Here is a 72,089-nt window from a genome sequence, read left to right on the forward strand (position 1 = left end):
GGCATTAAAAAAGTGTCTTAAAGAGTAGTTCATTTTTTTTGTTTGTTTTTTCATGAAATCAGTTCTTGGGCACCTTTTTTTTTTTGTCTCAAATTATCATTTAGCAATAATTTAAATTCTAGTGGGAAATTATGACTTAAATCTTAGCTGTTAGGTATTATTTACCTTTTATCACACATATTATCATTCTCCTCCTCAAATTTGATAAGGTTGGTTTAAGTGTTTACTGGGGTTAAGTGTTCTCTGTCATTACTGAGAAATAATTGTTGAAGTAAACTCTTGGATTCAGTTGCCAGGAGCTACTTTTTCCTTCTGTCATATTGAGGACCATTTTATGGAGATAAAGTTAATGTTCATAGTATTGATTCATAGTCTTCCTTTGTGAAAATATATCTTAGTAGGAAGTTTACTTTTATATATAAATGTATTGAGTTAGAATTCTACTTATTTATTTACATACTTAGCCATGTAAGGAATAAAAATTAATGCAGAACTGCATTAAATAAAACTTATTTTTAGAATTAATTCATTTTCTCCAAAATATTTCTTTAAGAGAACTAAGATACCCCCGATAATCAAGTTATTCATGTTGAATGTACAGGATGGCACACGCAGCATTTCATCAGATAAGTATATAATCTTTAGTGCACATGTAAAAATACCTGTCTAAATAATCTATATTGAAATTTAGTTGTTCGAACAAGGACATTTATTCTTTTAAAGACTATTAAATTGTCAGCCACTTAGAAAATTATCTTCCCATCACAACATTTCTGGAGTGAATTTTTGTAATGCATATGGAAATGAGAATAGACCAGTTGAAGGCCATGCTGAAAAGAAGTTGTGGAGACAGAAATAGTCATTTTAATTTTCATCAGGGTTTTTAAAACATCCAGAATATCTATTGTAGAAATATCTCCAATGGAGGAGAAGAACAAATTTTCCAGTTTAAAATTACTTCTACTTATCCTAATCCACGAAAGCTGCTCTCATGTATATCAAACAGACATTTTTCATTCTTCCTCACACATGACCTTCTATTCCGCCAAGGCGCCTCCTCCCCACCTGAGACTCCTGTAGCATCCATATTACAACTCGGCGTTTCCTTTGGTGTCAAGTCTTTCCCTCGTTGTTCTCAGCTCCACCTTTACTTGTTTTTCTGAGCAAAGGCCCATTTCATTTTCTCCTGGAATTCTATAAGGAAACTGGCTTTTGGTTAACTTTTCGTTTTCTGTCCGCTCTATTGTTTTCCATGCTTTCTGATCCTTCTAAGTTTAGAGTAAGAAAAGAAAAAAATTGTCCTATGTTCTCTGAAAGGTCCAGGATTTTAGAGATAACATACTTTGGGTCCTTTCGTGGTTTCTCTGGAGGCAGTCTGTGCCTGTGGTGTGGTGTGGTTCCTTATGGTGGATGAATTTGTCTCTTAGCTGAGTTTCATCCACATCCAGGTGATAAAGTTCTAGAACCTAGGTGAGGTTCGGTGGGCTGAGGTCCGGAGCAAATGACCAAGAAAGAATTCTTGAGACATCTTTGGTGCAAAATGGTGGTTTATTAAAGCACGGGGACAGGACCCATGGACAGGAAGAGCTGCTGTCCTGGGTTGTGAGGGATGGCAGGTTATGTACCCTGTTTGGGGGAAGGTGAGGGGAAGAGAGATTTCAACGGAGTTTTCATATGCTAAAGAGGGCCTACAAGGTGCCAGGATGTCAGAGGCCTACTGGAGGCCTTGCCCTTGTGGCTTGATCAATATTGTCTTTAGACCAGCCACATTAAGATAGTTGGGAGACTTTTTGGTGGGATGTCACAATCCTGCTATCAATCGTCTTTGTTAGTGAGATTTAGGACATTTGTAAGCCAAGGGAGACTCCTGTCTAGCAGGATTGTGAGCTCTGCAAGTTAACTATTTGCTTATTGTTCTTGGCAGTCAGGGCTGCCTGAGGGATGCTACACATAGGACTGAGGGGAAGCGGATGGAGTGGGGGTACAAGGCGCCAGCTTTTGCTTTGTCTTCAGCCAGCCTCGTGCTCCCTCATCACAGGGACCTTCCACCTTTCACCTTACCCTACCCCCTTACCTTTCTAGGAAGCCTTTTGCAAAAAACTGTGCTCTTGTTTGTTTTTTCCTGTGTAGCCTGTGTCCAATGCACAGAAATGTTCCAGCATCTTTGCTTTGATGGACTCTGGGAATGGAGTAATTCTCAGGTCTGATGCCACAGTGGCTTCAGGCAACCTTTTGTTCTTGAGAGTCCTGGGGCAATGTTCTACTTCTCTCCATACCTAGTGCTCTAAGTGGTTGTGTTAAAACCCTTTTCTCAAGAATTCCAAATAGAAGGCAGCATTCCCTTCCCTTTTCTCAGGGAAGCCTGAGCTTTTTCTTCTCACTAAAGGAATATTCTTTAGGGGAAGCCTGGTGGTTCAGTTGGTGAAGCTTCTGACTTGGTTTCAGCTAAGGTCATGATCCTGGGGTCGTGAGGTCCAACTCTGAGAGGAGGAGTCCTCTGCTTGAAGATTCTCTCTCCCTTGCTCTCTTTCTGTCCCTCCTCCTACTCTCTCTTTCAAAAATAAATATATTTTTTAAAAAGAATTATTCCTTAAAAATAATATCTCTCAACCTCCATTTTCCTCATCTTTTCATACCTTTGAGAGTAAGGGATTTCTATGGTTATTTAACATCTAGTTTACTTTCTCTTAGAGTCTTTTGTGTCTTACCATATAACTTACTTTGGAATGTGGCTTGTCTGACATCTTTATTTTAGCATTTGATTATAGTAAATGAAAAAAAAATCTGTGAATAAAGGAATATCTAAATTTATTTCCTAATTCCTTCTTGTGTGAATTTCTCCCACCCTTTCTCTTTATGAAGTAATAAACAGAAGGATTTTCAGTTAGTGCTAATGATTTTCAAAATCTGTTCATCTCCTTTAGGACAAAAGCTGCATTAGCAAGTACAAAGGAGCTCAAGGAGCAATGTTTGAAGTGGGCTTGTGGATATGGAATTAGGAATATGTACTAAAAACTCAGGAATCCTTGAGCTGACATGGAAGAGTATAGAATTTATATTCATAGCCTTTCCCCATTTTCACTTTTCATCATTAATATTAACTAGTCTATGCTACAAAAATATTTCAAGAAAATCAGAAAAATATTTATGCTTTAATGAACAATTTTAAAGTTAATATAAAATTTAATAAAGCATAGCAATTGTAACAAAGTTTAAGTTATTCAACGATAGTCTCCAGTATTATTATTAACATCATCATCATTGTCCCAATTTGAACTGGACGTGTAAGTATCAGAACATACTAGATGCAGAAACATGAGTTAATATATCTGGGACAGACATCTGTTTATTTAGTTTTTTCCCTTATAGCCATATTAGGATTCTTCAGTTCATTCATGGTTCCATTTATTTGTTTTTTTGTTTGTTTGTTTGTTTTTTTAAAGAAAGCAAATTAAACTACTATAATTTGGGGTCTGTTATCTACACAGTATGACTGTATATTTAAATGAAAATACTGAAAAGAAGGTTCCCATTACTGATCCCATGTCAGGCACTCATCTAAGTGCTTTGATGGCATCACCCCATCTAATTCCACAAATCTATGAGTTACTAGTACTATTTCCATTTTACACGAGGAAACTGCACTTACATATGGTTAAGCGGGGAAGTAGGATTTCACATTTGTTTTACATGTGGACATAGCACATACTCTTAATGACTACAATACTCTGACTATAATGATTTCCTATAACATTTATAGTTAGTTCAGAGACACTTCATATTAATATCAGCATGTTATAAGGATTTTTTAAAAACTGAATTTATACAAAATCATCTTACCAAATTATGCAGATCATTTTTACTTTTTAGCACAAAGTAGAATTTATATGATCAGACATTTATATATCTGTACACATAGGTGTAGGAAAACAGGCTCAGACCAGATATTTCTTGCATTAATTTTTTAAAAAATTCAAGATAGAAAAAGTTGAACTGTTCTTTTTAAAAAGTGTAATAAATAGACATATTAATCAAATACCCAAATTCCCTATAATTATATATACATTGGTTCCATTAACATTAATGAGAAATAAAAGTCTGGGGAAATATGACTTAGTAAAGATTGTACAAATGAAAAGTTAGGTTCTATTTCAATCATTTGAGCTAAGAGAGTTTACAGGGTTCTAATAGTACCTGCAACATTTACATCAGATCTGAATCATGTTTCGTTCTGGTATATAAAGCAGGGAAGCTAATGTGATACTGTGGGGGGAAAATCCACATAATGAGTGATCAAAGAGCCTAAAGGGCTCCTATTATATGTCTTAGGTTTCATTTTACCTCTCATTTATGTGTAGCAATGAGGTGTGAAAATTGTGCTTTGGTTGTCTTAAGTATCAGTAAACTGCATCACACCACACTTCTTTACTACTTAATGGGAATGAGTGAGATTCACTTTACAATTAATTCCTGCATTTAAATGAAAAAGATAATATCCAAATGGTGTTATACTTCCTGTTGGTTTTTCCAGTGAATGATTCACTAGTTCTTTCAAGTCTAGTTAGCAATAACGTCTTTTTGTAAGATTTTTTTTTCACACTGAAGAGCTTTCCAAGTACATTTTTGTACAAACTGTACTCAATAAATATTAAATTATCTCATGGAATATATTTTCACTGGGGGGGGGTGATAGGTAGCCAGACCAATATCCAGTGATAGTGTTTCTAAGATCTAGTTTAGGGGTAAAGTGAAATTCTCACCCCATAAAGGACTAACCAAATGCAATTTTTAATATTGCCATTACTAAACGAAGGTTCTTTGCCATGTCTAAATCCTTAGAATTCACAGGTTATTAAATGTGTGGTTTAATGACTCATTTCAAAAGAGGTTAATTTAATAGATTTTTGCTAAGTCAGTGAGTGTCCTAAGAAAATGAGAATTTTTTTTTCTTAAAGATTTTACTTATTTATTTGCGAGAGTGAGCATGTCCCTGGGGGAGGGGCAGAGGAAGAGGGACAAACAGACTCCCCACTGAGCAGAGAACTGGAAACAGCCAGATTCCAGGACCCCAAGAATATGACCTAAGCTGAATGCAGATGCTTAACAAACTGAGCCACCCAGGTACCCAGAAAATGAGCATTTCAATGACTTTATATCTGGCCATTGTTATGGATGGCATGTTTATCCCTCCCTACCTCTTGCCCCCCAGTCATATGTTAAAACCTCAGTATGATTGTGTTTGGAGATGGAGCATGGGGAAGGTGGTTAGGTTTAAATGACATCATGATAGGACTAATGCCCTTCTAAGAAGAGAAAGAGACTAGAGTTCATTCTGTAGGCCCAGTGTGGACAAGGTTATCTATAGCCAGGAACTGGGCTCTCTTAGGACATTGGACCTGCTGGTACCTTGATCTGGACTTCCTAGCCTCTAGTGTTGTAGATACAAATGTCTGTTGTTTAACCCACCCAGTCTATGGTTTTTCTGTCATAGCTCTTCAAACTGACTAAAATAATCAACTTCCTTTTACTTCTGGATTAGATCGCTTTTCTTCCTTCCCACTATGTTAGCAAAAGTATTTATTTAGACCTTGAGAATTCAGAGTATTAGTCAATCTCTATCATAATTTCTTCTTTTTTTTAATTTTACTCATTTTTCAGTGTTCTAAAATTCATTGTTTATGCACCACACCCAGTGCTCCATGCAATACATGCCCTTCATAATACCCACCAACAGGCTCTCCCAACCCCCCCCAACCCCTCCCAAATTCCCAGTTTGTTTCTCAGAGTCCACAGTCTCATGGTTCTTCTCTCCTTCTGATTCCCCCCCAGTCATTTCTCCTCTCCATCTCCCAATGTCTTCCATCTTATTCCTTATGCTCCACAAGTAAGTGAAACCATATGATAATTGACTTTCTCTGCTTGACTTATTTCACTCAGCATAATCTCTTCTAGTCTTGTCCATGTTGATAGAAAAGTTGGGTATTCATCCTTTCTGATGGAGGCATAATACTCCATTGTATATATGGACCATATCTTCTTTATCCATTCATCTGTTGAAGTGCATCTTGGTTCTTTCCACAGTTTGGGGACTGTGGCCATTGCTGCTGTTGAACATTGGGGTACAGATGACACTACAGACAAAGGGCCGATATCCAAGATCTATAAGGAACTCCTCAAACTCAACACACACAAAACAGATAACCACATCAAAAAATGGGCAGAAGACATGAACAGACACTTCTCCAAAGAAATACAAATGGCTAACAGACACATGCAAAAATGTTCATCATCATTAGCCATCAGAGAGATTCATATCATAATTTCTTTAAAGAAACTCGAAGAAGTCAGTGCAGAAGTAATTATAGGAGTAATACAGACTGGTACCATCTCTTTTGCCAAGAAGACAGTTCTATCTACTCATTCACACAAACAACTTTTTGAGATTGTATTTGAACCAAGTGCTTGCTTGCTTTTTATGATGGAGACTTCTAAAAGGTTAAAAAAATTATCACTGGGAAGTATTATTAGTAATTCCATTTCTATTTTTGCTTCATTCTCTTCTATTTTTCAAAGTGTGGCTATAATTAAATATTGTATATAATCTTGTACATTGCTAACAGGCATATAACTTAGGACGCAGATTTGCAGCAGGCTGAAAGAGGGTTCTTTTGTATTCATCTGAATTTAAAGGTATAATCAGAAATGTTAGGGCACCTGGATGGCTTATTGGTTAAGCGACTGCCTTCAGCTCAGGTCATGATTCTGGAGTCCCTGGATTAAGCCCCACATTGGGATCCCTGTTCAGCAAGGAGTCTGCTCCTTCCTCTGCCCCTCCCCTCTCTCTTTCTCTCTCTCTCTCTCTCTCTCTCTCTCTCTCTCACATCCTCTCTATTTCAGATAAATAAATAAAATCTTTAAAAAAAGAATATTTGTAAGACTTTAAAGTGATAACATAAATTTAACTGATGTTTGGAATTACTACCTTTCTTATCTCACTGCTCCATACTTTCTCATGTTATGTCAAAATGACTTGATTTGAAAGAATATTTTCCTTGTCAAAGAAGTGGCTTTTTTGGTCAGGTGTCAAAGAAGTAAGTTCTTTGTAAGAGGAATAAAAACTATTTTTCCTAGACTTTTCCTCCAAAGATCTTGCAGACTTCTTATAATCTTAAATTTTATGCAATGCTTTTAAATTCTATTTTTCAAAATATGTGAGATTCCATCTCTAAAAAGTTTGAAACCCCCACTGCAAAAAATAATATATATATTTGAGCAGTCTTCACTAATAATAATTCCTCATATTTTTATGAACTTACTGGACCAATAAAAAGTCATTGTATTCCAGTCTAGTGAATAAGTAGAGTTATCAGTCTGCAAAGAACGATTTTTGGCAAAATTGTGAAATGGTAATAAAGTGTTCTTTTCCCAATTGCTCCATGGGCAAATTTTTTATTAGAGTAAGAAATGTTACATTTAAAAATATTAAACAGTTTTTCACAAAGATCTTCAGAAATAAATAGATGCTCTCATCTTTATCAAAACATCTATTATAGGGACAGCTGGGTGGCTCAGTCAGTTAAACAACTGCCTTCAGCTGAAGTCATGATCCCAGAGTCCTGGGGTTGAGTTCCGCATCGGGCTCCTTGCTCAGCGGGGAGCCTGCTTCTCCCTTGCCTGCTCTGTCTGCTGCTCTCCTTGCTTGTGTGTTCACTCTCTCTACCTGACAAATAATAAAAATAAAAAATTAAAAAACAAAACTAAACTAAAAAACAGTAAACTTACCATTGTTTAGTCAGCACTTGGGAATAAATCCTAATAAAGGGTATATTGCTCCACTTTTCTCAGGAAGACAGAGAAAAAGTTGATTTTTTCCCTCAACGTCCAAAACACAGTTGATGTAATGAGTCTATGTCTTTGAATCAGTCACCTCCTAAGTTCAAACTGTGCAGTTTTTCTCTAAATATTAATTGCTATTATATATAATATACTATTATGCTATGCCAATATATACAAATAATTTAGAGAGATTATAAAATACATTAAAATGTGTTCTCCTGGCTAGTTAAAATTAGTTCTCCAGGACTTCCTATTTGGTGGCATTTTGTTCTCTCTCACAATTATTCAAGAACCTCCTTCTAACATTTTGCCACCTTCTCTTCCAGGCCCCACGGTCACCTAAATATTGTACTTATTCTTTCTATAAGCATTATAAATACACTTTTCTTTATAGATAACTTGTGTCCACCCTCTATCCCAATCTCTTGTATGTTTAGATTTAATATTCTCTGTCTGGACTATCCATAGGTGATAACGAAAGTGCACAGCATATAATGCTTTGTATTTCTGCTGAAATCCAGTGTGAATCATGTGCATTGTTAATTGGTGTGGTGACATGCGTCTTTGCTCCACTGACAGTGTCTAGTAGAGTACCAAGCAACTGGCTTCTGTGCACAATTTTTGGTTCTTCTATAAACTAATCTTCTTAAATTAATTCTTAAATTATTTATTTATTTATTTATTTTTCCTTTTTAAAGCAGGCTCTCTGCTGAGCAGAGAACTCAATGCAGGGCTTGATCCCAGGACCCTGGGATCATGACTTGAGCCAAAGGCAGAGGCTTTAACCCACTGAGCCATCCGGGCACCCCTAAATTTATTTTTTTAAAGAAGGAAGAGAACTTTGATTCTTTCTTAATATGGCCATAAAATAAAAAGTAAAGTTTAACTACCATAAACTGCAGGTACTTTTGAAATCATTTATATTAACTCCAATAAACCATTAAATTTGTTTCCTACTTTAGTTCTCTAGAACGTGCTATTTAGCTTAGGAGCTCAGTCCTTACAAGAATAGGATATGTGGGGGTTTTTTAGGGTTCATTTCTTTATCTTCAGATGAAAATGCTCTCCTTGTGGCCACCTAATAAGTGAACCACACCTGTATACTTAGGCGGTCCCTGAGAGGATCCTTGAAAGAGCCTTTATTGTGATTCTGACCAAGTAGCAACTATCTCAGTTTCTTTCTCATCTTTGTTGACACAATCCATGTTCCCTTTCCTTTATTTATTTATTTATTTATTTGACAGAAATCACAAGTAGGCAGAGATGCAGGCAGAGAGAGAGGAGGATGCAGGCTCCCTGCGGAGCAGAGAGCCCGATGTGGGGCTCGATCCCAGGACCCTGGGATCATGACCTGAGCTGAAGGCAGAGGCTTTAACCCGCTGAGCCACCCAGGCGCCCTCCTTTTCCTTTTCCTGAAAAATTATTTCTTATGAAATTTCTTTCGATAACTAACTTCATTGTGAAATTAACTATATCCGTAACTGATTCTGAATATGCTTGTTTAAGATTTTATTTATTTATTTGACAGAGAGTTCACAAGTAGGCAGAGAGACAGGCAGAGAGAGAGGAATGGAAGCAGGCTCCCTGCTGAGCAGAGATCCGATGCGGGGCTCGATCCCAGGACACTGAGACCATGACCTGAGCCAAAGGCAGAGGCTTTAACCCACTGAGCTACCCAGGCACCCCCTGAGTATATAGTTTTAAGCTGGATTCAATGGTCCTGATGAAAATGTCTGAAACAGAAAGGGATGAGGAACATAAAAGTTATTGCTTCTAGAGAACATTTTTTTTTCCCTTTTACCTCTACATGGTGTAAAAAATTTATCTCAGGCAGAAAACTTTGCTGGTTAGAAAAGAAAGGGTTCTACCTGGGGACTTCCATGGAGTGTGCCCCATTTTCTTTCCTCCACAGGTGAACAAATCTAGTGTTTGTGAAAAAGCAACAATAGCAATAGTCGAGATACATAGTAATAATGTTATTCATGAGTTTTATAATGTTGGAAAGCTCGTTGGCAGAATTGTCCCTATGGATATAAAAAATTGTGAGCTGTTAGTCATACTTAAATTTTCCCACAAATTAGCATAAGGTTTTGATACTAGTGGTAAACATAATTAACACTAGAGAACCATTTAAATAAAGTCGCTATAACTGCCATTATTTATCTGCAAAGCTGGAGGCTGCGATATTAAAACATGTACTGTATCTACTTTTAAAAGAATTGTGAGTAATAATCAAAAACACTCCATAAATAAGAAAAGCATAGAAATACAGCAAAGGAAATAAATTTTAACTGTAAAAAGTTATTGTAGATATGCAAGTATTATTTTTGTTACAAAGTGATGTTTTTGAATAGAAAAAGTCAATGCATATAATTGAAACTCTGTAATTCAAGGGTTGAATTAAATAGAGTATTTCTCACACACACACAAAATGTACCCCATTATGTTTCCTATCTTGTGCCCTGTATTTCAAATACAATTTTAATTGTCTTGATTGAATTACAGAAATTAAATATGTGTACATACTCTTGAGACCCATTTGTAATAGTATTTACATGTACAAAAACACAAATTTGGACAAACTTGTAAAATAAGGGTTTTAAAATATTTTTGGCAGTGGCACTTTTTTTTTCAAATAAAATCTTGCTTTTAAAATCAACATACTAAAATGAAAATAACAGATCTATCGAAATACTGTCTGATCCACTTTTTCTCTCATCTTCCTCCTCATGGTGAGGCTCTCCCAGAACTTTCAGATCTGGGACTCAGTTTGAAAGCCCCTTTCCAGGTACATCTTTGAAAACAAAACTGATCACAACTACAAAGTCCCAACAGCTGACTTACTCACACTGAGCTTTGCCCGGGGTCTGTTACTTAGTAAATATTTACTGAACCTTGGGCCCTTTCGTAGAATTCAAAAAGCAGGAAAGAAGAAATGGCAAGTGAGGAACGGCATTAACTCCAGCAAAGCTGGGCACAATGTTAGGTCCTAGTCCGAATGAGATAAAAATACCAAACAGAAATAAGGATAGAGAAAAAAAAAGATTGAGGAAGAGGACGAAAACAAAACACAACAGAGGTTTTTGAGTGCCACGTAGAACATTTTAGTGTGGTGGAAAATACAGACATGTTGGGAGCATGGAACATGATGGAAGCTAAATTTTTAATGTGGTATGCATTTATGTACGCTAATGGAAGAGAAGGACTACACTTCAACCAGTCAACCAAACGCCATTAAATGTCATTTATCTTGATTGGCTTTTGGATTGCCATGGGATTCTCTAACTAGGTGCATTTTAGGTACTTGCCTGTTCCACCTGTGCCCTTTAAAATCTTCCCTGAAATGAGGAAGTAAGTCCAGTGGGATGTTGTGTGATATGCTGGTGGGTTTCACTCGTTATGAATGATATTCTAATCTGTGGTGCATCTTTACTCCACTTCTGCTATGGAAGCTTATTGACATTGCTGGTTTAATTTCTTTCTCTCTCTTTTTTTTTTAATATTTGATTTTGCTACTCAGTGATTCTATGACAGATGTGATTTACATTTTTGATGATTAGACTCTTGGGAACCCTTCATACTTCAGCACTGAAGGAAGGAATGTTTGAACCTTTTTAGTAGTGACTATTATACATAGCTGACAAACCAAGCAGAAAATGTACTTTATGTCCACATCTCATGGACATATTGCTATCATGGACATATTATTTAAGGAGCTAGGGAGGCATTCCAGCTTGTATGGTGTCACAGCTCACTTGTGGGGTGGTCCTTGGTGGGAGAGGGAAAAAGCCTATAGTCTGCAGCTAATCATGCGACGTGAAGCTTGAGCAAGGAATGTGATAGAGAGGAAGTCAGAAACCCAATGTTTGCTTGTTTTTGTTATCTTGATCCCAATATTTTTTAAGTAGGTTTTTTTTTTTTTAGTTGCAAAAAATGCTAGCATCTTCCCTCCAAATATCATTGATGACTTTTTAAAGGCCTCTGCACTCATGGTTCATCTCCCTCTCTGATATCCCCCCCTTCAGTTTTCCCTTCCTTCCCCTACCATCCTCTGTTAGGCTGGTGATGGATATTAAGTAGGGCACCTCTTGTAATGATCACTGGGTGTTGTATGCAAATGGAATACTACATCAAAAACTAATAATATGGGGCGCCTGGGTGGCTCAGTGGGTTAAAGCCTCTGCCTTTGGCTCAGATCATGATCTCAGGGTCGTGGGATCGAGCCCCGCATCAGACTCTCTGCTCAGCAGGGAGCCTGCTTCCCTCTCTCTCTCTGCCTGTCTCTCTGCCTACTTGTGATCTCTCTCTCTCTCTGTAAAATAAATAAATAAAATCTTAAAAACTAATGATATACTATATGATGACTAACATAACATAATAAATAAAAAGAATAAAGGCCTCTACACATGAGGTAATTTTATATTAATCATTGCTTAAGGAATTTTTGGTAGAATTGCTGCCCAAGTTTTGGCCCCTTTACAATCACAAAACTTAACTTATTTGTACATCTAGTTATTTCTTAGCATTTTGCATTGGATTCTGCTACTTCTAACTGATTTCCTAGTTGACCATAGTATAACATAATTTTCTTCATGTTCAAATACATTTTTGGAATTCTTTTTTTTTTTTTTAAAGATTTTATTTATTTATTTGACAGAGAGAGATCACAAGTAGGCAGAGAGGCAGGCAGAGAGAGAGGAAGGGAAGCAGGACCCCACTGAGCAGAGAGCCCGATGTGGGACTCGATCCCAGGACCCTGAGATCATGACCTGAGCCAAAGGCAGTGGCTTAACCCACTGAGCCACCCAGGTGCCCCAAGGAATTCTTAAAGACCATGCCATACTTGTTACAATTTTAGATGAGGTCATGACGTCCTGAAATCTTCTCATTAATTTGTTTAATTTAATTGACTGTGCTTCCAATGAACAGGATATAACCATGGCAATAACCATAGTTAAAAATATAATTTAAATTCTGTAACACTTTAAAGAGGAGAACAAATAAATGATAATAAAAATATCAAAAAGACATTTTGAGATTTTTTTTACTGGAGAACTATATGAAAGTTAAAAAACTATATATATATATATATATATATATATATACACACACACAAACACACTATGTATAAGTGTATACATATACACTATATATGTATATATATGGATACATATATGTATATATGTATATATATGTATACACTATATACATATATATACATATGTACATATATCTGTGTATATATACACACACACACATATATATATATATTTCTAAAGTATTTAATGGAATCCAAATTTGCTAGGAACTTCAATAATTTTATAGGTCACTTTTAATGGTTTAGTAAAAGACCACAAGGGAAATTAAAATTTATTAGAAGTTCTGAGGAGATACACAGCACACTTGGAGTGGGCACATGGGAAGGCAAGGTGCAGGTAGAAAAGGGCAGGAGGGCCTGGAGTACATGGTTTTGTTAGGGTCCATTGTGGAGGCCTTTGCAACTCCCAGCTAAAGCTGGATTGGTCAATTTAAACCAATAAAGAGTGGGGTTCTGGGGTTCCACAGGGTTCCACAGGGGTTTTACAGGAGGGACACACAAGGGGAAGGCCCTAAGAGGCCTAAGAGATTGTTGCTCACAAGGAGGGTTGGGGAAGTCCTATCAGGAGCTTACATTTGTTGTGAGTCTGTGGGTTGCTCTCTAGGACATGCAATTATGGGATGGCTGGGATCATTTCAAGTCCTTGGCAGTCAGCTTGGCCACACGAATGGATGCTAAGGCAGCAGAATTGTGGAGGGTTTTAGCTAAATGCTGGACTCACACATTCACCCAGGTCATTACAAGTGAAAGTGGGGAAACCTGAGTAAGGTTGGCAAAATGTATAAATGTCAATACATTGGTTGGGGTATTATACAACAGTATAGCAGATTTCAGTGGTGGAAACAGGGTAAAGTACACATAAGATCTCTTTGTATTATTTCTTACAGCTTTGTGTGAGTCTATCTCAATCAAAATTTTAATTAAAATGTTTAAAAAGATACATATTCATTTAAAATATTTAGAAAAGATGAATAAACCCAAAGAGGAAAGTTGCCCCTGTATAGTCAGTATTTTCCTCATCTTCTTCAGGGCACTTTCCAGAGAGTGAAATAGTGTGATTCAGTTTCCACCAGCAATAGAGTTTGTCCCAAATAAGGTCATCATGCTGGAGTCTGATCAAGCAGTATTAACTGAGTAAGAGGAATTGTGGACAATTAACACATATTATGCAGTTATTATAACTTCTTTATGACTGTGGGAAATAACTTCCCTATCCAGTAAATATTGTGGCAGAAGCTGTTAACACTTTGGAGTTGGAATGGACCTCTTGAATTATGTAGTCCCACCTCTGATTTCTCATACGGGGAGACAGGTTTGCAGAAGTTCAGTGACTTACCAAGGGTGCACAGCTGCTGAGTGGTGGAGGTGAGATCACCCGTGCAGAGCTCATACTATGACACTCTACAACCGATGGTGACACCTACTAGCATTTAAAGGGAGGGGAGTATTTTTTTTTTTTTTAAGATTTTATTTATTTATTTGACAGAGAGAGAGATCACAAGCAGGCAGAGAGAGAGAGGGGGAAGCAGGCTCCCTGCTGAGCAGAGAGCCCGATGCGGGACTCCATCCCAGGAGCCTGGGATCATGACCTGAGTCGAAGGCAGCAGCTTAACCTACTGAGCCACCCAGGCGCCCCACCTACTAGCATTTAAAAGCATTGTCTATACTTAATGACTATACAGTTCTTGTATTTGAAAATTGCAGTCTTAGATGATGGAGGCTTGAACTGGAGGCCTAGATTAAACTTCATGTGGAAACAAATTGAATGCTTCTAGAAACGTTTGTTCTATTGAGATCTTCAAAGTTATCAGGAGGGCGCCTGGGTGGCTCAGTGGGTTAAGCCGCTGCCTTCGGCTCAGGTCATGATCTCAGGGTCCTGGGATCGAGTCCCGCGTCGGGCTCTCTGTTCAGCAGGGAGCCTGCTTCCTTCTCTCTCTCTCTGCCTGCCTCTCAGTGTACTTGTAATTTCTCTCTGTCAAATAAATAAATAAAATCTTTAAAAAAAAAATCTCAAAGTTATCAGGAGTACAACGAATGCTAAAGTTTGACATTAATGTCTCAGAATGAAATAGCAGGTTATTCTTTCTTAATATTATACTCACCTGCAGTGATGAAAGTTTAGATGAACACTTGTGACTTAATTCATAATTCCTCTAAGAAGTTTGTCGCCACTCATTTATTTTTCTTTTCACACAGTCCCTCATTTGAGCACTCACCTTCCTGGTTTTGTTCACTTGGAATCTTAGAATGCTTCTCAGAATTCAGTAAGTGTTCGTGAAGCATTATGATGACTTAAATCTGTGTTTCAGTGTGTAATTAACATTAGTCAAATATATCTTAGTATGAGAAACTTCAGCATAAGAAGATCGCATAACGTAAGGTCTAAGACAAAGGGGACATTCCCATCACAGCACATATGTTCCTGTATTGACGTATGGGCTCACATTGCAATAAAATGTCTTATTCGGAAGTATTAACAGGCTTCCTGGAAAAAGGAATTGTGAATATTTTAAAATTATTAAAATAACAAACATTTAGAAAAAAATCAGTGAAAAACATAGAAGATAGAGACCATTCATTTTGTTTATTTTTCTCAGTCTATACAAAATCCAAGGTTTGAATCAGGAGAGAAACCTAGTATAATGTGAGATTTGGAATGCCTGGCCCCAAATCTGTCTACTTCTCTCCATCTCCATTGCCAGTTTTACTTTCACCTTTCCTAATACAGTTACTCCTCAGGCATCTTCTTTTTTCCAAGATTATCCCACTTGCCACCCCTTATTTATTTATTTATCTATCTATTTATTTATTAAAGATTTTAATCTTTCTGCTGAGCAGGGAGCCTGATGCAGGGCTGGATCCCAGGACCCTGGGATCATGACCTGAGCCGAAGGCAGAGGCTTTAACCCACTGAGCCACCCAGGTGCCCCTTGTGACCTCTTTTAATCCACTGTCCTCTGGCCATCTGGACTCATTTAAAAAAGACAAGAAAAGAGAGAAGGAAAGCAGGGATAGAGGAACTGGAGGAGTTGTATGTGTTTTTCCTTCATTGTGATGGTGGCATCATGGGTGCTTGCATATGTCCAGACTCACCAGATGCACACAATAAGTATGTGCAGTTCTTTGTAAGGATCAAACAAAAAACTATCCCTGTATTCTCATTGTCCTGACCCTAAAATCTGGAATTTACCTGCTCACAAGTTTGTACATTTGGGTTTTTGTTTTTGTTTTTGTTTTTTAAAGATCTTACTTATTTATTTCAGAGAGAGAGAGAGAGAACACAAGCAGGGAGAGTGGTAGAGGGAAAAGCATGTTCCCCTCTGAGCAGGGAGCCCAATTCAGGACTCCATCCCAGGACCCAGGGATCATGGCCGGACCCAAATGCAGATGCTTAAGCGCCTGAGCCACCCAGGCATCCCTCACAAGTTTATGTATTAAGAAGACCCTGTTTATTTTCTGATTTCGTCTAGTGCCCGCTTCCTGCTTTTACTAATGCTCCAGACACACAGGCTTTGCTTGTTTGTTTGTTTCTTATATGTGCCAAGTCCTTTCACATCCTATGAACTTTGTACTGATATTCCTTCAACATTTTTTTCTCATCACTCAGACCTGAGATTATATGTTTCCTCTGGAGAGAGGCCTCCCTCATCATTCTATCTAAAGTCATTCGCATAATGTCTCACTTTTTCTTTAAAAAAATATGTATCTCAGATAGAAATCATACTGTATAATTAATTGTTAATTGTTAGTTATCTCTTTCCCTTTGCCCCAAGTAGGCTTCATTAAGCAAGGATCTTTTATGCCATGTTTATTACTGTATTCTCAGAATCTGTATCAGTGCTTAGCACATACTAGACACTCAAATATTTGTTAATGGATGTGTACCATCTCCCAATCCTTGGTTTATTCATTTGCCCTACAAAGCAAATCTATACAGGAACAGTGAAGGGCTCAATTTTAGAAATAGCACAGAAATAATTGTTTCTGATATCCCATGTGATCATTAATAAATTTTCAAAATTGTTGATGAGAGACCGATGAGTATGAATATTGATAAGTAATACTGAAATGCCACTCCAGGCTCTTCTCTCTCATCACATACATGATGCATACAAATGATCTTTTGGAATGTACATCTATAAGGAATGTAATGGTAGAGCATGGTCACAGCTATCAGCTCACTAGATTGAAAAGGAAAAACCGAAATTTTTAAAAAAGAAATTTTAGTGAATTTTTCTCCCTAGGACTCTGACAGTTGTTTTTTTCCTCTGAATAATTTTTCTCTTGCATGTTTTCTGTTTGTCAGAGATATTCTGTGAGTCACTATCATAGCTGGGAGACAATTTGACTCAAGGATTTCATGAAATAGAATCATACCATTAGGTAATTGGAAATTATTCCGTATTTGCACAAAACCAAAAGACTATCCTTCAAAGGAAAATTATCACAGCTTTCAAACAATGACTCTTTTGTATTCTGTATTATAGATACTAAATTGTTAGGACAAGGCACTCTCCCATACACAAAACACTACATAATCAATTTTCCACTCTTCTATCAGCTTTCTCTAAGCACTGACAAAGAGTATTCTTTATCAGATGCTACAATTTCATAGTTATGTTAAATATTTCTAAAATTATCAAAATCTTGTATGATTTAATTAAGTATTTTTAAAAGTAATTTTTCTCACTTTGGATAAAAATGTTTATTGATGAAATCTAAACAACAGACACAGTATTTAGCCTAGGTGACAGCAACATCAGGAACATGAAAATTTTGTAAAGAAAACCTTATCATCATTTTAAAGTTGAAAACAATTTCTTGAATGTTGCTATAAGAGAAAGATGTGTGTATCAAGGAATTACATATTATCCAAACATTCACCTGGCTATTTATAAGAGAGGATGATGGAAGTGGTTTTATTTGTTTTATTATTTGATCAAGTATTTACCCTTGAATTGTCTAATATTTTAATTTTTCAGTTCACATTTCTAACATAAATCAGTTAATGACAAAGATGTTTTTGGCTGCCTGATAAGTATAAGAAACTGTATTAGAAAAAAATGATGATGACACAGTTACTTTTCCCTCATGACAAATTAGAAGTTATATGCACACATGAAATACCAGTGGAAAAATTTCAAGTCAAATTTTCTAAAATTTCAAAATGGTATAAAAATAGATAATGGTGGTGTCAGTAATCAAGACCTCTTAAGGTAGCCAGGAGGGCCTTTCTGAGAAGTTGAAATTTAAAGTGAAGCTTGCATAGTAAAAACGTATCAGCCACATCTACATCTAAGCAAAAAGCATTGCAGGTAGAGGAACTGACAAGTCAAAGACTCAAGGGCAGGGAATTTTTATGTAGATTCCAGGAGCTACACACCAGAGTGGCTAGACCACAACTGAGCAAACGGGGAAGTATGCTAGATGAGATTGTGTAAGTTAACAGAGACCTGTTCACAATTATGTGGAATTTTATATAAAGAACAATTATAGTTATTTTAAATAAAAGACTACAGAATCTGTTTTTTTTTTCTTTCTTTTATAATTGTAGTATGGGTATTCTGTGCAGAATTAATTTAAGTGAAAAGAAAAGAGAAAGAGGAGACCATTTTAGAACAATACCATAGTCTCAGAAGAAATCACCGTGGCTCAGTCTAACATTGTGGCACTGAATGTAGAGAAGAGTGAACTGGCTTTGGCTTTATATGTGATAACCATGATTTGATGGAAGTTGGAAGTAGAAAAGAAGGCCAGCCCTTGGGAAAAGCAGTTTTGGACACAAAAGATTTAGGCTGCCACTCAGCTGCCTAACCGTGTATCTTGGGCTTGCAGCAAAACCTTAGCAAGAGATAAAGATCCTACAGAGCTTGTGCCAGACTTCACACTTTGTGTGGGGCTATCTTTTCTTTTTTCAAAGCTCAGTGAATGCTCTTACACGGTCTTTACCTAAAGCATGTGTGTCACATGGCACATGGCCAACTCCACTGGTTTCACCAGTTGTATAGGAAGAGAGGACAAAGTCCTTCCTATTGTGACACAAGAGGGATAAATGTGGGCAAGTTTCCCTGAAATAACCACCTGGAGAGACCCACTAGTGCAGGGGACTGATGCTTACTACTGAAGCTGATCTTGCTCTGTATCTTCTCTCCGTAAAGTGTTGTTCCATCCAGTGTCTGATTGTGTTTTGTTTTCCTTGTTAGCTCCTATACCAAGATGCCATGGACAGAAGCATTAGAGTCCAATACTGGGATCGATAAACCGGTACAGAGTAGTCTGCTCCTCTGGGATTACTAACTGATGTGTGGTATTCTTCTAGACAATAATTTGAATACTTTAAACATTAGCAACTGAATGATGAGATGGTTACAGTTTGGAGTAGGATAAAGTCAAGAGTTTAGATTTGACTATGTTGAGTTCAAGTGCGTAGGTATATATATACCTCAGAGGAAACATGGGAAACGTCTCTCATTCACCAGTAAGCCAACAGTTTTTTAAGAAAGATTTTATTTACTTATTTGATAGAGAGCACAAGCAGGAGGAGTGGCAGAGGGAGAAGGAGAGGGGGAAGCAGACTCCCCACTGAGCAGAGAGCCCTATGTGGGGCTCTATCCCAGGACCCTGGGATCATGACCTGAGCTGAAGGCAGACACTTAACTGACTGAGCCACCCAGGCACCCCAATAAGCCAACAGTTTTAAAGTTATGAGAATGAGATCATCTATATTGAGAGAAGGTGGGTCCAGGACCATATTGCAAGAAATGACAATATGGTTTTGCATAGAAGAGTGTGAAAGGTAAGGCAGCGAATTAGGTGGGAAATTAAAGTTACCTACTGTTATAGAACCTAAGAGAAACATAGTTTATTAGTAATCTGGGCTCAAGCAGATTCATTAAAGTGGTTGTGGATGGGAGTGGGTGAAAGCCAGTTTGGAGTGCTATAAAAAGTGATGTAATGTCAGAAAGTAGAGGTGGAAAATGTAAGTAGTTTTTTGAAGAAGTTTGTGGAGAACTTTTGCTGATAGGAGTATGAAGTAAAGAGAGGCTAAAAAATACTTGATCTGAGGAAAAAAGAGTGAATATGTGAATAAGAATTTTCATGTGAATCAGAATGATCTAATTAGGGAGAAGTTGATAAGAAAGAATGGGAAAGACAGAGAAAATGATATATTTTTAAGACTTTTTTTTAAAAGATTTTATTTATTTATTTGACAAAGAGAGATCACAAGTAGACAGAGAGACAGGCAGAGAGAGAGAGGGAAGCAAACTCCCTGCTGAGCAGGAGCCTGATGTGGGGCTCGATCCCAGGACCCTGAGATCATGACCTGAGCCGAAGGCAGAGGCTTAACCCACTGAACCACCCAGGCACCTGAGAAAATGATATTTTTATTGAGTGCTATGGAGGAAAAGATTCATCTATGATAGGGGAAAAAAAAAAAGCCCCAAATATTTGGTTCATTGCAAGGGAATAAATACAAGATAAAAGCAGATCCTGGTAGATTTGCAGATTTTGTCTTGGGGCAATGAATGAGCAGTACTCCAAAAATTTGTGTTTCTCAAAGACAGGAAGAGCAGTCAATGGCAGAAAGTTGGAGGGGATGGAATCAGAGAAATAAGACTCTAGAAGAATGTTCATTAACTAACTTGAATTTATCATGAGAGGTAGTATATAATGTCTGACTTCATGATATTCTCTAATGACACCTGTCTTCACAGATTGCTGGCAATCTTGACCTAGGTATATTCATCAGAGTTCTGGTAGGTGGGATACATGGGTGTAGGCATGGAGAACATGAATGGCTAAATTCATATGGACATTCCTACTGTTTTATGATCAGGCAATAGTTGCTTAGTAGACATGAACGGTTAGTTATCTGAAAAATACAACTACCTATGCTGCTATGGCATGAATGTTTGTGAAACACCCCCAAATGCATATGTTGAAATTCTAATGCACAGTGAGATAGTATTAGGAGGTAGGGCTTTTGGAAGGTGATTAGCTCATGAGGGTGAAGCCCTCATTAATAAGACTAGCATACCTTTTTTTTTTTTTTTTTAAGATTTTATTTATCTATTCGACAGACAGAGATCATAAATAGGCAGAGAGGCAGGCAGAGAGAGAGAGAGAGAGAGGAGGAAGCAGGCTCCCCTTGGGCAGAGAGCCCGAAGTGGGGCTCGATCCTAGGAGCCTGAGATCATGACCGGAGCCCAAGGCAGTGGCTTAACCCAGAACCACCCCAGCGCCCCCTAGCATACCCTTTAAAAGAGGCTCCAGAGAGCTCTTTGCCCTTTTTGCCCTGTGAGGATATGAGAAACCTACAACTCAGAAGAGCACCCTCATTAGACCACACTGGTACCCTGATCTCAAACTTCCATCCCCCAGGATTGTGAGAAATGCATTTCTCTTGTTTCTAGGCTACCCAGTCTGTGGTGTGGTGTTAGAGAAGCTCAAACAGACTAAGACATCTACTGTGGGTTACATGGGATATATAAATTTTGTGCCTCTAGAATTATTAACCAACTTTTTTAAAAGAATCAATATATTCTAAAAATCTCTGCTTCCATGACTTCTTCAGTCACCCTGTCTTCCCTCACAAAATACCTGTGTGTGTGTGTGTGTGTGTGTGTATCTCTTTCAATGCAGGAAAAAAAGACCCAAGATACAAACTTAAATCAATGAAAACCCACAAACTAAGGATCCATCTAAAACCTAGGGTGATCCTCAAATGAAACTGCTGAAATATCTAGACATCACATATTAAATGTACAAAATATTTAAAATCCACTTTTTTAAGTAGATTTTATCACTTGACTCATCATCTCTATCTCTTCATCAAAGTCTTCTCCAAGTTCTGGATATTATTTTATGACAAACTTCTAAATAACTGATTAGAATTTTGTAGTATTCCATAATCAGTTTGTTGCCTCTTTCTTATTTTTATTTTGACAACTCTGATTTTCATCTGATGTGTTCTTTCTTCTGACGTGGCTCCCATTGCACTGTGTAGTCACACATTTGAGAACACACGCAAATCCTTTTTCCCTAAGTTTCCTCTTCTTCCCTTGGATACTCTGACTTGATAGAGGGATTCTGACTCAGAGCCTTTCTCAATGGTAATGCTGTTCATGCAACTGGGGATATACGTGAATGTTTAAAAAAAAAATGGGTCACTTTTACAGAAATGAATAGTGACTTGATACGGGAAACAGGAAAAAAAAGACAAAGGCCAGATCCTGAGAATAACATGCTTACATTCATGACTCAAAGTAAATGCATGTGTACCTGTATGACTCACATTTCTCTGGAAGTATACAGAAGCAGCTGTTGATAACAGGAGTACACAGTGAGGCTGGACTACAGGATGAGGGACGTGTGTGAAAGAAAAGCTACTCTCTGAGGTTTATCAATGCGTAATCTGTTTATTATTTTATTTTATTATTTGCATGCCCTCAAGATTAGAGTAAATATTTTAAAGGAAAAAGAAATAGAAATTACAAATATTTATGAACAATTGCACCTTGAGCACGACTGACTTTGTTTCCCTCTTCTCAGCTTCCCTGGAGTTAGAATAAAGCCAGGGCAGGGCACCTGGGTGGCTCAGTGCGTTAAGCCGCTGCCTTCCGCTCAAGTCATGATCTCAGGGTCCTGGGATCGAGTCCCGCATCGGGCTCTCTGCTCAGTGGAGAGCATGCTTCCTCTTCTCTCTCTGCCTGCCTCTCTTCCTACTTGTGATCTCTCTCTGTCAAATAAATAAATAAAATCTTTAAATATATATATATATATATATATATATATATATATATATATATATATATAAAATAAAAGCTAGGGCAGACAAGCAACAGCTGCTGGGGTTCATTTAACTATCCAGAGCTGGGAATTCTTGCTCCTTGACACTGGGTGCCAGATGAGATGAAAGCCTCCCATAGCAGGACTTGCTTTGATTCTCTGCTTGAGGTGATAATCAGCCGATCAACTAACCAAACAACAAGTCTAGACACACTAATGAAACCAAATCATCCTGAAGTGCTTCAGTCTGCTCAGTGCCATTTCTGTTAGAATTTGAGAAAATTACAGTATGGCTGAGTGAGAGTTGCCACCTATAGATTGGGAATCTGGGAACACAGATGCTCCCTCCCGTCTCTTAGCACCAAGCTTGGAATTTGGTGTTTCTGTTTTGTGGTGTTGTCACCCCCAGCCTTCTAGAGCAGAGACTATTATACTTTGTTTCATTCTCTCATTCCATTTTTTAAGACACAGACTGACCTAGTGCTGAAGAGATGAAAAGTCATGAGAAGGGAAAGAAAAATGAAAACTCCCTTTCCGGTACTAAGGCATCAGAGGGAAGAAGACAAAATACTGAAGCTTGCAGGAGTTTTTGTTAGAGTCCTCTTTAATGTATGAGGCCTCTCAAAGAGAGGCAAATAGAGTACAAAATATTTTCTAGCTAAAAGATAAATATTTTTGAAGTAAAAACTCAATACATATCCTGAAAAGGAAGATAGTGAAGTAAAACTTAGCCAAATAGATGCTATTATGTGATAAGGGAAATTATTAAACTTGAATAAATAAAAAAAAAATTTTTAGAGAAATTGAATTAGTAACAAAAATGTCCATAACCAAACTCTCTAAAATTCACATGGCTTGACAAGTGTGTCCTACCAAACTTTAACATTCAAGATGACCCCTATGTAATAAATGCACTTTTAGACCATAGGAAGGAAGAAAATATTTCAAAGTCAAGATCTGAACAAAACAACCATCTCCTACAACCTGTTAAAGACAGTGCAACTAAAACAGTTTTAGGACTATTTTACTTAAAAATAGTTAATTTATTTTAGAAATTTTAAATCCAAACTACAAATAACAGTGTAATGAAAATGATAGTGCATCATGACCAAGTAGAAGCGAAAATGTTTTAATATAAGGTAATCTTTTGATATAATCTACCTCAGTGATGGGCTGAAAGAAAATGCAGTCATTATCTAAAATAATGAGGAAAATATACAATAAAATAAAAATTACTTATTACAAAAAGTTTCATTGTATTAGAGAAAATTCCTTAGTTTGAAAAAGCCCATCTAAATAACTAAAATTGAATATCATACATTATGGAAAAAAAATGTTCATTCATTAGGCAACAAGGAAAGAATACTTGATATCACTCTTAGTTTGTAAATGAAAAACCGAAAGCTCTGACTTACCAAATAAAATAAGAACAAATAAGAGTATGCAACGTGAAAGGGAAGGGGAAATACTTTTCAATGCCTAGGATTAAAAAAAAAAAAAAAAAAAAAAAAGCACCAGCATAGATTAGTCAATGTACCAGAAAAAAATCAGTACTAAGCAAAAGTTGCAACAAGTTTTCCAGATATAAAGGCAACATAAAAGTCAATGATAGTCCTAGGCGATTGCATAGAATAAGATGCATGTTTACAAATCTTGTTAATGAACGAGCAACTCCACCCTGGGCAGTAGACACAGAGTATATCTAAAACTGACACGTAACAATGTGGGTTGAAAGCCTACTCCTTAGTTTTCTTTCATTAAGGAAATGGGTAGGTAAATGGGTAAAATATAATGGATGCATACTTGAATTAGGATATAATAGCCAGAAACAACCAATTAAATGTACCTTATGTACCACTGATAAAAAACCCCAGGGGCAAAGTATTATGCAATAAACCCAGATCAATGATACAGTGTCACATACATAAATGAAAACACATGCTTAAAAACTGCCACTTTAGTGGAGGGTGGAGATATTCATGACACAGACAAATGTTCCTGACAAACTAAAAACTTACATTAGAGAAGATTACAATGCTGCTGAAGAAAGGGTCTTGAGAGGCATTTAGCTTCTAGAGTCTGGGGAGCCACAGAGATTTGAGTTGATGATCTCAACCCATTCATTCATTCATTTATTTATTTATGGGATTCCTGATTATGGGTGCTAACAAGAGAGAGAATCTTGGTTTTTTTTTCCTAGGAGATAGGACCACAGTTTGAAGTAATAGAAAAAGTTCGCTTGCTGCTGTTGTTGTCATGGAATGACAAAGTTGAGCTTGAGAGTCCACAAATGCATGATCAGGGTATTCAGAAGACCTTTGCCAGTGTGTGAAGCTTTCTGGAGAGGGCTGTTAAAACAATACTCCGTAAGTGGAATGATGATTTGGCAGTCTCTCTGTGCTGTGGGGACAAGAAGCCAAGTTCAGCCTATGCCTGGAAGAAGAGCAATGATGAGCTTACCAAGGAAGCTACCTTGGGAGGTGAAGCCTTGGGAATAGTAATTTTATCAGAAGAAGGAACCCAACCTAAATCCTTAATTGAGTGTTGATAACAAAATGAAGAGTGACCCTTTCATAAAAAGAAAAGAGAGTAACTCCAGCCTGGAGAAAGATCAGCATCAGGCACTTCTAATTTTGTTTGTTTGTTTGTTTGTTTGTTTTTCACACACTACTAGTCCTTGATGTTAAAAGTCAGGATAGAGTTTATGTGGTCCAGAGTGTGGTTTGTGTCAGTTCTGAGGTGCGTTCAATTTGTAAAATTTTATCAAGCTTTTCATTAAAAAATTTGTACTTTCCTGTACCCCTAGGGATAAAAATATATGTTTATAAACAAACAAACAAAAAAACAACATCATAGAACCAATACTAAAAAAAAAAAAAAATTGTACTTTCATGTATGTTATACCTCATTTTAAGACTTACTTAAAAATCACATATGCATAAAATAATTTTAGTCCCAATAGTTTTTTTGCCTAAAGCAAAGAAAGGTATTCCTGAAATTTGCACATAGGTGAGGCAATAAATTTTTGATAAACCAATTATGTTAAGGCATTTCTTAAAGTTAAATCATTTTCCATTTCTCAAATAAACCCTATTAAGTTGTGTTATGTTATTTTAATACATTACTCTTAAATTTTCCCCATCCCAGTTTATAATTATTTTTAGTAATGCCTTCATCAAATTTTCATACTAAGGTTAGGTGATTTCTTAAAACTATTTGGGGCTATTCCATCTTTTGTTGGGGATCAGGAAAAACCTCACTCTAAATGTTATTGAAAAGATCTATTCTCTATAAACTTTAGAGATATCTTGGTTAAGGGAAGGAGCTATGCTGAAATGTTCAGTCCTGGCCAATTGTCCCATCCCTGGGTTCTGCTTTATTTGGAAGTGCCTGAATTGAGAGTGAGGAAAGAGCTTAGATCCCCAGAGAAAAATCTGGGCAAGGTTACCAGAGGGTAAAAGAATGCTTGATGGCAAGATCAATCACTCTGCAATGTAGATAATCAGACAGTTTTCAGTTTCTCAACTAATATGCAAAATACATATTGTTGACCTTTTGGCTTGTTGTACCATGCTAATACCTCAATCATCCACTTTATTTAAAATATGTAGTTATGCTAAATCACACAACTATGATTAGCATAGTTTCTTTTATTATTATTCAAAGAAATCTGAAGTAAAGTCTTTGATTCTGGGTTTCTCATGTGCAATATTAGTAGTCCTAGAATATTCAACACTTCAGCCTACCTTCTTTGGATACATGGCAGACACAATAATGTGTCTCCAAGTGTGTCCATACCCAAATCCCTGGAACTCCTGAATGTGTTACCTTATAGGCAAAGGAGACTCAGCAGATGTGATTAAGTACATAGACCTTGCAATGGGGAAATGATGCTAAATTATTCAGGAGGCCCAATGTAATCACATGAATTCTTAAAATCTAGGAACTGTTCTGGCTGGGTAAGAGAGATGATATGGCAAATGAAGGAATAGAGATTCAAAGCATAAGAGGGACTTGATATTGCTGGGTTTAAAAATAGATAAAGAAGACCATGAGCCAAGGAATGTGGCACTCTCTAGACTCTGGGGAAGTCCTCAGTCAATAGCCAGAAAGGAAGTGGGTTCCCATAATCCCTAAGAACTGAATTTTGCTAACAGAGCAGTAAGCAAAGGATGGATCTTTTGGGGCATGCAGAAGATGAATGTAGCCTATAGACCCCATGTTGGACTTCAGGGCTTCTGACCTATAGCACTGAAGGATAAACTTGTTCAAGACACTGCGTTTGTAATAATTTGTAATGGCAACAACAGAAAACTAATACAGAATATTTTACATAGTAAATTCTATGAGAACTCTGCACATCCATTGCACTTCTTACAGCTACCACAATGCAGTATCTTCTAGAACTTTCTGATACTAATAACCTACGAGAATAAGTGACTACTCTGTTGTGTGTTTGAAGAAATTAGAAACCAGTTCATTTCACAGGAACTAGGAGATACAAATATATGCAGTTTTTAACATAAAGGTTATCTTTTTAGCTCAATCTTGGTCTTTAAATTTATGGTAGATTATGTAGAATACACTCAATTTCCAATAGCAACGAATGTAAAAAAAAAGAAGAAGAAGAAGAAGAGAAAGGTTTTGTGAAGAATAATGTTCTTTATTTTTATAGCCCAAATTATCGGGCAGGAGTCCATTCTGTGAAAGTATAATGAATATTTTAATCATGCATTATTTTAGTGTCAGTTATAAAGCCACATGAATAGCATAGGACTCTTATGGGGAAAAAAAGGAAAAGAAAAGAAGAGAGAGGAGGAGAATTTTAAAATCAGTACTTTTCATTTTGTGTCACCAAAAACTCAAAAGGGAAGTTAAAGGTTAATAAACACAAATGTAATGCCTATCATTTTAAGACTGACGAGGCAGTTATTTTAATGACTGTCATTATCACCACATCTCTCTGTCAATATGAGGTCTGTAAGAGGCAATACAACTCTCTTAATGTGATGCTTTAAAGAGTGAGTGCCTATATAGATTTAAATTTCAGATGAAATCCACTTAAATGGTGGCTCACAGTATTTAATAATCTGTTTCTTTTGTATTTAAATTGTACTAAAAAGCACCATTCTTATAGAGGTCATTTATTTCTGGAACTCTTTATTTTACTTCTTGTCAAGCTATCTATCATTCCTGCCTCTCTCTGGTACATTACTCTTTACTATGGTTACTGCACTTTGAACACTAAATACCCTCATGGTCTGAAAGAGTTAACATAGTTCCCTAGGCATCTAATTTAATACATGAGAGTGACTGGCGTACTGATGGTGAGCTAGCTCAGTATATATTATAAAGAATCAGTCATCTTGTGAAAGTAGCGGTTAAATACACTTTAATTGAGATTTTTGTTACAAGTGGGGAGTTTTAAAAGTGCTGATGAATTAAGAATTCCACTTAGAGTCAGAGTTAATGTTTGACTATAGGGCTAATGTCTAGGGTATATTTAAGGCACCATGAAAGTGGATGTAGACATAAGTAGGAATAATTCATGCATCTGATGGATGGTTGAACTAAATGACTTTAAGGTCTTTTTTAACTCTGAGAGTGCAGGATTCTATGCACTATGCATATTAGAAATTTACCCTTGGAACAAATATGCATGAGCAGTCACACTATAAAATCAGAGCATAAAGAGGAAACTATAAAAATAACCAGAGTGTGGGGGAAGGCAGACAGTTAAAATAAGAGCCCTGCTTTGAATCAGATTTAAAATAACTTTAAAATGCTCTAGTCTGAGTGTCCTCTGGCTGGTGATTTCCACATTTTGGGGGTAAAGACTGGTTTTAACAGATAGTTTTATTATTTCCTAAAATGATTATATGCTGTTGGTATCATGTGAGACAGAGTATAAAAAAAAAAAAATCCAAGTTTTTAAATGATTTTGTATGTTGATAATACTCATGTCTGTTCTGCATTGTTTATGCAATCTGCTTACCAGACCACAAGTATATAATGGTTTGTAAAAGTAATCCCAGGTTCTCATAAAGATCCAGGGACTCAGATTATGAGTCATCTCTTTATTTTTTTAAGATTTTTATTTATCTGAGAAAGAGAAAGAGAGCGTGAATGCACAAGCAGGGGGAGTAGCAGAGGGAGAGGGAGAAGCAGACTCCCCACTGAGAAAGGAGCTTGATGCGGGGCTCAGTCCCAGGACCCTGGGATCATGACCCGAGCTGAGGGCAGACACTTCACCCACTAAGCTGCCCAGCTGCCTGTGAATCACCTCTTTATCATTACTTAACCACTATCTTAAGATTTGAGATCAGTTCCTCAGTTGAAATTTAAAAGGTGAGTGTGAAGTCCCTAGGCACCTGACACGTAGTAAACGTTACTAGGAAACACACAAATCCTACCCCACTATCAACAGAAGAAGGTAATTAACATGTTTTTCTTATATTCCATTTGCCAAGAATAATATGAAGATCTTCATATTCCATCTCAAAGAAATCTTAAGAATCATCATTACAGTGGCTTTAAAGTTGCCAAAAATTAAAACATCAAAATGACAGATAACTTAAAGATAAACAGATTTCAGCCCTAAAAGTCTATCTTTTCCCACATACTTCATTCCCTTCACTAAATGATACGCTTATACAGTGAAATATAACCAACATTAGAAAATCACCATGAATATATTGAGAAATAATGCCTTATATTTGAAAACACATAAAGTTTAAATTAGCAACTCTCAGTAATATTTTCAGTTATATAAGGCTTTTGTCTTTTCTTGTAGACTCTATGACATAGAATATGAGATGGTAAAAATACTTTCTTTTTTTTTTCTAGTAATTTATGTAACAGTTTCCTGTGCCACTGGGAATCATACTACCCATTTTAGCACTTAAAATTATCAAAACAACATCTTAAGTTAGGTGCTAGTTTTATCTTCATTTTACACAGGAAGATCCAGAAGAATGAAGAAGTTAAGTGACATCTCCTACGTCTTATGGGTAGCAAGTACAATTTGAGTTTGGATGGTCTAGTTTTAGAATGTCTTCTCTTAATTTTTGCTCATTGCCCTAATTAAGAATGGCTGAGCAGATACCACAAATATGCATAAGAGGACACCTGCAAAGCAATGGAGAAACCTGGTGTCTAAGAAACCTCATTTAATACCACCTGGCTGGGTGATCAAAGGCACCCAAATATCTTTCACTGAATTGGAATTTTGCAATTCTCAACTGATTTAATATAGATCCTAACCTTTTGTCACAACTTTTTGAGGGTGATACCCGTCATTTATTTTATCCTTGTTTTGTAAGTGCCTGGTTATAAAAGGGGCAAAGTGTCCCTTTAATAAGTGGTAGACCTCCTTGGACAGATTTTATCCCATCTCAAGTCTTCTAACCATCCTGTAAGTTAGACAAGTATTACTTTAACTGGCTTACTTACTTTACTTTACTTACTTGTAAAGTATTACTTTACTGACTTCTTGTCACTTTGGGATTGGCACTTCTGGATTTGGAGATGTTTGAGATGGAAAACTTCTAACTGAATGAATATGGTATTTTGAGGCAGCAAGAATTCTAAAGTAAAAGGAGAGGTAAAATCAATGGTTCAAGGAAAAAACATTGACTCAAGTGTGACCATGTGATGAGAACTTGATCGTCAGTCGTAACTTTGATAAATAACAAAGCTATATATGTCCGCATATATGTAGGTGTGACAACAAAATCTGTGTGAGTATCAGTTTTCACATATTCCTTTTTCCCCTACATTGTAAAGAAAATTATCTCTGTAAATAAATACTGTTGAGTTAATGGTGAAATAAATGGAGATAGGGAATTAGAAAAGCTAAGGGGTGGGGAGGGGTAAAAAAGGTGCCTGGAAAAGATGGAAACATCTGGAAGGAAAGGACTTAAGATGGGAGAAGTCTCTAGAGATAGCCATCTGGATAAAGGAGAGAACAGCAGTGTCTTAAAGAGAGGAGAGATGTTTGAGAAACGGGAGAGGGAACCAAGAAAGGAAGAGATATCAGCAGCTGCTTTGAGCAGGAATTTTGAAGACGGGGAGAAACTTCATAGCTGTTCACCAGTATATTGGTAGGGTGTGTGTGTGTGTGTGTGTGTACGTATGCATGTGCACAAAGCTGCAGAATTTTCTAGTGGTTTATGTGCCTTTATAACATTTGACGGTTTTTGAGCTTACATGGCATATAAACCAAAAAGGGCTTGTTTTATTTGGGTAAAAAGTGGAGTGATTATAACAACGGAACATTTGTCAGGTCTTGTTCTCCTTTGTTTCATCTTCTGTGTCCATGGATCTCATAGTGTCTTTGCTTCTCTATCGAGTGGTAGAAGAATTGCTATTTTTTTAAGATTTTATTTATTTATTTGACAGAGAGAGATCACAAGTAGACAGGCAGGCAGAGAGAGAGAGGAGGAAGCAGGCTCCCTGCTGAGCAGAGAGCCCGATGCGGGACTCGATCCAAGGACCCTGAGATCATGACCTGAGCCGAAGGCAGCGGCTTAACCCACTGAGCCACCCAGGCGCCCAAGAATTGCTATTTCTTTCTACAATATGCTGTGTGGATGAATTAATACCTCTCAAATAATATTCTAGCTTTCAAAGTATATTGCTCTGTGATTAGACTGTTGTTCTATGTTCTCATTCAGCTGAATGATACACCATTATCTGTAGGGATCATTACACAAGATGCTAACCTGATTTCAGTCTCTGGTGATAGAAAGGCCGGGAAACTACATTGTCTCCTTTGGATAAGGGAGATGTAGTATCTTGTATATAGAGAACAAATTGACCTTGTGAATACAACGGTTAATTAAATGAAGACCATAATTGAATGTCAGTTTGCACTAAAAAATGGTCTGTCACCTTCCAAGATTCATCTAAGAGCAATTGAGACAGTCAATGCGTAGGTGTTTATGGGCTCGACGTTAGGTCATTGCAAGTGTTCTATTAGCAATTACTGCCTTTATTATCCTGCTTACAAAGAATGGTAAGCTTTCCTCTTGCTGGATGTGTATATTACTTAATATCATAGAAAGTATGCTGAGCATTGATTTAAAATTTACTTTGGATTCAAGTGACCTGTGACCACCATGTGATTGATTTTAGGAAGGACTTGGAGAAGTCGACACACCTACAATTTGGAGCATGTGTCTCCTGGCATATGCTATTAGCAATATTTCTTACTGCTGAAAATAATGGATATTATACTATAATGACTTATTCTGAGGATTTGCCAGAAGTAGCTGCAGTTTTTTTCCATAAGATGTTTGTTAGTACTGAACAAAGATGAATAACGTATTTTTTTATTGTTGTTCAATAACCTTGCTTTCTATTCCTATGGAGTGTACATCTTGACAGTCTGTTTAGAGAAGAGAACAGATTTCCATTTATTTAAAAGTCATTAAGCTTTGTCTTGTTCAGGTAGATTTTGTCACCAACCACACACAACATCTTTCAAGTTGTATCTGAAAATGGTGATAAGAGGAGAAAAGTTAGTTGCTAAACTTCTGGGAGTTAGCTGGTCTAAAATATTTATGGTAAATGTTCAACTGTGGCTTGGTAGTAAGCAGATGCCACACTCAGTTCCCATATAGCTACCCGAAACAAGTACTATTTGGGTTTCATGTCCACTCAGAAATCCAGTATTTTCCATTGTCATACAGAGAGCTGAAAGCAATGTCAGTATATTTAAATATGGTTATGATTTGTGGGGTGACAAAAGGATGTTCAGAATCCTTTCACCGATTTTTATTGTTTGACTAACATTTGTTACTTTTTACATCTGTTAAGTTTTTATTTAAATTCCACTTAATATACAATGTAATATTAGTTTCAGGTGTACAGTGGCTGTATACAATGGCTGGTACTCATCACTAGTGCCCTCCGTGATCCCCATCACCTATTTCCCTATCCCTCCATCCACCTCCCCTCTAGTCACCATCAATTTGTTCTGTATAGTTAACACTGTTTCTTGGTTTGCCTCTCACTTTAGGTTGTATGTTTTTTGTTTTTGTTTTTGTTTTTGTTTTGCCTAGTTCTGTTTCTTAAATTCCACATATGAGTGAAATTATATGGTATTTGTCTTTCTCTGATTTAATTATTTTGCTTAGCATGGCACTCTCTAGCTCTATCCATGTCACTGGAAATGACAGGAATTTATTCTTTGTCATGGCTGGGTAATATGCTAGTGTGTGTGTGTATACCATCTTCTTTTCCATTCATCAGTGGATGGACACTTGGGCTGTTCCCATAATTTGACTATTGTAGTTAATGCTACTATAAACATTGAGGTGCATGTATCCCTTTGAATTAGTATTTTTAGATTCTTTAGATAAATACCTAGTAGTGCAGTTGCTGGGTGTTGGGGTAGTTCTATTTTTAACTTTTTGGAGAAACTTCATACTGTTTCCCGGAGTGGTTGCACCAGTTTGTTTTCCTATCAACGGTGTAAGAGGGGTCTCCTTTCTCCACATCTTCACCAACACCTGTTGTTTCTTGTGGTGTTGATTTTAGCAATTCTGACATGTATGAGTGGTGTTGAACATCTTTTTATGTGTCTGCTGGCCATCTTTATGTCTTTGGAAAAATGTCTATTCATGTCTTCTGCTCACTTTTAATTAAATTACTCATTTTGGGGGATGTTGAGTTTTATAAGTTCTTTATACGATTGGATACTAACCCTTTATCATATATGTCATTTGCAAATATCTTCTCCCATTAAATAGTTTGCCTCTTAATTTTATTGATTGTTTCCTTCACTGTCCAGATGCTTTTTCTTTTGATGAAGTCCTAACAGTTTGTTTTTGTTTTTGTTTCCTTGACTCAGGAGACAAGTCTAATAAGAAGTTGCTATTGCTGCCTATCTTCTCCACAAGGATTCTGATGGTCTCCTGTCTCACATTTAGGTCAGTAATCCTTTTTGAATTTATTTTTGTGTACGGTATAAGAAATGATACAGTTTCTTTCTTCTGCCTGTTGCTGTCCAAGTTTCCCAACACCATTTCTTGAAGAGACTGCCTTTTTCCCATTTGGTATTCTTTCCTGTTTTGTTGAAGATTAATTAACCATATTATTGTGGGTTCATTTCTGGTTTTTCTCTTCTGTTTCGTTGATGTGCCTATTTTAATGCCAGTACTATAAATTGGAAAGGAAGAAATAAAACTTTCACTATTTGCAGATTACATAATACCCATTACATTTTAATTAAAAAAAAATCAGATGTCGGGGTGCCTGGGTGGCTCAATTCTTTAAGCATCCAACTCTTGATTTCCACTCAGGTCATGATCTCAGGGTTGTGAGATTGAGCCCTGTGTTGGGCTCTGTGCTGGGCATGGAACCTGCTTAAGATTGTTTCTCTCTGCCCCTCCTCCACTTGGGCACACACTCTTGCTCTCTCAAAAACAAAACAACAACAAAAAAAGTGTCATCTAGCCTGGCATGTTCATCAAATTAGGCTAAGCCATTCTGAAATATCAGTTAAGTCCTGAAATATTGGTAGCCTCAGTTTTTTTTTCTCCAGAGAAGTGCCCTTCTAAGGGAATTTTAAGATCCCATCTTGTGGTTCTTCAGTATAAACATGAAGCTTTCAGGGTCAGTGTCATGGTTTAAGCAAGCAACAGAGTAGATCAGGTGCATTTAAGTGTCTCAGCCAAGAAGTGACAATTTAGAGTTTCATTTATACTCCATTAGCTGGAACTAGCAGTGTTACCCTGACTAATTATAAGCAGACTGAAATCTTTTGTCTACTGGGTGTCCAGGAAAGAGAAGAGAAATGAATATTTATGAGAGTTGTTAATTACTACCACCCCCAGAAGGGCATCATTTCCAGTAAAATTACATATGATTTTTGCTTGCTGTTGGCTAAGCTTATTGGACTTGTAAGTTTTGGCCCCTACAGAGCTAAGTGCTACAGAATTGAGATACTTTGGTTTCCTCATGAGCTGATTTAGGGCATCGATCCTATTAATTCCTAGTTATTGAAGGTTGACTCAGCTCCTAAGATCGCCTTGCTTTCGATATCATGGGAATTGGGAAATGTGAACTGAACATTTGTGACAAAATTCACATGATAGTTGATTTCAAATTATTACTTATATAAGGAGAGGGAACAGATATCTATTAACCACTAATATTTGATGAGCACCTTTTCGATACTTATGTTTATAAGAAGCCTTGATGATGGTGGTAGAAGGCTTAGAAAATCCTCTAAAAGGAAAAAAAAAATATATATATATATATATATATGTATATTGTTTTAGGCCGGGGTTTTTAACCTGGGTGCATGAAACCTTATAGCATCCACATGGCCTTTGGTGGGGTTTATATGAGACCCTGAAGTTATATGCAAGGTTTTGTACATGTATGTTTGTGTACTTTTTCCTGTATTCTCAAAATGATCAATGTTCCAAAAAAAGTTTGGATATGTTTAATCAAGAGAACATTTTAATTTTATATTTAAGGACATGGGAGAAACAGAGTGAACAGGATTTGAAGTAAGAAATGAAAATGTCTTGTAGTCCTCTTAGGTCACCAGCTTTTATGTTTGGTGTTCTATTTTTTTTATTATTTTTTCAAGATATCTCTTTGGAGCTTAAAGCTTGGCATTCTTAGTTGGGGCTCTATGGTCCAAAAAATAGTCCTTTTAGATTTTTTTTAAACTCAGCAATAAATTGTTGCTTTTGGACTAAACTATTCCATATGCTTTACCCTGAGTGGCTGACTTATATCCTCAGCATTACCTTAGTAGTATGGCATTTATCCTTGAATTTAATGAAATAAAGGAAAATATATTCATAGATATTTTAGCTTGCTTTAAGAATAAATTATCTTAATAAAATTATTTTTATATTCTTTTAATATGAAAGAGTTGAACATTTTCCATTAATTCAGGAATAAAATACATAGTATGACCAGTAAGACTTGCCTAGAGCATGAATAAAACAACTTCTGTAAATCTGTAATAGTAAATTAGCTTTGGGTCTTACAGGGACATAGAAACTGGGTTGAAAATAATGCTGTGAGTAGTTAATAGAAATGAAGAATTTGAAAACGTTTGCTTTTCCACTGATTTAAAGAAAAAAAGTTTTTATCAGAATATCTATACTTCAGTTCTTATAACTTTATTTCAGTCTAGGGTATCTTTTCTGTGGCCATTTCCATTAGAGCATGGAAAGACTAAATTTTTATAGTACAATCCTTATTTTTGCTCCCACTGTTGCTACTGTTTTTGGAATCTTACCCTTCGCAAAATAAGCAATTAGACCTGCCTTTTATTCACAGTTTAGATAAATCTACATCAGATGTATTAGAAACAAAGACAGTACATTAGGAAACTAGTGAAGGAATAGACATATTTGTAAGTACACGCATATTGAACATAAATTTACTGAGAGGGAAAAAAGAGAAGAACTGAAAAGTAAAATTATTTTATTTAATTCTTTTTTTAAAATAAGTTTTTTTACCATACCATTATTTTTAAAGAAAATAAAAAAAAGAGAACCTTATAAGATCTAAATATTGTCATCAATAAGATGGCCTTGTCATTCCCAGAACACTTATATAGAAACTCAAAGCCATTTCCTCATGCCCCACCCAAAGCTGTCTAGTTCTATAATTAGAAAACAAGAGTAGATGAAAAGGTAATGCTTAAAGCAGAGGGTTTTTTTATTGTAGACAGGAAACCAAGATGGCAAGGATATTGTGGACTTTAATCCTATTGGATAATTTTGGTTTTTTGTTATAGTATATATCTATATTGCACAAATTTATCATGTGCAATGGATAAAAAGGGGGATATAACAAGGAATATATAAAAATGTGTCTGCTCATTTCTCTCTTGAGATGATTTGTCAAGGACCTACCAAATAATAACAGCTGAAAGCAAAAAAAAAAAAAAAAAATTATCAAACTGAGTGACAACCCATGAATATACCCTCCCCTCCCTAGAAACGTACACACACTTGGTTGACTAACAATCTTTCTCTTACTCCAGTTTTTTACATATGTTGCTTAACTAGTGTACACTATGCTATTATCCCCAAATTGTTTGCTTTTCCGACAAAAGTGTTTAACGCAGCATCTCACATATGAATAAGTGTGTTGGTTATGAGAGTCCAAATAGTGAACAAATGGGAAAGCCTTAAGTAATGAGAAGATTTAAATAACAAAACACTTCGAAAGAAATGGATAATCAAGCCTAAAGAAATCACATTGTAATGTGAGACAAAGCTACAAAAATAAATAAATTAATAACAATGGAAGCTTTACACATCACAGTTATCATTTTCGTTAAATGGAATTGAAAAACATTTGCAATGGGTTGAAATTAACAACTATAAAACTGTGTATAGGAGGATACCATTTTGGAGCATCTGTTCTCACTTGGCACCATATGAGCAATTTCTTTATGAGGTAATTGGCCAAACAACAAATGTTAAGTTTCTATTTTAAGCCAATGCATAAAAAAAGGAAAACAGGTCAATGAATCATTGTTATTAACCTACAAGGTTAACATAATATTTTTTCCAACATCTCTTTCCACTTCAAAGAACTGCAATGCTTACTATTATCAATTCCACCAAGCAACTTATAAGAAGTTTGTAAAGATAAACCATTGTATTTATTTTAGTGTTATTAGAAATTTAGGATGTTTAAAACTAGTGACATTTTTACTGGCTAGTTTCACTTATTTAAAGTATTATTTGTGAGACTGTAAGTTCTTAGTGCTCTGTATTCTGTTTCCTATAGTTATTTATTTGCAGAACTTTATAACAAAAATATATATGTATATGTAATATAAATTTTATGTTATATAATTATTATGTATACTATATTACTATATATATTTTATATATAACATGTAATAATAGCAAAACAAGATTTGGGGGACCAACCTAGGTTTTCTGATAAAAATATGTTTCTTGTATCTGTGGAGAGGGAAAAAATAAATATAATTAAAAAGCTATCCTAACTTTTGAATGTATTTTCTTCATTAGGTTATACATTTTTTGCAGGGAAGGATTTGATTTTGTTCCTTTTGGAACTTTATATATTGCTTACCATATAGTAGTTGAGCATTATTTTTAAATGAAATTAAAGCGAGTAAGACTTCTCAGAAAATGCATTCCTCCCATTTAACAAACTATGATTGTTGACCATTTTCAGAGGCATACATTCTTGGAGGGTCTTAGCAGTGTTTCTGAACAACTTATCATTGATTTTCTCATTTCTCATTAATTGAATGATCAGAAGTTGATGATCTCTTGTTTGTAACTGCAGCTAAGAACTTCAACACTCCCTTGAGTGTCCCATAGGCATCTCAAATTATATATGCTTAAAACTGAATTTTTCAAGAATTCCCTAAATTATATGTCAATACCATTTGTTTAGTCGACATCTCTGCCAAAATTTTGGCTATTCTGATCTCCCAATCTCATATACAAAGCCTCATGATTCTACCTACCAGTCACCTTTCAAATTCATCTACTTCTTTTCCTCTCCCATTCTTCTAGCTGGCAGTCTACTGATATCTCTTAGGTTACTTCAATAGCATATTCAAACCTGAAATCACTTTGTCCTTTCAATATAAAACAGGTTGCTTATTGTTAATCTCCCAGCTAGCACCTTTAGTGATCACAGAAGATGCCCTCTCTGAGAATTCTGGTGGCCGAATAGCTGTTTCAAGGGACATTGTAAAATTTCACTGAAGCTCTATTAGATAGCCAGTGCAGAAATAGAAAGTGTCTCACCCCTAGCTGGTAATGATGTGGTGATGCTTAAGTTTACTCACTTACCTTCTTAAGGCTCATACTCATTCCAACTGAGTATTGTCCAGAAGTTAAATACAGCATGCTTCCTGACTAAACTCAGGTCACAGGGAAATCTGTTCAAACAGTCATTTTCTACTAATAAGTTTCTCTATTAACCATTGACTTCACTTCTAGCACATTCTTAAGGTGAACATGAGTATAAAAATAAATGTTCAATTTCAGAAATAGAATAGGGATTTTAAAGTTCTCTAAGTTACCCAAACAACTCCAAAATAAATAAAACTGTTTGAACCAATAAAATGGTGATTCCAGGAACACAGGAGGAATGAAATTCAACTTTCATGGATATGGAAGTAAAAAGTAACTCAGTAATAATGTCTCAAGATACATGTATCTAAGGCAAAAATACGGACAAACTCAAAAATCAGAGTCAAGATAAAGCAAAAATGTTAAGAGAGCATTTAAAGGTATAAGCTTCCAGTTACGAGATAAGTAAGTACTGGGAATATAATGTACAACATGGTGGCTACAGTTAACACAACTGTATGATACATAGGAAAGCTGTTAAGAGATTAGATCCTGAGAATTCATATTAGGGAGAAATTTTTTCTTTTATTTCTGTTGTATCTGTCTGAGGTGGATATTAATGAAACCTGTCATGTTAATATGTCACAAACCAAACCATCATACTGAATACCTGAAACTTACATAGAGATGTGTATCAATTATTTCACCTGGTTGGCTCTGTCAGTTAAATATCTGCCTTTAGCTCAAGTCATAATCCCAGGGTCCTGGAATCAACCTGGCATTGGGCTCCCTGCTCACTGGGGAGTCTGCTTCTCCCCCTCCTTTTGCCTCTCCCCAGCTTGTGGTCTTTCACTCTTTCTGTCAAATAAATAAATAAAATCTTAAAAAAAAATAAAATAAAACTGTAAAAATATTAAGAGATGTAAAAGGTTTGCCAATTGAATATGTAAATCAAAAAATAAATCCTACATTGGATATTTCCAATTATAATTGATGGAACTGATGGAAATGATGGCACTGTATTCACGATGCACTATATATCTATGACAGAAAGCCTTCTTTCTTTAAATTATTTGTAAGGTTTGATGTTTTCACAGTTTGGAATGGCATTATTAATTTATTTGTATTTTTGGAAACAGCATTCTATTTTTACTCCAAAGGGTATATTCAATATTCATACCTGTGGAAATTGTTAGTGTTCAGTCTACAGTTGGCATCTCTTGCTTGCATGAGGACCTCTTTGGTCACTGTCTTGCAGGAAGTCATCTTTTGATTACTATGACCAGGTTCTCTGCTCTTCTTTTCTTTCAACAAATTTGTTCTGCAGTGTAAGGTAGGAGTGACCATAGCAACAGCATTAGTATTGGGACATCCATGTGAAACAGGTGATACACACCAGTGTTATTTTTAACAGGATCTTGGAGCACAAAACAGCATAGTTGGGGGGAAGGTTTCATTTATTTCTTTTTTTGAAGTCCTTATTTTTTTTATGTAGATGTATTTCTGAACTATATTATTTTTCTTCTCTCTGAAAAACTTCTTTTAACATTTCTTCCAAAGCATACATTTCTCTTAAAGTTATTTGTCTGAGAAACTCTATTTCTCCTTCATTCTTGAAGTATAATTTTGCAGGGTATAGATTTCAAGGTTGGTGGTTTCTATTTTCTCTCAACATTTCTCTCAACATTTAAATATTAAGCTTTACTCTCTTTTTGCTTTGCCTAATTTCTGAGGAAAAATTGAATGACATCCTTATCTTTGTTCAAACCAGGTAAGCTGTTTTTTCCCTCTGGTTTCTCTCAGGAGAGTTCTTCTGTATATTTGATTTTCTGTAGTTAGAAAAAGATATGCCTAGGTCTATTTTGGTGGGGGGGGGCATATATCTTGCTTGATGTTGTCTTTGCTTCCTGGGTCTGTGGTTTGACATCTGACATTAATTTGGGGAAATTCTCAGTCATTGTTTCAATATTTCTTCTTTTACTTTATCTGCTCTCCTTCAGTATTCCTATTACACATCTGTTACATCTTCTGTAGTTTTCCACAGTCCTTGGGTATTTTGTTCCTTCCCCCAACCCTTTGACCTTTGTTCTCTATGCTTTTCAGTTTTGGAGGTTTCTGCTGAGACATTCTATCCCCAAGCTCAGTAATTCTTCCCTCAGTCATGCTGAGTTTGTTTAATAAGGCATCAAAATCTCTCTTTATTTCTGTTACAGTGTTTTCCATCTCTCACATTCCTTTTTTGCTCCTTTTCCATTTCTCTGTTTACAATACCCATCTGTTTTGTGAATGCTATCTACTTTATCCATTAAAGCCTTTACCAAATTAATTATAGTTGTTTGAAATTTCTAGGCTGGTAATTTCAATATCTCTGCCAAGCATCTTCTGATGCTTGCTCTGTCTCTTTGAACTGTGGTTTTTGTTTTTTTTTTTTTTTTTGTTTTTTGTTTTTTTGCTTCTTAATATGTTTTGCAATTGTTTTCTTGACAGCCAAACATAGTATACTAGGTAAAAGGAACCACTGAAAATAGACCTTTGGTGATGTGATGGTTCCATATTGGAAAAAGGGAAGCATTCTGTAGTCCTGTGATTAGTGAGTCTGTGCCTCTTGACTGAACTTCATGAGTGTTCCTCAGTTTTTTTCTGCCTCCCTAGTGAGAGAAGGTGTTGTTAGGGTCTGTGATCAAAGGAACGAGACCAACACAAAGCGAAAGTCAAGCAAAGCTTTATTTCAATACAAGCATCGAAAATCAAACCGACTGGTCAGGGCCGTCCCTTACAAAGAGGCAACGACGACCAGGACACCACCCTCAAGGACAATGCTCCCGAGGACTACCACGCTCCCCATGACTCCCCTACCTGATGACTCCCCTATCTGACGATGACCCTTCTCCATGACTAGGACACTCCCCATGACTACCCCAACAATTATTACTCCCCCACCCCCTCACAGACTAACCTTTGTAGAGGTGGTTGAGCCCAGCCCACACACAGGTGGCCAATGAGATTGCAGCACACAGGGAAAACTGCACAGTCATGCTCGGTTGGCAGTACGGGTGGCCAATTGAATTTCGATTCACCATAGCAAATATAAGTGTGCCCCACTGATTGGGTGTCTCCATCTGGCTTGGCCTGCCCCTATATCTGGGGTTTGCAACTAAGTTCCTCTGCAAGTAAGTTCCTCTAAGTTTACAACCATATGGCTCCATCTGGCTAACCAGGCCCCTACAGTGTCTCCATTGGGCTGGAGTTGGGCATTTCTCTTCTTCCACGTAGAAGGCAAGAGCTGACTTGAATTGGCTATTTCCCATCTCTCAGTTTGGTTATGTTTTCTCAACATAAATAATCATTGGCCTATTAAATTTTTCACTGTTCTTTATATATTATTCCATTGTCTCTGCTTGAAATTGTTTCTGTTAAGAAGTTAGCTGTGAGTCTTAATGAGACTGCTTAAAATAATTATTTTTATACCTCTTGAATTTATGATTTTTTTGTTTCTGTTTGGTTTTCATTGATTTCACTATTATGTGTCCTGGTATGGTACTATTTTTATGAACCCTTTGGCTATAGCACTTACTAAATCTGTAGTTTGAAGTCTTTTAATTTTTGAATAATTTTGGTCCTTCTCTTATTAAACATTTCTTTATATTATCTGTCTCCTTTTTCTGAGACTTCAGGTAAGCAGGTTTCAGTATTTCTACAATGTGCTATATGACCTCTTTGATATTTTCCATATTCTTTTTGCTTAAGTTGGATTGCTTTATTCTCAATGTCTTTTAGTTTTATAGTCTTTGGGTTCTCTTCTGATTTAATATCCTATTCATGTTTAATTATTTAAATATTATGTTTTCAGTTCTAAAATTTCAGTTGATATTCTAAAGTTTTAAGGTAATGGAAACTCTCCATATTACTCATTATTAAATATTATAATCTCAATCATTTAAAACATCTGTCCATAGGGGCACCAGGTGGCTCAGTTGGGTTAAGTGACTGACTTTTTTTTTTTTTTTTTCTTAAGTGACTGACTCTTGCTTTTGGTTCAGTCATGATCTCAGTGTCCTGGGATCGAGCCCCACATTGGGCTCCATGCTCAGCATAGAGTCTGCTTGTCTCTCTCCTTCTGCTCTTCCTCTTATACACAGTCACCCCCCCACACACACAAATAACTAAAGTCTTTAAAAATAAAATAAAATATCTTTCCATAGATGCCCACATGTAGATTTTTAAAAATTTGTTTCTATTTTTCTCTCTCTGTCTCTGTGTTATGTGGTTTTGTTTTCTAGTTTATCTGATAAATTTTTTTGAATGCTGGGCATTTTTTATGAAAATGAAAATTTGAGATACTATGGACTCTGGATAATGTTATTTTTCCCACAGAGGAAATTTATTTTTCCTTCTGTCAAGCAATATGGTAACTATAGCTCATATAAATCAGGAGGTGAACTTTTTATAACTGGCTTAAGACTTACTGAGAGCTGTTCTTTGTGGTTCACCTTTAATCCTAGTCTATAAGTCTCTCTGTAACCCAGCTACAAGTCTGTCCTTCCAAGAAATATAAGAGGACTGAAAACTCTTACCAGTCTCACAAGCAAGTCAGCTTATTAGTCCTCTCTCCCACTTACAACTTTATAATTAATGTATACCTCAAGAAAAATATTTGGTGAGTGTTACTTTCACTTTTTTTTGTACCTCTCTCTTAGTTCTGACCCCTCAAGCCTTCCTTATTTTTTTTTTAATTTTAATTTAATTTTATTTCTTGAGAGTGAGTGAGCACATGAGTTTGGGGTGGAGGGGGAGTGGCAGAAGGAAAGGAAGAGAAAGAATCTTAACAAGGTTCCATGTCCAGCATGGAGCTTGGTCAGGAGATTTGATGTCATGACCCTGAGATCATGACCTGAGCCAAAATCAAGAAAGAGTCAGATGATTAACCGACAGCCACCCAGGAGCCCCCAGGCCTTTCCTCTATTACTTTTATCTTCCCAAGGAGTTAAGTTGTGTGCAACAAGATAATTCAATATGAGTGGAACAGAATCCAGTATAATTCAAGATGAGTGGGACTAGGCCTCAGAATCCATGATACCACTACGTGAGGTTTTGATTTGGAAATTATTGGTGATTCTTACCCTAAACATGCAAGAGGTTTCAACAAGCCCCAAAACAAAAGGGGATGCAAAAACACTTATGAAAGAAAAATTGAGGATATAGAAAGTTATTCATTATGTATCAGCTATTTAATGTAGCAAAAATCAGTGGAAAGATTGTGGGTAGAAAAAAATCTACTAGCTATGTAAGTTTATCTCATTCCATACTTATCAAGGATGGTTCATTTTAAAACTACCTATTATCAACACCAAAAACAATAGATTTCACTAAAAGTTTATCTTAAAATGTATTTGATAAGTATAAAACCATAAGTGCATTTTATTAAGGACAATTAGAACAATATATAATCTGCCTCTTGTAAAAATAACATTATAATCAACTTATAAATTTAAAAGGCAGCAAAGTTTTCAGTAAGTTAATTTCCTCATTCCATGTTTTCTTTTCTCGTCCCTTCCTAGACATTTGTATTTATATTTATATAAATTTTATATAGTTATATATATTTAATATATATAAATCATAGGAGAAATAGAATATTGTATTATTTTATTTTAAATGAACATTTCTCATATTACTACATAATCTTTACATGGTAAATTATTATACATATATGACATATTATTGTCCTTATTCTGCCATTTACTCAATTATTCTGCTATATATTTACACTTACAATATTTTATTTTTTATAAGATATTATTGTGAATAACATTTTTAAAAAACTTTTAAACCTTTATAATCATTTTTTATTCTTTTGTTGGATGATTACCATTGTATAAGTAAATTTCCGTGAGAGGGATAATTTTATGGTTGCAGGGCATGTCCATTTATATTTGGATATTTACATATAATGTTTAAATTGCTGTCATCAATAAAATTTGAATGTTAATTTCACTATGATCAGGTAGCAATAAGCATTATGGTTAATTGTATTAATTTAATGCAATACCATAATACTTGTAATGGTATAATGGTATTTCTTAATTACTGATTTTTAAAATTTATAAATTAGAAACCTAGAAAGCTCTCAGATATTCAGCAATGTCCACTTACGTAAGCTATCAGATCAAGTACCAAAGAAACCTCCATATGGCTAGTTGGGATTATAATGGTCAGTATAGATAGCAGCTCCTGACTTGATGATAATCATGCTAGTACTCTTCCACCTTTGGTGTACTGTATTAAGTAAGCACTGAAAAGAAATTCCTACTTTTACATACTGTAATTCTTGATCACAATGAATATAAGTTATTTTATGACGATCTTTAGGAAAAACAATAGGAAAAAGGAAGCTCAGAAAATGTAAGGAAAATCTATTAGTTAACAAATTAGAAATTTTGAAGCAGGAATGGCTGATAAGGAAAATTGCCAAAACAATTTCGTTGATACCCTTATAATTGCATTCATTATATATAGACCCCTGTATATAAAATTAAGGTGTTAATATTTTGAGTAACTTTTAAATTTTTACTTCCCTTAAATATCTGATTTTAACAGCCTCCTCAGACTTTAATTTATAAAATTTAAACTTATTTAATATATATTTACAGATTTATGAAACCTCATAATAAAAATTGTATAAAGCGAGAAGGCTTCCTTTTGTCCTTGACTCTCTCTGCTAATTCTCAGCATCCCTTACACTATTATTTATTTCTTGTATATCATTCCTGGAGACTTTTATGATGAGTAGTGTCATGTATTGATTTTACTGAAATATAGAAGTTTTACTTAACACAGAGTATCTACTTTTCTCTCTAATGTGAAAGGCATTTATTAAATAGATTAATTAAAATTATTTTCCAAAGTTTTATGTTGAAGACAACTCAAGAAAGTGTAAATCAAAGGATTTTAATTTCTGACCCTATCTATAAGTTAAGATCTAATTGTCATATATAATTATTAAAATTTAATCCAGTGCTTTTTAAATAGGAGGAGATTTATTATCTTGCCTAGCAAAAAGTCTGGACATAAGTAAACTCCAATGATATTTAATTCAAAGCTCAGTAATAATCTCAGACTGCTTAATTATTTTTATCTTTCTGTTATATCAGTATATCACTTTCTACCTAAGCAAACGGTTCTCATGTTTGCAAGAAGCTAAATAGTTCCAGACTTCATATCCACAGACATCAATGACTAGGCTAGGCCAAGGCCACTCCTTCACATGCTTCCCCTTTTAAGAGACCTTTTAATGAAGCATTTTCCTTCCTCGCACATTTATCATTACATCTCATTGATCAGAATATCTCACATGGTCACCAATGAACCACTAATAATAAGAGGTTTCAGAGGTTTAAACAAGCACACTTTTGCCACATAAATACATTGTAAGAAAGACACATGAGAATCAATTCCAGTCTTGTTTAGTGAGAAGGAATTATAGCATAATAACCAACAGTGTTTTCTATACTGACTGTAATCACTCATTTGAAAAAAAAAAAAGAAAATGCAAAAAAAAAAATTGGCTAATAATGGAGAAAAACTACTGAAAACTAAAACTATGTTTTAAATAACTGGTTTTGAGAAAGAAGCAAATATGTAGCGGACTGATGTGTCTTCATTAACCACTCAGTAGATGTAAGTATTAGTCAGTTCAGGCTGCTATAACAAAATACCATGAACTCAGTGTCTTAATAGAAAAGTATATCCTTGCAGTTCTAAATGTTGGAAGTCTAAGTTCAAGGTGCTAGCCAACTTTATTTTTAGTGAGGACTGTTTTCTTGGCCTGCAGATGACTGCCTTCTCCCTGAATCCTCACCAGCCTATCTCTGTGTTCCTGCAAGGAGAGTGGGAGTGAGCTCTCAGGTGTCTCTTCTTTAAAAAAAAAAAAAAAAAGGCAACACTAATTTTATTGGATCAGGGCATCACCCTTATGACCTCATTTAACTTTAATTACCTTCTTAAAGACCCTCTCTCCAAATACAGTAACACTGGGGATTAGGGCTTTAACATCAGAATTTGGGGAGGTCACAATTTAGTCCATAACAATGTACCACTGTTAACTGAAATATATATTTCAGCATATAATGGCTGACATATAGATGATGGTATAAATGGAGAAAAGCAATGATTGCAAAACATCTTTCCAAAACTTACAGTGGAAAAAAATCTACACTCTTGAATTAAAGCTAAAAAGTGACTTTAAAAATCTCTCGTGAGCAAATATTACCATAACGTCTTCGGTAATGATGATTTGGTGCTTCCAGCAGCAGTAAATGATTTAAATAGTGTTAGTAATACTTCCAATTTACCCTTTGACTGGTTTTATCACCCAAACATAAATAGGGCATGCTGCCCTGGAGCAGAGTTACTTGCTTTTGATTCTGTAGACTTTTAATACTGTAATTCTTAGACACAAGGTCAGGAAAAGGAGAGGCCCTGTGAGGATTTCTAAATCATTGCTTTTTTCTCCAGGAACACAGCTTTAATTTCTGATCAATTCAGTTCAGAAACAATGACCCCTCTGAGACCTAACTCATGAGTTCAACTCAAATGTTGAGTGTTTGGTTGTGTTCTTCTTTAAACTATGTTAAAACAGAAACCATTTTGTTAAAGGCTGAGCCGATAACATATGGGGAGACAAACCCCAAGATAATATTACTTTCCTGTTGCTACAGGAATAGTTTCAAAATTTGGAGCATCAGAAGGAGCAGTTGGTAGATAATAGTATTTGCTTTGTGGTTATTTACATCACAGTCCCTAAAGGAGTTAGGAAATGTCACCTAGGAATTAGATCCATGAATCATAATGAGGAAAACATGAGTATTTAAATAAGGCATAAGTAAAAATAAGCTATAAAAACTATTTAAACAGTTGATGAAAAATTATACCATTGAAAACAATACTTCTAGGCAGAGCTAAAGCCTGGTTAGCAGTTCTATTTGAAGAGGAATTCATAATATGAAAGCTTTTCCATGACAGGGGGCAGGCTTTAGTTTTAAGAACGCAGCCAATTCAAAAGCCTCTAATTTTCACTTCTGGAAATGACAAAGCATTGTATATCTAAAACTGGAAAAGTTCTGAGTTACTTGTTTTTTAATATATTTTTTATTAATTTTTCCCCTATCAGCCTTAACCCTCTCACATCAGATGAATATCTCAATATGAAAAAGAAAAAAAATGATATATACAGGCAGCACAGATTACAATATAGCACTTGATTTATTTGAAAATCAGCCTTCAGAACAGAAGGTGAATGAGATAACATATAATATAAGCATATAAGAGAGTAGCCTAAGATGTGTCATTGAGCATTCTGGAAAATCTTTGTTTCTTAAGTAAGATCATGGTTTACATAATTATAACTAAAACATGGAAAAAAGGGAAATAGAATAGTATTTGAAAATACATGAACTGAATTTGGGTCACTTCTTTATAAACTACAATGGTGAAATTAGGTCACATCTTATAAAAGAAATTTCCTCTTGTATGCATTTTTTTTTACTTCAGTAAGTAAGCTTTTCTGCAAGGTATTAACATGCTATTAGCACATGGTGTGCATATTATAGAGATTTCTTTAATTTTCATAGTTTGGTATGATTAGTATAAGAACAGATTCATTTTTAAAATCCCAAGCAAACTAATATAAATGAATTTTATCAATACATAGCATATAAATGTATTTATACATATAAAAACATAGTATATAAATATATTTTCTTATTTAGTTAGTTGCTTTAGCTTGTGTGGTTTTTATTTAATGTCCTTTCTCTTTTGGTAGCTCGTCCAAGAAACTACATTTCATGCAATGTTTACATCACTTTAGGCTCCTACTTGCTGTTAATGGTTTCTCAGACTTGTCTTGTTTCTAATGACCTTGACAATTTTGAGAATTACAGGTTAAATATCTTTTAGAATGATCTTCTAGAATTTGTCTGACATCTTTCTCATGCCTAGATTGCAATGAAGGGTTTTTGGTAGGAATGCTACCACCAGCGAAGGGTCATTTTCATCACATCATATTAAGGGCACATAGTATTAACATGATATATTACTTGATATGGCCCTAATGATAGCGCTAAGGTAGTATTTGGCAGGTTTCTCTACTACAAAGTTACTGTTTTCCCCCTTTTTAACAGTGTACACATATGTATGAATATTTCTCTTTTTATTTCTTTTTTGTTTTAATTCCAGTATAGTTAACATACATCATAATATTAGTTTCAGGTATACACTATAGTGATCCAGCTCTTCCAGTGCTCACTGTGATGGGTGCACTCTTTAATCCCCATCCCCTGTATAACCCATCCCCTCATCCTAAATATTTCTACATGTAAGCATCTGTATCTACATTAAGCTAACCATCAGTTTGTGCTATTGTCTCTAACTCTAATCATTATCACATGAAATATTTTAGCTTTTTTCTTAACTGTATATTCCCACTTCAGTGGTGAGAAACCTGATTTCTATCATTCATCATCCATTCGTTGAATTGTTCAGTTGCAGGACACTTATGTAATAGTATTAGAATAGTTTCCCATATTACTTTGGGACTCAACTTTATCAACTAAAGTACAATGCTTGTCAGCAGTTCCATTTGTAATACAGTTAGATCCCTTTGTCACAGTCTGCATTCCTTCCTGGGACCAGCAGTCTCCTCAAGGAGCTTTTCCTTAATTTGTATACATGAAGGCTCACTCTTTGTGTTATAAATGTCTATGTAATTCATGCCATTATCCATCATTAAAATAATATACACAATAATTCTGCCATCCTAAAACTATTCGGTCCTTCATTTGTTCAACATTCCCATCGTACCCCTACATCTCTACATACCACTTATTTCTCTCCTGTCTCCAGAGCGTTGCCTTTTCCAGAATGTCACTTAACTTGAATCATATAGGATGTATCTTTTCAGATTGGTTTGTTCCACTTAGTACTGTGAATTTAAGGTGTATCTGTGTCTTTTACGGGCATAATTGCTCCTTCCTTCCTCCCTCCCTCCTTCCCTCCATTCCTTTCTTCCTTTCTGAAAGATAGTCGATCCTAATGCACAGTTTATCATCTCGGTTGATTCTTGTTTAGGGAAATTATGACCAAAACTACTATAAATGTGAGTCTTCATGTTTTTGTGTGAATCTAAGTTTTCAAAGCAAATGGGTACATGTCTAGCAGTGGTTTTGCTGAGTCTTGCGGTGAGATTGTGTTTAACTTTTTAAGAAAGTGCTAAACCACCAAAGTGGTTGTATGATTTTGTTTTCCAGCTAGGAAGAGCTACACTTTTGGAGGATTAACTTGCATATTCATAAGTGATTTGTGTGACCAAATTTAAAATCTAAGAGATTAATAGATAGACATAAAATAAGATACACAGGGTCTAGAGCATTAAGCCCAAGTGTCATAATCAAACTATGGAATGGAGGGATCAACACTGAACATTTTTATTAGTTGGAGGGATGTAGTTACTTATATATTAAAATAATAATTTTTGCACAGTGTTAGGAATAGAAATGTGAGATAAAAGTTGTATTGAGGAAAAGAATTACATTGTTGGACAAAGAAATCTGAGTTACAGATGACAATAGAAACAGTGATGGAAGATGGAAAACAATCGAACTGGAAAGGTAGATGCATTCTAAGTTGTTGCAGTGATGTAATTGATAATGGTCAGTGAGGAGAATTTGGCTAGGGGTCTCATGTGTCTCACTTGGTTTAGTGGCACCGTTAACTAGGATATTGAGCAGAAGAGAAATTTGGCCCAAGAATACAGTGAGATCATCGGCACCTGGGTGGCTCAGTCATTAAGCATCTTCCTTAGGCTCAGGTCATGATCTTGGGGTCCTGGGGTCAAGCCCCACATTGGGCTCCCTGCTAGGTGGGGATCCTGCTTCTCCCTCTCCCACTTGTCCCGCTGTGGTCCTCCTTTTGCTGTGTCTTCTCTGTCAAATAAAGAAATAAAATATTTTTTTAAAAAGAATAGGGTGAGATCAGGTTGATAAATATTAAATTCAAGCAGGCTGTGGGATATCCAGATATAGGTATTATAGAAGATATTTCATATAAAGATTTAGAAATCAGAAGACAAATTTTTACCGGAAAGACAGATTGGAGAAGCATTTCTCCATAAGGTGATTAGCTAGCGCCAAGGATGCCAAAGAGGGGATGGGAGAAGACTGACACAGTGCTCTGGATTTATAATTAACATATAAGAGAAGAAAACAAACCCATGTAGGTTAAGAAACTGTGACAGACACACCAAAAATGATCCAGGCTTGGAGAAAAAAATTAGAGAAAGCCACCATAGTTACTTGTAAAAAAAAAAAAAATCAGATTTTTGGATTCAATCACATATTTACTGAGTCACAATCTCTGAGGCTTTGAAAAACTGTGTTTTAAAAATTCAGTAGCTATTGTCTATACAATGAAAGGCTATTGAGAGTAAATGCCATTTTGTAATGAATTGAAAGTCAATGGAAGATGAGGAAATGGAGGCATTGAGTAGAATTTATGTAATCATAAAATTTGGCAGCAGAAGATAGGAGAGAAACTGCGCGTTGTTGGATGGGTATTAAAAATGAAGATATAAAGAAAACGAAGGAAAGGGAGAGGATTCCTGCTGGAAAAAAATTCAACTTGAATATGTACATATTTATATTATATATCTGTGACTATGTATATTTTATATATGCATGTATATATACAGAGAGGCTAATGGTTAAGAATGTGGGCTAAAGCATCTTAGCGCTGGGAACCACCAGCTGTGATATTCTGAGCAGTTACTTGACCCCTGTTTCAGTGTCTTCATCTGCATCCGAAAGAATAGTACCTACTCCCTGAAGGGGTTTGGGTGAACTCCATAAAATGAAGTAGAAAAGACTTGGTATAATACTTGCTACATTAATGAACATGAATTAGGTGCTTTGCTAGGGATATGTCTTCAGTTCCTAAAAGGGTTCTAGTCTAAAATAGGGCAAAATTCCAAAAGTCAAACATACACTAACTAGAAAGAAAATACTATTACAAACAAAGAAATCTGTATCTTTATCCCTTTTTCCAATAGAAATCCTCTTCTTTAATAATAGTGTAAAGCGCTCAAGAACAACAAATCCAACGTTTCTCCACTAGCATTCCCAGAAGAAAATCCCCAACATCAGAGCCTATAGCTGTATATCTTAGAAGATGAGATTTTCTGATAGTTGGGGAAAAAAAAAACATGCTCTTTCTGTGCTCTCTAAACATACTTTGGTTGATAGGAATGTTCCACTTTTCAGCAATGAAAATTTCAAACACTGGTTGATTTCTAGAAATGTAAATGCTTAAATACCTGGAATTCATATTGGATTTGTTAGTCAAATGTGTCAATAAGTCCCTGAGGAAAAAGTCATCTTGAATGTTTCTCAATTATAATCAAGACCAAACATGTGAGAGTAGTTACCCCCATGAGCTCACCCAGGTAGATAGATAGATATTTAACTTCTGAGTGAATCACATGAAGATTATGCTTGGGGATTAGTAAAGTCCTTGTAATAAAGTTTCAAAGCTTTTTTTTTTTTTTTTTCTTTGCTGCTCTATCCTTGGTTAATGCCTTCCTAGCAGGGACATATGTATAATTTATAAATGCACAGGATGTACATAACACACAGGAGTGGAAACCAATCTCTGATCCTTGCCAGTGCTCATTCCAGATAAGCACTCACTGTAATTTACACTTGGGTTTGATCTTTAATTAGGTGAATAGTCATGTTTACTCTCTTATGAATAATATTTAATGATTTTCTATGTAAATAAAATATGTTCATTCTTAGTAAATGCCTTAGCTGTGTGGCATTCACTTAATAATAAAATCTTGGATGATTTTAAAATAATATTTTACTTTGTTGGCGTGATTGCGTGTACTTTATAATATAACAGTTTTATGCTATTAAATATTGTGTTATTATAGAACAGTTAATTGTAACTTAAATTTAGCAGTAGCCATAACAAACCAAAACCTTTACTACAGTAAACTGTTAGGATTACATGTTGAGCATGTGAATGATTTTATAATACTTGGCGATCCTTATCATTTAGGAAAGTGTACGTTTTGATGAAAGCATTGTGTCAACAAACTTTTCTTTAGAAAAATTTTAATTATTAAAATGTCACTTTACAGTTTATGTTACAGCCACTTCCCTGTGAAATTTCTATTTTAAATGACAAATGAGTGATTTAATTATGTCCATAGTATTTGAATAGATGTTACTTCTTTTTTCTTTTTTCTTTTTTTAAAGATTTTATTCATTTATTTGACAGATCACAAGTAGGCAGAGAGGCAGGCAGAGAGAGAGGAAGGGAAGCAGGCTCCCTGCTGAGCAGAAAGCCCTATGCGGGGCTTGATCCCAGGGATCATGACCTGAGCCCAAAGGCAGAGGCTTTAGCCCACTGAGCCACCCAGGCGTCCCATGTTACTTTTTTTTCTTACAGTTTGAATGTCTTATAGACACGGGAGTCCTAGATTTGATATTATAACTTTAAATAATAAATAGAAATTCTATTATTCCTCAGACCCTAGTGGGCTTGCATCAGATATTTATTGACAAAGATTTTCAGGAGTTGAGACAATTTTAATACCATAGAGACAGACAGGGAGCTTGGCTAACTTAGGGCTCTTTTGCATATGTAAGAAAGGATACATAACATTTTGACCATCTTTAAGTGTACAGTTTAGTGACATTACGTACATTGACATTGTCATGCTAGGTTTGGGTTTTGATGATTAAATATCAAGTCTTAAAATGCATTTGTTCAAAATTACTTTGTGCTTCTCCGAGTGTGTGTGCTGTTAAGAAAGGATGATTCTGACTAATTAGTTATATTTTAGAGATATTTTAATGTTTAAAAGGGATGGAATAGAAATATTGCTCATTAAGCAGGAAGACTTATTTCCATTGCTTAAAATAGGGCAAAACTAGGGATCCTGGACTCAATGCCATACGTACCTGGTGCCTGGAACTGAGACCCCAAGAGGGAGACCCTCTCGGGCCCTCTTGCCAAGAGGGTTTGTGCGTGGCTTTGCTCAAGGAAGAATTTAAGAGTGAGCCATTTAGAGAAAAGGATGAAGATTACGTATATAAGAAGGAAAGGATCTACTTCATAGACAAAGTAGCAGTCTCTCTACCCAGTTGAAAAAGAGGACACCTTTTTGCCTATAACAAAAGTGTTTTATGCTTTTTTTCAATTAGCTAACTGTATAGGGAGGGGCTAACTCTTTAACTATGGGTTTATCATTCATTTTGGGCAGTTAATTTTTTCATTGTCTTAGCATTGTGGAATTACCGACAGGGACCCATTTTAAGAATGTCCAGCCCAGGTGCACCTGAGTGGCTCAGTGGGTTAACCCCAGGTCATGATCCTGGGGTCCTGGGATCAAGCCCCACATCAGGCTCTCTGCTCAGCAGGGAGCCTGCTTCCCTTCCTCTCTCTCTGTCTGCCTCTCTGCCTACTTGTGATCTCTGTCTGTCAAATAAATAAATTAAAAAAAAAATCTTTAAAAAAAAAAAAAAAAGAATGTCCAGCCCGAGGGAGTGGGGTCTTGTGATATACATGAATTGCATCCTGTGGCTCCTTTTATAACCTGCTGACCTTTAGGTTAAGGGTCAGCCTAAAACCAAAATGGCTTTACTTTGTCATCTTGACTCTTGAGTCTCCCTTCCCTCCAGCCTCATGCTCGTTAGTAGGTGTGATAAAATTTTGTTATCTGTTAATACTTTTGTCTTATTTCTGAATTGTTTCTAAACTTGGGAAAAGCAGATATTTCTTACTCCTTACTCAGAATAATGCACCCTTAATAAAATATTTAAAATAGATAATAAGAGAAAATTGCATATTATTACACTGAAACGATGCATGGTAACATCAATGTTACCACTTACATGAAAACTTGCTTGTCCATGTTGAGGTACTTCTGGAAAAATTGACACCCTCTAAATGGGTTCAAGCTAAGAATGAAATGACAGAAGTAATTAGTTTTTTAGTTAGTGAATATTTGTATCCAAGATATTTCAGAGTGTAAGCAATTAATTTGGAAATCTAATCTATGTGCCCACTAAGGATTGACATAAGCAGTTATTGCTGTTTCTTGATAAGGTAAACATTCAAATAATTGCCATATACTATACAGCTTTAGAATACTGTAGCTACAGTGATCACTTTTATCACTTTTCTTAAAAAATGGCTTATATATCAGACATATTTTATAGGTACAATTCACTTTTCCTGGTCAAATAGAAATCTTATCATGTGATGAATTGTTCTTTTCTCTCTTCTATATTCATGGAAACTCATCAACTAAATAATTTAAGTTTCATTCTTCCAAATGTGCACTCACTCTCAAGGCAGTCAGGTTAAATAGATTCTGTATATTTGTAGGTGTAAGTGATATGCTAGGAATTTGTGTTACTGTTTCATTCACTGCAGGAGTCCTGGAATTTTCTTATGTGACTGCTCATTGCAGGTTGAATGAAATGCCGGTCTTCTCACTTGTCCCTTTGAGATTTGGGGACATACATTTTCAGTCTACTAAGGACATTTTTTATCTCCCACCGTGTGAGTTATCTTCACTAAGATGATTGTATCTTTAGGTAAAACGTATTAAAACTGGCAGCCATTTAAAACATATTAGCTCAGAATGGATTTCTACTTATTACTGCTGAATGCTGCTTCCTGAACACATGTCTGCGTAGTATTTCCTCAGAGAAATCTTGCTGAAAGATTGTCTGAATCTGATCCGTATTGAGCCTGACATTGCCGTTATTCCAATTAGGGAAGTATCAGCCATTACAGTTACTGCGTGATGGCCAGGTTGATATTTATAGATATTTTTTCTTAGTGTCTTTCTTGGTTCATCTTTTAGATTTTAGTTTTAGTTTTTGTTTTTTAACAGAGTTCAAGTCTCAAAAGCAAAAGAAATTATATTGTAATTCCTAAGGCTAATAGGAAGTGGTATGGTCTGAAAGGATGGAGAGACTCACAACAGAGGGAGTTATTATTATTTCTAACTAGCAGGTCTAGCCTATAATGAAAGGGTAAGTAGCTGAAATTTATCTCCAGGCCATCTCTTCTCTTCCAGCACTTTTCTGTTTATATGCATACATCCCCTGCCCCCTCATGTCCTCCTTGCCAGAGATGCCAGAGTCCAGTGTACTGTGTCATCATTTACTTTCCCTGGGAGGGACTTATTTTGTATTTTCTGTTTCTTTGCTCCTTAGGAAAATAGTAACTATTACATAGTTACACCGTGCTCTGCCTATCAGCTAATGAGAATTATTTAATGTGGATTTGTTAATTTGAAGTAATACATTATATCACAGTGAGGTGATCTTATCATGCTTCCCCCTCTGGCAAAGGAGATTTCGATCCATACCTTACCAGAAATTGAGTCCAGTATATTGTCCTTCATGTCACAACTCATTCTCTTCCTATTTTTAGTCCTCGTGATATAGTTCAGATCTATAACCCCTGCTTGATTGTAGTAGCCTTGTAACTTGTCTTGTTTGTGGTATCTACATTCTCCAACCTTTTCAATCAGTGTAGACATTCTAAATGCTGCCTGCAACTTGTCATTCTGTCTTTGCAGCCTTTGGTGGAGATTTTTAAGGCAATATGGCTGACCACATACCCAACAGAATTACTTCCAGTACAGCTACTAAAAATACAAAAGTATTTTTTTAAATCAACTTTATTGAGCTGTAACTTATATCCATGAAACCCTACTGCAATCAAGTGATAGGGCATTTTCATCACCCTGAAAACTTTTCTTGTGTCATTTATAGCCAATCACCTACCACACCTTGGCTCTAGGCAAGTCCTAATGGATAAAATGTTTTTAAAAATTACTTTTAATGCATTGTTGAACTAGAAACCTGAGGTTCATTGGAACATTGTAAAAATTGAACATATACCAGGTCACAAATCAAGCCTCAACAAATTCCAGCAATAAAAATGCTACAAATTATATCCTCTGTATACAAAGATACTTAAGTTGGATTACATGAAAATGTATTTTTAAGTTATTCAGAAATCAAAAAAGGAATTATAATGAAAAATTTAAAAACAGAATTACATTATTTTTAAAAATCTCCTATTTAGATGGATGAGATTTACCTAAATAATTTTAGAAAGAAAAACTGTAGTTCTAAATGTTCATTTATTTTAAATTTAATTTTTTCAGGGTTCCAAAATTCATTGTTTATGCACCACACACTGCTCCATGTAATTCGTGCCCACCACAATACCCACCACCAGACTCACCCTACCCCCCACCCCTTCCAAAACCCTCAGTTTGTTTCTCAGAGTCCACAGTCTCTCTTGGTTTATCTCTTCCTCCGATTTTCCCCAACTCACTTCTCCTAAATGTTCATGTTTAAAAGTTAGAGTTTCTGAATTAAGAATTTAGAAAAAGATTAGTAGATTATTTTGGGGCATATTCTGTCCCAGCTGAACTTGAACTAGTTAGGACTTACATTCCTGAAGGGAGACTTTTAGTGGATCATGGCTTCCACTCCATACACACAACTATCCCAGATTCCTTTGTAAATTTTTTGTTTGTCTTGTCTAAACTTTGGAAAATCCTTTTAATAGCTCTTAATTTTGAAAGAGACCACGATTTAAAATCAACTATGAGGGATTTCTTCCATGAGGGATTTCTTCCTTTAGAGAAGCAAACTGTAAAGGGCCAGCTGAACTTTGAAGAGTTTCCATTTGATTTGAGTCAAAGGCAGAGAGTAAGAAAGAAAAGTAGTAGTAGTAGTAGTAATAGTAGTAGTAGTAATAGTAGTAGTAGTAGTACTAAATACTAATAGCATGTATATTATGGGAAAGGGAATATATGACAAATATAGGTTCAAGTTGTAGTTTAGGGTGATCCAACTATAACACAGTTTTTAAAAAGTTTTCCATATCATTTATTTGTCTAAGGAGTCCTTAAGGAAACAATTTTGGTACCTGAGTTATTTTTTTGCAATCTTCCTTATACCAGGTCTGGTTCTATTGCCCATGGGGAGGTTTTGAAAAACTTAATATTCCTTAAATTCCTTTCTGCTTAAACTGGCTAGAGTAGATTCTTTTGTCTCTAATATTCACAAGTTGATACCGTATAATTCCATTAATAGGGAACAAGAAATACCAAACTAGAGTGCTGTACAAACTATCTTTTTGGGCTTATGGTCAGTATCCTGAACAAACACATACTTTTACTGAGTTGCAATCCACATACCATATACCCATTTCAAATGTGTTTTTTAGTATACTTACAGAGTTGTGTAACACCAAACATCATGAAAATATAATTTTAGAACGTTTGTTACTCCAGAAAGAAGCCTGTACACATTAGCAGACATTTCTATTCCTTCCCAGCCACAGGCAACCACTGATTTACTTTCTCTCTTTGTATCTTTGTCTAGTGTGGGTATTTCATATAAATGGAATGATATAATATGTGGCCTTTTCGTCACATGATGGGTTCATGGTTCATGCATGTTATAGTAGGTATCAGTAGTTCTTTCCTTTTTATTCCTGAGTAATATTCCATTCTATAAATATACTGCATTTTATTTATGCATTCTTTATTTAAAAACATTCAGGTTGATCCCACATTTTGGCTCTTGTGAATAATGCTGCAATGAACATTTGTATAGACATGTTTGAGTGGATGATTATTTTCATTTCTCTTGGTATATATGTAAGATCCCATAGTAATTCTATGTTTAACATTTTCAGGAAATACCAAACTATTTCCAAAATGGCTGTGATGTTTTATTTTACATAACTAGCATCACTTTATGATAGTATATATGTCTTCCCATCCTTACTATCACCTTTTTTATTAGTCCTGTCAATAGGTATAATGTGGTATCCCATTCTAGTTTAAAACTGGATTTTTCTAATGACTAAGGATGTTTAGCATATTCCCCTGTACTTACTGGTCATCTGTAGCTCTTCTCTGGTGTAACACATACTCAGAGCTTGTGCTCATTTTTAATTAGCTTGTTTTTATTTCTTGCTATTCCCAATTCCCAGTTCTGTAAAAAGACTTTAAGTAAACTTGTTTTTTATATATTGAAAGTTCCCCAATGTGACCATTTTATTATAAATTATATTTGCTATATTTTGCTATTTAGAAATAAAAGAGTAAGAATTGGCATTATAATAAGAGTCCTTTAAGAGGCCAGAGTCAGGTCACGAGGAGACATGTGCATAGATAGCTGGAAACCCATGAAAATATCTTTGATTAGGTATGTTGCTTAAGTATCACATATGCCAGGATCCCAACCTAATAGAGGCGGTCCTTTTGAGTTGGAGAACACACAGATATTCAGGCTCTTCTAATAGAAGGTGTTTAAGTGAATCTTTGCTGCACCCAGACTCCCATAAAACAAGATTTGAGGAAAGTTTTCCAACTATTTGAGAGATGACTGGAGTGGAAGATTGATCTATACAGACCATAGGCTCTTGCAAGCTATCACTTGTTATTCCTTGTAGTTGACTTGAAAGACCAGCTTAGCTGCCTACATTTGTCCTTTGCCCTGTGCACTTCCTCTTTCACAACTGAAAGAGATGAAGACAGCTAGGGAGACACATACTGTCATTAGTAAGAAGACAGATTTTTTTGCAAAGAATATTAATTTTCAAAATTGATCACTTTATCAAAATATTTTTAAAACATGAGGGCACCTGGGTGGGTCAGTCGGTTAAGTGTCTATCTTTGGCTCAGGTCATGATCTCAGGATGTTGGGATCATGGGGCTCGCCACTCAACCAGGAACCTGCTTGTCCCTCTCTCTCTACCCCTCTCCCCAGTTCCCAGCTTGTGCACATGCACTCTCTCTCAAATAAATAAATAAACAAACAAACAAACAAATAAATAAATAAATAAAATCTTAAACAAAAAAAAGACAAACCATGAATATATGTTCCTGGGATACATAATAAACTCAGTGTTTGGGATTTCCGTTAATAGTGGTTTGTACTCAACATAGAACATAGCTCAGCATTGTGGAAGGAGAGCTCTGGAGACCTCAAGGGCAGACTTTCTTTCTGAAGAGATGATTTTAAGCCATGGCAGCAAAGTGGTTTCTGCTGAGTCTCGGTGGGGTCTCTAGAATTGTTGAAGACACCTACCCCACTACAAAATTAACAGGAAAATCTGTTGATCAAGCAAAATTAAATTTATTAAGCTTACTGAAGCAAGGTGAACACAAACTTAGCAGAGTAAAGATAGGGAAGTTTATGTAAAGGGTTTCAGGACCTGGTTTTGGTGATTTTAGGTGGATTTTTCAAGGTAAAGAACTGACTGGAATTAAGCAGAGTTGATGAGAGACTAGGTTTGGGTTGGTGGGCAGAGCAAGGCAATGATCTTAAAATGAGTCTTGGTGATTATGCTTTTAGATTTAACATGTAGACTTTTGTGGTTGGGTTACAGACTTATTTTCTGAGAGGAAATACCTCTTAGGGCCAACTGTTAGGGTCTTTTTGTTTGGTCTCGGAGATAGGAATCTAAAAATATGCCATCTTCATCTTTTACATAGAGGCAGGTAATTAATTATATTGGCTTCATTTCTCAATACAACCTTTTTTTAGAGAAGGAATGTGGAGGAAAACACAAGGAAAAATTGGTTACATATGGAACATTTAGAACTTGATTACATTTGGTTTTCAAAATTTCTAAGTATAATAAGTATATCTTAATTAACTTTGCTAAAGCAAGGCTCAAACTTTTATATTTTTCTACTAAAGTTATATATTTATTATGGAAGTTATTCAGATAAAAATCTAAGGTCATATCTCTTCTCAGATTTCTTTGAAATGTGGTTCTTTATTTTAAAAATTGTTCTAAGTTTTTAAGTTTATTCTTTGGTCCTAATAATTTAACCATGGGACTTTTTTTTTTAATCCCCATGAGTTTATTATTATCTTTCCTATTTCTCTTGTTAATGGTATGCAAATAAATGTACAGAGAGCCAGTTTGAATCAAATATGTAATTAATAAGATGTGCATTATAACGCCTAAATAACTATTGTTCAATTTAGAACCAAAGGATAAGCTATGATAGCTATCTTTTTTTTTTTTTTTTTTTTTTTTTTTTTCTTTTTTTGCTGTTGTTCCCACTGTCACCCCATTTCCGGTTACTTATTACCTACATTTAAATTTTCTTCCTTTATAACCTATACTTATGTTGTGCCAATGTCTCAAGATTTGACATTGCTTGCTGTTTTTGTTCTTGTTGTTTTGTTTTTCTCCCCCATCTATAGAAATTTGAGAGTCCTCACTTTATCCCCAGTGCTATCTCAGAAATTTCACTACAGTGTCTGTTCAAGTATTTCTCCTTGAGTGTGAAGGGTGAGTCTAAAGAAAACTGTGTCTCCTTAAATCTAGGAAATGGGTATAAATTGTTTTTATAACCAGCCTATCTTCATTTGTAACTGCTGGACTTTCTGAATTGATATTCTAGCAATTCTTTATTTTCTACTTGTCTTTAACTCTACATTTTTGAGCATTTCACCTTTTTGGTTTCTAATTTTTTGTGGATTTTAATTTTTGCAGTTATATTTTTAATTTCTAAGAATTCTTTCTCACTCCCTCATAACTCCTATCTCACAGTTTCTCTTCTTATTTTATCATTAAAACAGGCTCTGTAATTGGCCTGAAACTACTAAATAAAGTTTAGGAGTTTTTTTGTTTTTTTTTTGTTTTGTTTTCTGCATTATTTCCATTTATCTTCACATCATATTGTATATTTTCTTATCTTAGATTTTTCTCTTTCCTGCTTCATTTTCTTGACCTTTGGGTGACCCTTAGTTTCCCTCTCTATTTGGTAATAAGACAATAGAGATACTCAGAAACTGTGTATACGAATTAGGCACATCCAAGGATACTTTATCCAGTAATAAGTTCTATTGTAAGGAATATTCAAAGAGTAAGTTGTATCCTGTTCTCCACTATGCAATGCTAAAATATGTAAAGCTTTACTTTAGGAAACTAGATCCCTTGTTTGATTCTACCATCGATTCTTCCCCCCCATACTCTAAACCAGGCTGTATTTCGATCTCTCTTTTTAAAATTATTATTGTTTCTTAAAAAGTGTTTACCTGTAATTGGCAAATTCCCGTGTGGTGACCATTTTGGACAAAGGACCTGGAAAATACGTGGGGAAGTTGACTTTTTCAACATATCATTTTAATGAATGCGACCTCTTCTACACCTGCCCTCCATTGAAAGTACATTCATTGATTTCATGTCTCGCAGGATATAAACTAAGTCATGTGATGAAAACCACTGCTCTAGCCCTTTTTTGCATGGCATGCCAATCAACACCATTCCTTATTTTCACCTTTGAGAAATCTGTTGACAGCTCTTGCCTGCTGAGAACATGACAACAGTTTCCTTCCTGTTTTCCTGAGGCTTTGGGCTTCCCCACCTTTTTCAAATTTCTTTACTATTGTTCTGCTGGATTTTTAATTGGACAGGAAATAAACTCAGAAACTTAGCTTGACACCTTTGATCTTATGTTTAACTCTCTATTTAATTATATTCAAAACTATGTTTCACCTATAGTTTAAGGTTAATGGTTAGAAGGTATGAATAGTTTTGCTGCTGTTGAGAGGAAGTTGAGGTCCATGTCTGCAGCCTGCTTTGAGCAATCTACATAATGTGTATCACTGTGGCATTCCTCATAAGAAACTTGGCTGTGTGGATCAAGATACTTAAAGATTTAATGCCTGGGAATTCTTACAATCCATCCTAAAGAAATATCTAGGGACTTTTTTGAAGAATGCAGAATAGGCCTGTTGATAGCATCAAAAAATGAGAAGTTTGAAAGAACCCAAAAGAATTCAGATTATGAAATTATTAAATAAGTTATGTATCACTCATACAAAGAAATTTAGGCAAATAAGTTAAAATATGCTTAAATGTATAATATACATTTTAACTCAAATCATATTCAATTATCATCTTTATCAGTACAAATACTGACAGTTTTAAAGTAAAACATATAGATATTAAGCTATTATAACAAATATAATTACATATATCATATAATTTCATAAGTTAAAAGGAATTATATGAAATATAAATATAAATATAGAAAAGGAATACCAACAGAGGTTATCTTGAGATGAATAGATTTCTATTGGCTTTTATTTTTCAAATTATCTATACAGAATACTATACTATTAATCAGAGTATAATCTGCTGTTTTTTGTCCATGTTTTAAGGTTTCACACTTGTGAACAAATGATACTTCAAGGTGTCTTGATTACTAAACACTTAGTGACATGAGTGATAAAAGTAGGAAAAAATTTTCATAGGTCTATCATTACAGTGTTCCTTTAATTTGCATGAACTTTATCATTCAAATTTCAGGTATTTACACTTATATCAGTGTATACAGAACAAGTGCATTGCTGTAAGACAGGATTTAATATTACAGTTTCACTAATAGCTGGGTCCCTATCCTATTCAGACAGCTGGGCTTTACTGTTCTCTGGTTTATTTTCTGCTGCCATAGGCATTTTCATCGACTACACAGGAAGCACCTTTACTCTTTAAAGTTCAGCACCATTTGGAAAGATATTGGCTTAGAAGGGAGTTTGGGAAAGCAAGATAAGAGCCTTTTAAATTAATACATCGACAAGTCTATACTAAGTCATCTTCTGATATGCTTGCTGAGGAAAAAAGTTCACTTGACTGGATACTTCTATCCATTCATTGCGTAAGAAACTGCACTCATCTTCCACTGGTCTAAATTTGATGGCCCTATTTTTCGCTTGGTTAGGAGCTGTATATAAATATATCACATTCTCTTTATTAAAGTGTATGTTTTCAAAGAAGCGTACTTTTAAACTTGCAATGTATTTTAATATTCCCAGAAAATTTATTTTTTGTAATGAGTATCTCTTAAATTTTAGACCCCACCAAGTATAGTAGTGTTAAGACACCGCCCATTATGGATTGTAAAGCACACTTTATGTCTGTCATTTGCAGAAAACAATTTTAGGCAGTAATATAATAAGACAGCTTATGCAGTTTTAAAGAAAATTAATACTTTCTTAGTGATTAGACTTTTTTTTCCTGATCTTTAAAATTGTGATTCAGGTCAACTGGGTAGATTTGTGCATATCCTTGTATCTGATAGTTCTGAATTTAAATAACATCAGGTTTTTCTCATAAAGTCTGGATACCGTGGTAGGTCTCCCAGGTTAGCATCGAGTTTTGTAAAAAACCCTTAAAAGAAAATAAGCCACGTTTGTGAATTTGAGCTGGGATTCAGATCAATATAAAGGAGTATCTCTGGATATAATAAGATTACCTCATATACAATAAACATGATTAAAACAAACAAACAAAAAAGGCTGACAGCAAGATTTTCTTCTCTTTATTTGACTTGCTTTCTTTTGAAAATCTCAATTTCCATTCATACACGTTTGGAAACCTAGAGCTACACCTTCAACCGTGGTGGGAAAAGACAAAAAGTGTAGGGAGGATTTCACACATCTTGAACTACTTCACCACCTTCCCTAGGAAGCATCTATTACCAGTAAAATCAATTGGGTAAGATAACACTGTTTGCCAGAGTTTCTGGGGAGGGGACCACTTTTTTTTTTTTTTTTTTTAAGAATATGCTTTAATTGCATATGAAATCTCTATTTCTCATACTCCTAGCTAGTATCTAGTTAATATCAAAGAAGGCAATATGTGAAGTAGTTAGCATGTACAGAGAAGAAAATACAAACTAAAACTGTGAAATTAAGGTAGCATCATTATAATTATCTTTAAACTTGAATATTATTACATTTCTAAGACATGACCAAAATAAAAAGTCTAGCTGCTGTTTGTCAAACACGAATTGACAAAAGGTTTAAAATGGTTTAAGGGAATTTTTATCCTAGAAAAAATTCATAGTAACCAGCTACATTAATCATGTTCATTCTTGGATTCAAGTTAAAAATAGTTTTCCCAAGGGAGAATATTTTGAGTGCCTGTGTAACATTACTAAATAAAGCATCCCTTCCCTACCAGCTGTAGGTGTTTCTTTTTATTCCTTATTTTTTGTCCTTTTTAAAAAAAAAAAATCCTAGTCAGCTATACTTGTAGTTGAGGTTGCCTTATGTTTATTTTGTATGTTTTTTTAATCACCTTAATTAAAATCCCTAGGTCCAGATGATTTCAGTATTAATTTCATTTTTAATTTAAGAAAATTTTGAAACACATTTCAAGTATTAACAGCATTTCAAAGTAAATGACATTAATATGTCTACATCAAAATGTACAAATACTCAGTAAATTTATTAAATGGAATAAATTTTAAAAATAAGCTTTCATGAATTCTAGTCAGGTGTTATAATCAGTCTAATTATGAAATAACATTGGATCTTCAGAAAGTTTTGATTTAAAAATTCTGGGTAGAGATTGTATATATATATGGGTATCTTTGTTTTGTTCTGTTTTTGTCTGAGAAGTTTTTATTGAAATGGAGTATCTAAATTCAAACCAATATAGTCATCAATCTTTTAGTAAAGACAAATAACCAAATTAAAGTAAATATTGCTTGTCTGATTTTCCATTGCTATTGGAACATTGTTATTCCCAAAATGTAATAAGAATGAGGGTTCCAAATTCAAATGCTAACGGGGAGTCAGGTGCCATACATGTATGAGGTGGTCAGATGATGAGAAGGGATGCAGTTGGGAGCAAGAGAGAATGTGTTCTGAAGATGGGTTACCTTGCCTAAACGCATCCAGAGTCTCCCTGTTTTCCTGTCTGTCTCTCTCTCACCTGCACTTACACACACACCCACATACACGCAGCCAGATATGATCCTTAAGTCAAAAAACTATGTATCTTTTTTTTTATTAATTTTTTATTTTTTATAAACATATATTTTTATCCCCAGGGGTACAGGTCTGTGAATCACCAGGTTTACACACTTCACAGCACTCACCCAAGCACATACCCTCCACAATGTCCATAATCCCACCCCCTTCTCCCAAACCCCCTCCCCCCAGCAACCCTCAGTTTGTTTTGTGAGATTAAGAGTCACTTATGGTTTGTCTCCCTCCCAATCCCATCTTGTTTCATTTATTCTTCTCCTATCCACTTAAGCCCCCATGTTGCATCACCACTTCCTCATATCAGGGAGATCATATGATAGTTGTCTTTCTCTGCTTGACTTATTTCGCTAAGCATGATACGCTCTAGTTCCATCCATGTTGTCGCAAATGGCAAGATTTCATTTCTTTTGATGGCTGCATAGTATTCCATTGTGTATCTATACCACATCTTCTTGATCCATTCATCTGTTGATGGACATCTAGGGGGCACGTGCACCTGAATGTTTATAGCAGCAATGTCCACAATAGCCAAAACTATGGAAAAAACTATGTATCTTAAAAGAAAGGTGGGGGACGCCTGGGTGGCTCAGTGGGTTAAGTCGCTGCCTTCGGCTCCGGTCATGATCCCAGGGTCCTCGGATCAAGTCCCGCATAGGGCTCTCTGCTCAGCAGGGAGCCTGCCTCTCTCTCCGCCTCTGCCTGCTTGTGTGCTTTCTCTCTCTCTCTTTCTGACAAATAAATAAAATCTTTAAAAAAAAAAAAAAAAGGAAAGATGGAAAATAATTTGGAAGAATTTCTGACAACCTAAATAGGCTTTCACAGTTAGTTTATTTGTTGTCCACTTTCTTCCTCTACTCTTAAAAAAACAACAACAACAACAACAAAAAAAAAAAACACCTAAACTATCATTAAATTATTCATTCATTTATTCAGTCAGTCTTCAAACAAATAATTATTTATCTTCTACTCCACTAAAAACAAGTGTAAAGCTTTGGGGAAATAGAAATAAATGAGACAATTCATGCCTTAAGGGGGAGCTGAACAATAAGCAGTTACCATGCGGATGTGAGAGTGAGGTGCTCTCAGGCTTCTAAAAGATGTGCACCCATCCTATTAGTCTGAGCGTGTTAGAGAAGCATTCACGGTGGCAACAAACTGTGGCTTGAAGGAAGCGTAAAAGCCAGTCAAGCAATGAAATGAGACAAGGGATTTCCATATAAAGGGAAGATTGAAGGGACAGGTATAATTGAGAAATTAAAGGGAATTCCTTAAAGCAAGAGCCCAGGATGCAAGTTTATTTCATGTTTTAAAGAAGCAGGGCAAAGATATGGCTACCTCCATTATTGAGGGTGTTCAAGTAGTCAGTTGCCCATTTTGTTTCCCCTTTCATCAGTTAACTACAGTGTAATTTGGCTGTAAATACTATGTGGTGTGTGCTCTACATATTCTCCTTTTTAAAAAAGTCCCTCTCAGTACTCCCTACACTCTGAAAAGACCAAAATACATAAACAAAATAAAACAAACCAACCAAAAAATCAGTTCTTTGGTTATACTTAATAAATGTATATCAGAGAGAGAGAAAGGAAATGGAATATAAAGAGAAAATGAAAGCAAGAAAGAGACTAGCTCTTTCCTAGTCATAATTTCAGAGTCATTCTATCTCCTGTTTCAAAGAGCGAATGCAGTTTGTTTTACATTTCGGATTCTGTATTATTTTACCATGTCAGTATACTTTAACATGAATCTCATCACATGGCTTGAATCTCCAAAAGAGGAGGACGGAACTAACTCCAAAGCAAGGTGTTCAACTGCCGTTTTAAAATGCTTATGTGATAGCTACGTGGGAGAAATTGAGTCAAAAAAATTGTATCTTGCTCTCTGATTAAAAATTCCTTGCAAATGGACAAGAATATCTGTATTCCAAATGCATCCAATGTTATGATATGAAAACTAGAACAGAGCAACAATAGCTTGAAAATCCATCGGGAGAAACTTCACACTGACCTGGGTAAAACTGCTAATTTAATTTTATCATTTCAAGTGAAAGTGACTTGAAACCAAGGGAGACTAATCTGAACAGTAAGCCTAATTGCAAATGCCTCAGTACATTATGTAGATAATAACAGCTCCCATGTGGATAATAGAAGTTAGAAGAGAACTGAAAATTACACTTTCTTTTGCCATAGTGAAAATGAACCGATATTGCATCTTATCTCCCGATCCACAGACTAAAATGGAAATTGCTTTCCAGGTTTTACTAATTTTACTGACAGGATATGATGTGAAGGCTTTTTTCCCCCCTTATGCACTTACTCTGATTAAATATAAAAATAGACCCACTCGCAATATTTGAAACTGACAGAAAAATCAGAAAAGGGAAAACCTATTCATGTACGTGTCTGATTTCATATGGCTCTATCATCAGCATTCATAACGATATCTAAAATATATTGAGAAGATTCTCTTTCAAATTATTCTATATTATGCAAAAGATATTCTGTTGATGTGCCTGTGAAACTGAACGTATCCGAAATTAGCATGCGCTGGTAAAGCATACACATCGACCTTACACTATTTAATTAAACACCATAAATGCCATTATGAGTTAGTATTGAGATGTTTAATATTTGCATATAAATTTAAGTCATTTCAGGAAATTATCTCTCAAATTAAAAAAAATAAGAAGGCTTTCATATTTCAAATATAGAGATTTTTAAAAAGCCAAGAGAGATACTGAGAGATTATACAACCACACAAGTGGGAGTCCAAAAGCAATCCTATGACATAGCCTTCTAATGGCATTGCAGTGGGAACACCAGGCTCGGACTCCAAAGGCTCGAGTGTCTGTCCTCACCCAGGCTAGGACTGCTTGCAATTCACAAGGACAATATTAAATAAATGCTGTATTTACTTTACTTTGCCTTTGTGGATGTCTGCAATGCTCTCAATGATGTACACTCATTGGCAAACGTATGCACATAGAGGGGCAGATGTTTAAGAAAATATTCTTAACAACAAATTGCTTGTTTCCAAGTTACATTTATAATTCAAGTCATTTTTACTGTGTTTAAGCATTCTGTTCTGCAGCACAGTACTATCTGGTGCCATTTTTTGGTTGTAATTGTTTTTCTATCAAGCTTTTTAAAATGTTTTTCCTTTGAGCAAGTTAAGAAAACACAGAATATCTTAAGTTAGGTAATAGAATAGAATACTCTTATCTCTTTCAAAATTCCATTGATCCGCAAAAAGGTGTTTATTGAAATGAAGTTTCTGGAATCTGAGAAATTCTGGGGAAGTCTGAAATTGGTCTAGAAATTGGTCTATTTAATATCATGGGAATCTATTCACTTTCTCCACCTGAAGATTCAAAAGCAACTTAATAAAAAGATACAAGAAAAGGCATGACAGAAACTTAAGGGTAAAAATATTTCTACCCAATATACTTGGGGTTTACTCGAGGAATCCACTTAATTAATTTAACTTAGGATACTTTATTTCATTAGTGGCATAATAACCGCAGAATAAGTTATGTTAATGAATTAATGTTTCAGATAAAGTATTTGGTTCATTTTCTAAGTCTCTTCTTAAGGCTACAAAATGTTTGTGGTATTGTTACATCACCACCACATTACGTTACATGGGTAAATGGGGAAGGATGTCTTACCATAAATTTATTACATTCTATGTAATGGAAAAAAATATCTTTGAAGCACATTTTGCCCAGATAGCCTAGTCAAATTAAATGTTTTTAGTGTATTGATACTTTCATACTTAATATGTGAAAAATACTGTACCAAGTACTGGGAATAGTATGGAAAACAGATACTACCCTCATTCTCATGAAGCTTATTGTCCAGTAAGGAAGACAGATAATTACACAATTCTGTGAACAAATATAGGCACAGCTTGCTAACTACTTTGAGAATGACATGGTGCTGTAAAAGCATATTGGATTTGACACAGCCTGTGAGATGAGAGACAACTCCTTGGATCGTATGTTGAGGAAGTATCATCATCAAAATGTTTAGATGAATCCACATCTGCATTGTAAGGGGAGAGCTGTTCTTGATGTAACTCTAACTTCCCATTACATACCTCAATATGGACAATGTTCACAGCCATGGGATTAGCAAAAACTTCAGTTTTTAGGCATTTTGTCTCTGTCATTTTTTGATGCCACTGAATAATTTAAGAAAACATTATGTCTATTTGAAAGTTGATCTTAAATTGTTAATATCCACATACCCTAAGATCCTGCTTATTACAGGCTTTCACCCATTTTTCCCTAGTTGTTGAATAAGTAAATATTCAATGACTTTCTTTAGTATGACTATCAGGAGTCTGTATGTTGGAAAATCTCAATATTTAGAAGTGATTATTATTTTTGGTTGATTGACTAAAGAAGAAGTGTTTTCACTTGCTCCACTTTTTTGGGAAAAAAATGTATTTTTAAAAAAAATAACAAATCTTTTTGGACAAAAATGTTAACTTTGTCATAGAAAGCTAGAAATTCAAACACAAGTCTCATTCTCATAGTCAGATTTGATTTTTGGTATAACTTGGGGGTAATCTCCATGGCTTGGTTTCTACATCTATGAAGGAGTGTTAAAAATTACTACGTCTCTACAGGAGTCTCATAAGGATTACAGAATTAATGTATTTACATTTTTTGAGTCTGAGATGAAAGTTTCTAGATGAGTATTAAATATTATTCAGGGCGAATGCTATAGTTAATCTCACATTCAGGTTAATAAATGTCACTTTAGATCAAAGGTTTATTTTCTGCATTTCTGCAGAAATATGAAGGAAATTATTTATCTTCAGTATTCTGCTGACAAGAATTTTTTTTATGTGTCAAGAACTATTACTAAGGACTTAAAGAAATGGCCTTTGGCATTTCTCAACTCTGTGTTTGCAGCGTTATCTACAATACAAGCTATACTTTACAAATGGCTTTCAAAATTAAAAGCTGTACTTCTGGATCAAAAGGGAAGGAAAAAAGTATCAAGACATGAGCATTTTATGCAATGGGAAATTGAAATTAGGTAATGTGGATCAAACAGAACAGAAAAGAAAATGGTGTCATTGGGAAGATTATAATGACAAGCTTTAAAATATCTGCATCTGTATTAAAATCAAATGAACCAAATGAAAATTCTTTAATTTTCATTGATTCCTGAAATTCTCACTGAGAATCATTTAAGTAAAGATTGACTTCCTTTATAAAATGTTGTATCTAACACTAGTTTACACTATATATGGTTTTTAGTTTAGCAGAAAAATATTTTAAAATCATCATTAGATTGTAGGAACAGGATCTTACCATATTTTCTCTTCATGATTTTACACATGTGAAATCACACACATTGCACACACACAGATATAGTGCAGCTATAAATAGTGTATAAGACAAACAGAAGTAGTTTAAGGTTTTCTCAGAGTGAGAAATTCCTGGCTTAAGGATTTTAAAATGTCATGTGTACTTTACTGATATTTATATTTTTGCTGACTTTCAGAAGGAATGAAATCTAGTGGTTAGAGATAAAAATAAGAAAAATTCCCTCATCTCTTTGAGCTCCCTAGTTGGCCTGAATGGATGTAGTTAAGCAACATTTTGCCTCTGAATTTGTAGAATTTTGTCACTGGATGAAAAATACTTAGCTTATTCTACATCTACATCAGATTATAAACCTATTATAAAATTCATTAAACTATAAAATTATATATAATAAGTAGTTTTTCCTACTAGTACTTTTTTCCTTTCTTTTAGACATCATGGGAATCTTCATTGCAGAAGCTGATAATGTTTTTTGAGATTATCAGAAAATGAGTCTAAAACACTACCTTGAACTGATTTGTAAAACAGTAGTTAAGAGAAATTTTGAAATAAGCATAATATGTATCATTAAAATATGTGGATGGGGATTTTTAAAATTAGTGACAAAAATAAATAGCTCTGAAGGCTGAATTTTTTGTGACAGGGTACAGTACTTATTAAGGAGAGTCTAGAATGAATGGCCTGTTAAATGCTCAATTTTCTGATATGTTATATGGTTTATAGAGAACTATACAGATATGGACAGGATTTTAAGGATCATCTGGTCTAGTTATTAAAGAAAGAGTTTCTAAGAAAGAGCCTCTGGATTGCTACAAAAGTCAGGGGCAGCGGATCAATTCTGAGTTTACTTTTTACATAGAGCAGTTTTATAAACAAGGTCATTGAAGGAAATGGCTCAGCTACATGAAGCAATTTGAAATACACTGCTTTACAGAACTCTTTCAATTCTCAGAGTGAGGGAATTAGAGGGCCTACGTGATTTTTTTTGTCATGAAGTTAGTGCTTTGAACTAACTAAGGACTTAAAGAAATGGCCTTTGACATTTCTCAACTCTGTGTTTCTCTCCAGGACCTCAAGATTTCAATGACATGTACCCTAGCGCCCTCTACCTTGCTCCCTCTGCTATAACTGCAGTCGCCCCTGTTCTTCCTTTAACAATCCACACGTGCTCCTGCCAGAAAGACTTGGCCCTGGATGTTCCCCACAACTGCAGGGATCTTTCCCAAGATAATTTCCTAGCTCTTTCCCACAACTACATATTTTGATTCAAATGTCAGCTCTTCAGTAAGGCCTTCTTT

The sequence above is a fragment of the Mustela lutreola genome, chromosome 5 (genome assembly GCF_030435805.1).
Source record: "Mustela lutreola isolate mMusLut2 chromosome 5, mMusLut2.pri, whole genome shotgun sequence".
In the NCBI taxonomy this organism is placed as follows: domain Eukaryota; kingdom Metazoa; phylum Chordata; class Mammalia; order Carnivora; family Mustelidae; genus Mustela; species Mustela lutreola.